This window comes from Saimiri boliviensis, chromosome 15, assembly GCF_048565385.1.
Source record: "Saimiri boliviensis isolate mSaiBol1 chromosome 15, mSaiBol1.pri, whole genome shotgun sequence".
Taxonomy (NCBI): Eukaryota; Metazoa; Chordata; class Mammalia; order Primates; family Cebidae; genus Saimiri; species Saimiri boliviensis.
Window position 1 is genome coordinate 11,616,459 of NC_133463.1, and position 57,508 is coordinate 11,673,966.

Consider the following 57,508-nt stretch of genomic DNA (forward strand, 5'->3'; position numbering starts at 1 on the left):
GCTGAAAAATAGGAATCATTCCTTTTACTGTTGTAAAATGTGTTTTCATCTTAGGATATCACCTTTTTAAAATAACTTGGAAAATAATGAAAGTTATCCAGTTGGTACTGTTGTGATCTTAGAGTTACCTCTCAAAATGCCTCCTAACATTTGGCCATAGTAATAATATGTGACCTAGAAGCCTACTTATTTCTCCCCAAACAAGAAATTAAAGATGATCTGCCTTCTTAAGAGTCTTTCAACTTTGCAACACTTTGAGATTTCATGAAGATTTTTGAGATTTCATGAAGATTTTAATCAGGATGGCAAAAGATAAAACAAGTATAGGCAACATGTTTTGCTTAGTCATTTATGTTTCAGTTAAGTGTAATTCGACTTCTCTTCTTTGGCTGAATTATCCATCTCATGTTTAACTTAGGTTAGCTTCTTCTATGCTGTCCTCCGCATCCACCTAGCAGGGGGATACAGATACAGGTTGTGGTAAATACCTGTATCTGAAATGTGGCCCTTCTGTTTTAGTTCTGAACTCTAGACAAAACTGAGTCTTCAGAAGTATTATCTGGGTATGTCTTAGTTCAGAGGTGGACTTGATCACCTATACTGAGAAAGCAGGATTTCCAGGAGGGCAAGTCTTCTTCTAAACTAAGATTTGATAATGCGGCTTCATTTCTGGCCCAACAAGCCACAAGCCCACCCAGACTCAAGGAGAGGGCAGATGGACTTCACTTCTCAATGAGAGGAGTAATACTTTTTATCTGCCACAGTTGCCTTGTCCAGAAACATTACTTTCCAATAAACTTTTATGCATAAAGGAACATTTCTAAAAGCCAAGATGGATTCTAAGAGTGACATAGAGCATTAGATCTAAGACACAGAGTCATTATGATAGCTCACTTCGGAAATTCTTTTTGGAGTTGTGTACCCAAATGTCAGCACTGTGCCATTGCCCTATTTTGGGAATCCATTTCCCTTGCTACATAGCTTCAAAAATACTCACTCTAGGTTAAGATAAGCCATTTCATTAGGCATTGTGGGCAGTTGGTTAGGGAGAAATGATTCCTTCTAAAACAGTTAATATTTGTATCAAAAATATTACTGAATTCTAGAAATAATCTCCCAGGGTCTGCTAGTTGTGCTTTACCTTCTTTAATATATAACTAATACGTATTTTTATTTTAAATCCAGTGTCTTTCAACTAACAGCAAATGGAAGCTTATCTGCCACTATTAAGTACACATTGCCTGTGATGTTCAAGGTTTTACAGACAGTACCAATAGGTTCCAAAACAACAACAACTTGAGCAAAACCGTTTGACCTATTTAGCCCTATGGCTTACTCAAACTCACTTTGTCAGCTTTGGAATCAAGCCATTAACTGAGGCAACTTTTATATGAAGAGCCCCTGTGGCTGGAAGCTTCTCAAGTTGTGTGCTGTGAATAGGTGACAGCAGGACACAGAAAGGCAGCACGTGGCAGGCTGGTTGGGCCCTGGAACTCTTAGAGCCCCAACTCAATGTCCAGCCTCAAGCAGGATCTTCTAGTTGTCCCCAGGGGCCTAAAATAGAACTGTTGTCTGTGTTGTGCTTTCTTATCACGATGGAGAAAAAATTAGCATGCACTCACCTAGTAAAAGCTATCATCATCAAATTTTTAAATAAGCAGATTGAAAGATCTTCTGACCTAATATCTAGGCCAATTTATTAACAAATATATTTGTTTTCTAATAACAGCAAGGTTTCTAAACATAGATCTCACCCTCAGTGTTTTATTATAGTAAAATACATGCAACAAAAATTCGCCATTTAAATCATTTTTAAAGAGACATTTCAGTAGTGTTAAGTATATTCACAGTGTTGTACAACCATCCCCACCATCTATCTCCAGAACATTTTCATTTTGCAAAACTGAAAGTTTACACTCATTAAACAACTCTTCATTCCTCCCCCCCCCGACTCATCATTCCACCTTCTTTTTGTGTATTGACTCCTGTAAGTGAAATCACACAGAATTTATCTGTTTGTAACTGGCTTATTTCACTTAGCAAAATGTCCTGAAGTTTCAGTCTTATTGTAGCATGTGACAGAATTTCTTTCTTTTCTAAGGCTGAATTATATTCCGTTGTATGTATATGCCACATTCTGTTTAGCCTATCTTTGTTTTGGACATGTTTTTATTACTGATACAAACTTACTTGACTCCCTGGAGCAAGATGCAGATACCTAGATGTCGCTGCAGTATGATCCTCTTTTCAAAAAAACTATCCTTATTAAATAAATCCATCTTCTTATACATCAGCCACCATACTTCATTTTTGCCTTGGAAATGTGTAATAAATGTTATATGATGAAAATGGGACGAACATTATTCAAACTCTAAAACAGGCTAAAGCATTTGAGTGTCTGTGACAGTGAATGAAATGTCCTTTCTGGCTGGGTTCATTAAAGAATTGTATTAATGAACACTCTTGTTTGCTAGTGATTTACTGTGTATCTTACAGGATTTAAGGAGAATCTGAGGAGCAGGAAGGAAAATATTCATTGAGGATGCAAAAACAAGTGGAAGCAGGAAATCAAATACCATTGAGATCTTCACTTACAATATCTACTTCTATCTGTCTCTACACGCTGGCCTTCTCTCTCTGCACACTGGCCTTTTCCATGGCCAGCAAATAGAACAACTTCAGAATCTAACTGAGCCTTAACAGCTGTCAAAGTGTGGATATTTAATAGCATTTGAGAAGGGGATCTCCCCAAAACCCACTCCGGATGTGACTGTGAGAATGAGTACCTACTGCCCAGAGGGTAGATCCAGGGACCCCAGGGAAAGACAGACGATGCGTTCTCTATTGAAAGAAGGATCAGGGTCTACTTCAGGACACACATACACACACACACTCTCACACTCACAATGCCACAGCAGTACCTGCCCTATGAGATTCTGACTTTGCTACAGAGCAGTGATTGTTGTATTCCTTTTATGAACGGGAGGTTTTTTTTGTTTCTGTCTTTTATTTATTATTTTTGAATTGACAAAGGAAAAATTGCATATACTTGTGGTGTACAATGTGATACATGTTTTGATATATCTATACATTGTGGAATAATTAAATCAAGCTGATTAACTATATCCGTCACTTTCGCATCCTTATAATTTTTGTAATGCGAACATTTAAAATCCACTCTCAGCAATCTTCAAGCATAGAGTGCATCATTATTAACTATAGTCACCATGCTGTACAATAGATCTCCAGATTGTATTCCTTCCTCCTGTCTAATTAAAACCTTTTACCCTTTAACCAACATTTCCCCATGTCCACCCGTATTCCCAGCCCCTGGTAACCACTGTTCTACTCTCTGCTTCTGTGATTTTGACTTCTTAAGATTTCACATGTGGCCAGGTGCGGTGGCTCACGCCTGTAATCCCAGTACTTTGGGAGGTCGAGGCAGGTGGATCACGAGGTCAAGAGATCGAGACCGTCCTGGTCAACATGGTGAAACCCCGTCTCTACTAAAAATACAACAACAAAAAAAAAATTAGCTGGGCATGGTGGCACGTGCCTGTAATCCAAGCTACTCAGGAGGCTGAGGCAGGAGAATTGCCTGAACCCAGGAGGTGGAGGTTGCAGTGAGCCGAGATCGTACCATTGCACTCCAGCCTGGGTAACAAGAGTGAAACTCCGTCTCAAAAAAAAAAGATTTCACATGTGATTGAGGTCATGCAGTATTTGACTTTTTGTGCCTGGCTTATTTCCCTAAGCATAATGTTCTCCTGGTTTATCCATGTTGTTGTAAATAAAAGGATTTATTTCTATCTTAACAGTGAATAGTATTCCATTGTGTATACATATCATATGTTATTTATCCATTCATCCACTAAAAAACACTAAGGTTGCCTGGAGGTTTTGGCAACTATGAATAGTGCTTCAGTAATCATAAGAGTGCAGATATCTTTTCAATATGGATTGAAAAGATATTGGATATATATACATTTCCTTTGGATATATACTTAAAGGTGGGATTCCTGGATCATTCAATCGTTCTATTTTTAATTTTTTGAGGAATGTTTATACTATTTTTTTATAATGATAGTATTAATTTACGTTGCCACCAACAATGTACAAGGGTTCTCTTTTCTTTATACACACAACAACCTTTGCCATCTTTTGTCTTTGGATAATAGCCATCTTAACAGGTATGAGATAATATTGCTCAATATGGTTTTGATTTGCATTTCTTTGATGACAGGTGATGTTAAGCACCTTTTCATATACCTGTTGGCCTTTCGTATGTCTTCGTTTGGGAAATGTGTATTCGGGTCCTTTGCCTGTTTTGTTATTGTGTTATATGTTTTCTTGCTATTAAGTTGCGTGAGTTCCTAATATATTTTGTATATTAACCCCTTATTATATTAATGGTTTGCAAATATTTTCTCCCATTCCATAGATTATCTCTTCCTTTGTTATGCAGAGGCTTTTTAATTTAGTGCAATCCCATCTGTCTATATTTAGTTTTGTTGTTTGTGCTTTTGGGGTCACATTCAAAAAAATATTTGCCACGACCAAAGTCAAGAAGCTTTTTTCTCCATTTTTTTTTGATAATTTTACCCTTTTGATTCTTACATTTAGTCTTTAATCCATTTTGAGTTGCTTTTTGTATATGGGGTAAGATAAGGGTTCAATTCCATTTTTCTGCATGTGGATATCCAGCTTTCCCAACACCATTTACTGAAGAGACTATCCTTTCTCCTGTTGTGTGATCTTGGCACCTTTGTCAAAGATCAGTTGGCTGTAGATGTGTGGACTTACTTCTGGGCTCTCTATTCTGTTCCATTGCTCTATATGTCTCTGTTTGTGCCAGTACTGTCTTGTTTTGGTTAGTACAGCTTTTTTTTTTTTTTTTTTTTTTTTGAGGAGAAGTTTCACTCTCGTTACCCAGGCTGGAGTGCAATGGCGCAATCTCGGCTCACCGCAACCTCCGCCTCCTGGGTTCAGGCAATTCTCCTGCCTCAGCCTCTTGAGTAGCTGGGATTACAGGCATGCACCACCATGCCCAGTTAAATTTTTATATTTTTAGTAGCGACAGGGTTTCACCATGTTGACCAGAATGGTCTTGATCTCTTGACCTCGTGATCCACCCGTCCCAGCCTCCCAAAGTGCTGGGATTACAGGCGTGAGCCACCGTGCCCGGCCTAGTACAGCTTTATAGCAGATTTTAAAATTAAGTTATGTGATTCCCCCAGTTTTGTTCCTTTTGCTTAGGACTTCTTTGGCTATTTGGAGTTTCCTGTGGCTTTATAATAATTTAAGATTGTTTTTATATTTCTATGAAAAATGTCATTGGAATTTTGATAAGGACCCTGCTGAATTTGTAGATGGCTTTGAATAGTATGGCCATTTTTACAATGTTATTTTTTTCAGTTCATAAACATGAGGCATTTTTCATTTATTTGTATCTTCTTCAATGTCTTCCATCAACGTTTTCTAATTTTCAATATACAGATCTTTCATCTGTTCAGCTAAATTTATTTCTATGCAATTTTTATGCTTGTAAATGGGATTGTATTCTTGATTTCTTCTTTGGATAGTTCACTATTGGGCAAATGGGAGTTTTTATTACAGTTATCTGAGCCCTGTACTCTATAATCTTATCTGAAACACAATACATCAAACCACTTTGCGGCCTCATTTTCCATAGGGTCTCCAAGCACACCTGTTTGTATTTGACTCCCTTGTTCTGGTCTCCAGTCCTTCCCTCTACTCACCTCTGCTCAAAGAGGCCTCAGGAAGGGAACAAAAGCAATGTTCCTCCCTTTCTCCTCTTAGTCATTTTGTCAAACCTAGCTGGTATACCTCAGATCTTTCTTTCCTCAGAAAGAATTCCATCACCATCTTCACCACAATCAGTGGCTAATGAGTTGAGATGTAGGTTTTAATTTCCCAACATCATTAACATGTTAGTGTTGGTCTTTAGTGGTCTGGCCCCACTGAGACTCCAGATGTTTCAAAATTAATATTACGTCCTCAGTGATGGCTCTGACTTTGAAAGAAAAATCTTCCCATCCCCAAACCAACTGTTACTAAATAACATCTACCTTTGCTTCATGTGAACACCACCAGTAGGTCTTTGGGACTTCACATTGGTGCTTATGGGGAGAGGGGTGTGGTGGGGCAGTGCTGGTTAATTTGTGATCTATCCACTCCTCACTTAATTATTACTATTATTATTTGAGATGGAATCTCATTCTTTTGCCCAGGATGGAGTGCAGTGGTGCAATCTCGGCTCACTGCAGCCTCAAACTCCCAGCCTATTTTCCCACCTCAGCCTCCCAAGTAGCTGGGACTTCAGGCATGCACCACCATGCCTAGCTAACTTTTTATATTTTTGGTAGAGAGAGGGTTTCACCGTGTTGGCCAGGCTAGCCTCAACTCAAACTCCTGAGCTCAATCCACCCACCTCGGCCTCCTCAAGTGCTGACATTACAGGTTTGAACCACCATGTCCAGCCCGCTCTATTATTTTAAAGACAACAGCCTGCTCATCGAAAAGAAATACACACACACACACACACACACACACACACACACATACACACCAGTTATTCAGTTTGAGATTTCTAAGTTCTTTATTCTTTAAACATTAGCATTCTGGTATAGAGCATGGGATTTCAAGTCAGATCTCCCGGGTTCAGATGACTGATCACAAATTATTGAACTTCTATAAGTCTCAGTTTTCTCATCTGTAAAAAGAACTAATAATGTTACATACTTCCTGTGGTGATTGCGAGGGTTGAATGGACATTCATAAAAGCCCTGGGCACAGTGTCTAACACTTAATATAACATGCAATAAATTTGCTATTATAACTATTATTATCTTTCACTTCAAAACATTGGGTAGAATGAGACACCTGAAATTTCAATCTGATTTAATAAATCAAAAGGTCTGATCCATGGAAATCTCAACGGAATTCCTATGTTACTTCCTATCACTAAGCTTTATTGGTTACAATACCTTCTAGGTGATTGATATATCCACTGTCCTGAACACAGGGGTTAGAGGACAGAGTAGAAACTTAGGAACCCTGTAAACTTCTCATACTGCACAATGTGAAGAAGATCTACTTTGGGAGATGTTTCCCTGTGCCTTATGTGATGATCTTCTATAAGAAGTTGGCAGTTTGCCTCTGAATTCTCTTGTTTTTATACTTCCCAGCCTGACAAGCAGGTGATCAGAGTGCTTTCCCAGTTCTGTTTACTGGCAGTTACATGGTTTTCAGGTCTGTTAGGGAGGCATAGCTGTCCCCTAAAATCAATACTGAGTTGCAGAGATATGTTTACTTTGACTTTAGTACTATTGGAATTCTGTAACCTTGGGCTAAAATAGGCAGTTCTCAAATATACTATTTCTGAAGGGCAAAGTTAAGAGATTTAGCCTTGGGAATAGGAATGGGGACATCAGAAATAGGACAAAGCTGCTGCTCTTCAGGTTCTTAAAAGACTTCTCAAAGTGAGACTTTAGTTCGTGTGACCCCTTTTCTCCATGCTCCATGCCATGAGAAGGGAACTCCGGCCACCCTCTGTCTGGGCAGCCGTTTATAGTTCTGCTATCGCTGATGTTAAGCCATTTTATTTCTCTTTCAGGGCCACATCTCTCTGGATAATGCAATTAACAAACATATTGCCTACTGTGTAAACTACTACAGAAAGTTCTTATTTTAATCCTGGTAACATTCTGAAGCCCAGAGCATTAAGCAATCCCTTGTAACAACGGAAACTTCTGTAAGGCTTACTTGAAACTATCCAGCATTTCAAAGCACTTGTTTACTGCTCATAACCACCCTCTGAGATCAGTGCGTTAGGTTCTGAGAACCGAAAGGTGAGGAAACCAAGGCATAGAGAGATGAAGACCATGAGGCTGGGAAGTGAAGGAGCGGAGCAGTAAATGCAGCTTCCTGGTGCAGAACGCGGGCTCCAGCAGCCTCTCAGATGGTCCTCAGTGACCCCAGACTTTTGCTGTTCTCGCCCTTGTGTGGAAACTGATACTGTTGACTTTCAAAATCAAATACAACAAAAATGGTGGGATATCATGTCTGAGCTTAGGTTACACTCATGTGTATCCCTACATGAATGAGTCCAGAAGCAGACTCCTCAGGCCCCATCTGGCCTGCAGATGACCGCAGCTTCGGGAAAGAGCCTGAACCACAGGCACCCAGCTGAGCAAGTCTCAGTTGCTACCCACAGAAGCCATGAGTTAAAGTTTGTTGTTGTAAGGCACTACATTTTAGGGAAATTTGTGATACAGCAACATCAAAACCCCTGAAACGTGCTGCCAGTTTTGTTGTTGTTATTGTTGTTGTTGTTTATTTGCTTAAAACAATATAAGATTTCACAATTAGAAGTCACCTTTTTATGTTACTTGTTATTTATATGTGAATAAGGCCTAGAGTTAGTCAGGGCACTTACCCTGTGCCTGTGTTTGCTACTGACTCCACTCAAGTTCCTCATTCATGTTCAAGCAGGATTATTTACATATCAGCTTCACGATCATTGAAAAAAAAATTTTTTTTTTTGAAATTTATCAAGACTTTCTGAAATTCTAAACTTATTCACTGCTTACCCTTATTGATTTTTCTCTCTCAGAGAATTCCTCTGGTCATGCATACCTTACTGGAATTCTGTGAACAACTTCTGTTTAGTGAAGAGTGATGGTGTCCCATAGTAGAGGCTCTCTGAGCTTGCAAAGTGTGGAAGGATCACCTGTGGGTAAGCACCCCAGCCTGCCTTCCCCGTCTGGTCCCTGCGGTGGTTTTTAAATTTTATTTTGCTTTCTTTTATCTTTTCTTTTGTCTTCATTGTGTGTGTGAGTGTGTCTGTGTGTGTCCATTTGCAGTCTTCTCAGAACCTGACACAAATTAGCATACTCTGGCCAGACATTTTTTCCTAGATTCCAACGAAATTATCAAATTGTTTTTGGGTAGGTTCAGTAGTGTTTCAACATTTATCAACATAGCTTAGAAATGCTGAGGGACAATACTATGATCTTGTTTATTTTCTAGAAACTTTGATCAGAAGAAAGTCTTTGAGGTATTCATCAGTCGGAATACAGGCCAAGGAGGTATTTGATCTGGGAGCCATCGCTCTTTTTTCCTGAAGTCTTTGTCCCATAATCATGGAGAGTTCCATAGAATGCACCCTTGACGGTTTGCCATTCACAATTGTGACCATTCCGGAAGGTCCCCCAGTGCTTGTAACATTTAGGAATTTGTGGTTTCACCAACTGAGATTTGTGTACAGGAGTGAGGCCCTCACCTAGCAGGTAGACACCTGACCATCAACCTGACATCACCATCTTCACAGAATTCTGTTTATATGGACTATACGCAGAATATATGCAAGATATGGCAGGCATACATTATGGGGACATTGCATATTACAGCAGTATTTATAAGGCTAGGAGGTCTGAAAAATACATCTCTAAGAGCAAAGGGGCTACGGAAGCTTTCTGTTGTTTTTGTTGTCTTGTTCCTCCTCAAATTCTTTTAGCCTGCCTCACTTTGAGTTTGCCATCTAGCGTTGGAATTTCTGTTGTTGTCGTTACTTGAAAATGTCTTTCCCTACTCTTATTTTGTATAAATGCAAAGCGTTACTTATATTTGTGTGTGTGTGTGTGTGTACTCTGCCATGCCGTATATGGACAAGACTTCAGCTTTCTGCATTTTTTTTTTTTTTTTGAGATGGAGTCTTGCTGTGTCACCCAGGCAACCTCCAACTCCCGGGTTCAAACGATTCTCCTGTCTCAGCCTCTCGAGTAGCTGGGACTACAGGAGCACACCACCACACCCAGCTAATTTTTTGTATTTTTAGTAGAAAAGGGGTTTCACCATGTTGGCCAGGATGGTCTCAAACTCCTGACCTTGTGATCCACCCGCCTCGGCCTCACAAAGTGCTGGGATTACAAGCGTGAGCCACCGCGCCTGGCCAGTTTTATGCGTTCTTACCTATCCACCGTACTGCTACCCTTAAGTGACTTTAGATTCAAATGCTGACTTACCAAGAATGGTTGCATTAGTTCACCAGAGATAACCAAGGTGAACCCTTTGTAAGCCACTGTTGACTTTAGATCACCTGCCAAAATTTCAAACACCATGAGACAGCATTGGAAGACATCCAGTGAGAGTTTTCAATTTGGAGCACTGAGCCCCAGGGTGGTTTTGCAGGATTCATGTGCCAAGCAAGTAATGTTAAGGGCCAAAAAGTTTTAATGAGTAAAAAAAAAGAGTTTAAAAAAATTACCCCTTGGCATTTTTTAACTGAGCAGTCAAATAGAAGAAGCAGCCATCATGTCCTTGAAGCTGGGCCAGCCTCCAAAGAGCAATGACTCCCCAGCCTCACTTCATCAATAAGAAGACGTCTTCACTTTTCTAGAATAGTATCACCCACCTGCCGCTCGATATCCCCTAATATTAGCGGGACATGCTGGCTTATCCCTGTAATTCCAGCACTTTGGGAGGCCAAGGGAGGCAGATTGCTTGAGCTCAGGGGTTCTGAAACCAGCCTGGGCAATATCTTTATTTAAAAAAAAATAAGAAAAATAGAAATCACCTAATAGAGAATGAAGTCTTTACATTCTGCACTTTAGAAGTAAATATCCATGCCTCAGAAGATATCATAATACTTTTTTTTTTTTTTTTTTTTTTTTTGAGACGGAGCTTCGCTCCTGTTACCCAGGCTGGAGTGCAGTGGCGCGATCTCGGCTCACCGCAACCTCCGCCTCCTGGGTTCAGGCAATTCTCCTGCCTCAGCCTCCCGAGTAGCTGGGATTACAGGCATGCGCCACCATGCCCAGCTAATTTTTTGTATTTTTAGTAGAGACGGGGTTTCACCATGTTGACCAGGATGGTCTCGATCTCTTGACCTCGTGATCCACCTGCCTCGGTCTCCCAAAGTGCTGGGATTACAGGCTTGAGCCACCGCGCCCGGCTATCATAATACTTTTAATCCACCCTTTGGTATGTACAGAGTTGGAACTAGATCCTTCTAAAATGATTGGACTAGATGCTGAGTGCCTTGAGGGCGGGGAAAGGGTCTTCTCATTTCTATAAATCACTGCTCCCAGCACTACGGCTGGCACAGCCTGAGCACTCAACAGCCCTCAATTCTTTCCTGCACGACAGATGGACACTGTGAGATGAGGAAGGGAGTACCAAAGACAAATCACACTTCATACTTTGGCTTTGCCTTGTTCTCAAATAAAATAATGTTGGATTAGGCCAGCCGTCCAACGTGAGTCCTTCTGGTTGCATGAATGCTGTAGGTGCTGGGTAGTTAGAATATTGCCGTCAGTTTCCCTCTAAGGGGCTCACCTCCTGCAAGGAAATGGAATGTATCGAGTGAGGCTGAGCTTTGTTCTGTGATCCTTACGGTTCTGCATTTGCCTACTCCATAGGAAAACAGGAGTGGGGTGGGCCCTGGATATGAATGGATATTTACGCTTTTTTTTTTTTTTTGTTAGCACATCCAACACTTCCCTTGTTATACCTTAGATGCCCAGAACTTGGTTTGTATAGCCTTAGACCAGTATATACTCTTTGAACAATATCTCCTTGTCCTTCTAACCTCTACCCACTCCCAGCCCCTAATAACCATGATTCTACTCTCTGTTCCCATGAGTTTGACTTGATTCCACATGTAAGTGAAATCATGCAGTATTTGTCTTTCTGCCTCTGATTCATTTCACATAGCATGTTGTCCTCTAGGTTCCTCCGTATTTTCCCAAATGGCGGTGTTTCCTTGTTTCGTGGCTGAATAATAAGATTCCATCATATGTACACACCACAGCGTCTTTTTCCACGCAGCCACCCAGGGACACCTGGCTTGTTTCCATATCTTGGCTCTTGTGATTAATGCTGCGGCGTGGGAGTGTAGGTATCTCTTGATACCGCTTTCGTTTCCTTTGGGAATACACTCAGAAGTGGGATTGCTGGATCACATGGTAGCTCTATTTTTAATTTCTGAGGAACTTCCAGACTTCTTTTCACAATGGCTGTACTAATTTACCTTCCCAGCAGCAGTGCATAAGCGTTCATTTCACTCCACACCCTTGTTGGGAACCTTTTTGTCTCTTATCTTTTTGATGACAGCCACTCTAGCAGGGAGGAGGTGATGCCTCATTGCGGTTTCGATTTGCTTTTTTCTGATGATTGGAGCTATTGAGCCTCTTTTTCTATGCTTCTTGGCACTTTGCATGTCTTCTTTCAAGAAACGTCAATTCAGTCTGTGTGGAGTGGCAGTGGTGTTTCTAGCCCTGAAGTAAAAGTGAAATGCATGAGGGTGAGAATTGAGGCTCTTTTACACACACACACACGCACACACGCACGCGCACGCACGCACGCACACGCACACACGCACGCACGCACACGCAGGCACGCACACACACCCACGCACACACGCACACACGCACGCACCTGCACGCACACGCGCACACGCACGCGCACATGCACGCACGCACACACGCAATCACATGCACACACGCATGCACGCACACACGCACATGCGCACACACGCACACACACGCACACGCGCACACGCGCACACACACACACACAGTCAGGCTGATTCAGGAACCAGCAGAAGCCCCAGCTCCCTTCTTCCCCGCCACTGCTCAGTGGGCCCTGCTCTGTCCATTTGGCACCTTAATAGTACTGCAGCCTCTTTAACTTTCTTCTTGCTTTTTTCCACTCTCTCTGCATGCCATAGGCTGAATTTGTTCCCCTCAAATTTGTATGCTGAAGCCCAAATCGCCAGTACCTCAGAATGTGACTAGACCTTTAAAGAGTAATTATGATTACGTGAGGTCACAAGAGTGGGGCCCTAATCTAACAGGATCCGTGTCCTTTTTTTTTTTTTTTTTCTTGAGACAGAGTTTTGCTCTGTCACCAGGAGCCAGGCTGGAGTGCAGTAGCACGATCTCAGCTCACTGCGACCTCCGCCTCCCGAGTTCAAACAATTCTCCTTCCTCAGCCTCCCAAGTAGCTGGGACTACAGGTGCGCACCACCACGTGCAGCTAATTTTTGTATTTTTAGTAGAGACGGGGTTTCACCATGTTTGGCCAGGATGGTCTCGATCTCTTGACTTCGTGATCCTCCTGCCTCAGCCTCCCAAAGTGCTGGGATTACAGGCTTGAGCCACCACGCCCGGCCCAGTGTCCTTATAAGAAAAGGAAGTGACACTGGAGATGCCTGCTCAAAGAGAAAAGACGGTGTGCAGGGACAAGGAGAAGGCGGCCATGTGCACACCAAGGAGAGAGGCCTTATGAGAAACTAAACTGGCCAGCACCTTGATCTTAGACTCTCCAGCCTCCAGAAGCCTGAGAAGATGCGTGTTGGCTGTTGAAGTCACCTACTCAGGCGAATACACTGCTCTTTCCCAGTTCCTCAAATTCCTCTGTGTGGGGCCGTCTGCCCCCTCCCCTCCACCTTCCTGCCTTTACTGGCAAAGCTGAATGAAAGGATAATCTTTGAGGTAAAAGGATAAGCTTTGAAATAAATAAAAGGATAAGCTTTGAAGTAAGATGAGCAATAGTCTTCTGTCTCTTGTTTTCCTCAGCTACAAAATAAGGGAGTTGCATTTATCTATAACTTGAAGACTCTGTGATTCTAAATCACCTCCTCTGAAAGTGCCTCCTTTGAAAATACCTAAATGACTCCTTCAGAATCTTCATGCTCCATCTCCCATCCTCTTTTAAGACATCTGTTTTCAAGATAAATTAAGACTAGTTCTTAATCAAGTTAAAATATTCGTATTTCAACTGTGGGTTCTCTCCCTTCTTTACTTTTGCTTTGTAAACTTATTCAAAACAGAGTGACTCATGATATTATGGGTTCTACAGACTTCTGTTTATTGCTCTGGGAACCTATGTCCCATTTATAACATAATTTCTTCAATAAAATTTCTGAGTCCCAAATATTTTATTCAAGAGTGAATCTTTGAAACCTACTGCTTATACATTGGGGACCATTTAAACATGGTTGACTGGAAAGAAGTCATACATCCTGACACTATTTCTTTGGAAATAAGCTTACATTATTATAAGACAAATTGCTTGGCCTAATTATAATGAAAGGAGAAATCTAACAGGTGGCCAGCATTATGGAGCCACCCTCCAGCCCTGGAAAACTGTGCAATGAATGGGTTTCTTCATTGTGCCTCAAAGCAAAGTCCTGACTGGAACCAGAAGCAGGCTTAGACCTTCAGCAGGCTGAACATTTCTGACGCTTCCTTTAATAAAGAATAGAAAATGAATGGGAGATGCAGTAAATTAATGACTGGATTGAGGGATAAAGAAGACTCTCTGCTTCCCCGCTGGCCTCTGCCCTGTGCCGGTCTAGTGACTGTGCCAGTGGGGCCCACCCCTCTGTGTCTCGGAGCCCCGTCAGCAGCCTGCTCAGCTGACGCCTTCACCACCTCCACTTTGTTTTAGCAAATAGTGAACCTGCCTTGTCACGCAGCGTGGGCCTGAGCACTAACCAGCTGTGTTCTCAATTCTGTGTGTAACTCTTTCTCAATATTTCAATAGAGTGAGAGATCAATACAGAGAAGCAAAAAAAAAAAAAAAAGCCTGCTAGTAAAGCAGCCAAAGTGTTTGCAACTCACTAGAGCCCAGACTAAGAAGAAAAACAGAGAACCCCTAAGTGCTCAACACCTCTGCACAAATAACACACTTATTCCATCACTGTCCTCAACTGCTTGAGCTCTCGCTGCATTTAAGGCATCAGTTGGAAGCTTTGGTGGGCTATGCAGTTGAATAAAATATGACTGCCCTCCTTGGGGAACTACCACTTTCTGGAATTACTCCAGGGAACTGATGAAGGTACTTACAGCCAAGTTTCTGAGAAACTGCTGGCTCTGCTCGATTGCCTATGTCTGTGGCCAAAGCACTCCCAGGGACACCTGACCTCACTCCGATACCTTGCTGTGACCCTGGCACGCTGTTACCTGAAGCACTGAGTGTTTCACTGAGATGATGTCCCTGTGTTCCTTCATCGACCCCCAACCATCTTCTCACCAACACACTCTGAGAAAAACTGGGAGGAAAAGTATTTTCCTGTACATATTTTCCTGCATGCATATATTTTTGTGTTTTAAAATAATAATTTCTGTTTCCAGTGGAGTTTGAGCTTTACATTTTTTCTTGCCAGAAAATCAAGAGAAACAAAGGTTCCATTTAGATATCTTATTTTTGATAGTAGGGAAGAAGATAATATCGCATCAACCCCCTCCTGCTTCCCCCACCCCCACCATTCCTTGCTCTTCTCCAAATAATTACGGGAGCCAGAGACAAAACCCCAAATTGAAAACTTGAAAGGAAATTAAATACGAAAGCCTTAACTGAAATTACTTTTCAAACCATCTTTCTGAGTAAAGACAAATGTGGCAAAATATTAGGATGAATCTAGGTGAAACTGATTCACTGTGTTCTTGAACTGTTTTTCATGGATTAAAATTCCGCAAAATAGCAGATGAGAAGCTGATCAGCCCTTCTCCTGTAATCTCTCACTTCTCTCATAAATTCTCTCAAACAAGTTGTTCTAATTCTTGACACTGTCATTTATTTAATCCATGATAAATTGCTCCAGAATTGTTAAGTGTCAAATCTATATTCTAATTAACTTTGCCACCGATGGCTGGATAACTTTCAATGAGAAATAGTTCTTCAAAATGGAATTGAGGATACCAAAGACTGTGAGTGCAGTTTTTCCAATAAAAGTGGGGAGTGAAGTTTATGAATATTGTTATTTTTTACTTTTTATTTATTTATTTTTTGAGACAAAGTCTTGCTTTGTCACCCAGGCTGGGGTTCAGTGGCACAATCTTTGCTCATTGCAAACTCCACCTCCCAGGTTCAAGTGATTCTCCTGCCTCAGCCTCCTGAGTAACTGGGATCACAGGCATGTGCCACTACACCTGGCTAATATTTCTATTTTTAGTAGAAACGAGGTTTCACCATGTTGGCCAGGCTGGTCTCGAATCCTGACCTCAAGTGATCCACACGCTTTGCCCTCGCAAAGTGCTAGGATTGCAAGTGTAAGCCATCACACCTGGTCAGTATTTTTATTTTTCATTCATTAATTTTAGTTGTTCATTATTTTTTCATATGTAGCTTAACAGATGAAGAAATGGACTTTGTGGAGTCTATGAAACTCATGCCAGCATTTGGAAGGTAGGTCTTAACATATCTGTTAGTTCTAACATATCTGTTAGTCCTTAACATATCTGTTAGTTCAGTGGATACAGCATTTCATGGGCAGAGAGGAGGTTTGTAGATCAGGCCTTATAACTTGATGAGCAACGCTTTAAACAAAAATCACCTCTCCTTTACCAAACATCAGTTTCTAACCAGAATGAGAGCTGAGACTGGAGGACATTAAATAGCCTGTGAATAGTCTGTGCAGCATCAGTGCTGCTGTCTTGACCTCACTTTGAAGGCCCGAGCCTCTGAGGTGATGTCAACCAAGGTGGTATGGAGATGATGCTGGGGAGAACCTGTATGCCATTTTCTACTTGTAAGACAAGGCTGAAGCCTTAATTAAGCCCATTGCCTCAAAAATGCGTAACAATGAGCCTAAGAGAAGCACCAAGAAATTACACAATTAACTCCAAGGTGTTGGTGAGATGAAGAGACAGCATCCTACGTGAGGGTGAACACAGGGTAATGTGTTTGGTTATGCTGTGGCTCTCCACCAGCTCTCAGCTAGAGTCAGTCTCCTTCCTGACCTTCCGAGGCCTGGCAGCTGCAGTGCCCCACACTCTGACCAAGTGATCCTTCCAATCAGTGAGGATTCAGGAGCAGAGTGGCATGGATTTTGTTTGCTGTGGCATATCTTTTCAATGACCTGAGTCAAGACGGTCTGTCACCTGGTCTCGCCACATGAGGAAGAGTGCTGGCTCTGAGTCGGAACAACCCGGATCCCAGTCTACCCAGCTCTCACACCTGTCAGCATTGTGACCTTGAGCCAGCGACTTAACCTATCTGGAGTTCTGCCTTTCTCTTTTGTGACATAGAGATAATAGTAACACAAATCTCAGAGGACTCTTGAGGCTCTGAAGGGATGGCGCCTGGCACGTGGAGTAGTCACCTGGCCCTGGCGTATGGGAATCTGAATGGATTTAACCATGAATACCTCGCCCTCCCAGGTTTGTTTAATCTTGCAACAGGTTATTGTAATGTCTTTAAGTTAGCTGCTTTTTTTAAAATAAAAATCTCTTTCCTAAATGGAATGGTTTCATCTCCAGTAACAGTCTAACTTAATATTGTCTAAAATAAAGTTATATCCATGGCTTTTTAAATGTAGTCTCCTCACATGCTTTATTCTAAAAAGGCAAAATACTTCATATACCAATGCATTTATACTTTTTTTAATTAATAAAATTATAGTACGAAATAGCCTTTGGAATTGCTATGCAACAGGGATTGGCAAACATTTTCTGTAAAGAATGAGATTTTAAATGTATCAGGCTTTGTGGCCACATGCCCCCTGTTGCAACTGCTCAGCTCCACAGTGGCATCGCCAACAGCAGGCATAGACAAGAATGCAAACAGTGGGCACGCTGCATCCCAATAAAACTTGCCTGATGGGTGTGGAAGTCTGAATTTCATATACTTTTCACATATCATAAAAGATTCTTATTTTTTAAATATTTTTTCTAACCACTAAAAAATGTAAAATCCATTCTCAACATTCAGGCTGCACAAAAACAGAGGCAGAGACCTTTTGGTCCATGGGCTATCAGTTGCCAACCCTTGCTATCCAAGAAAACACATGGAAAGATGTGGGATGCATTCAAAAAGTCATAAAATCCATACGGAAACCACATTAGAAATTTAGTTTATAACCATTCACTATAAAATAGATTTTGCTAATCTTGAACCATATCTAAATGACTTTAATTTTCTTTCTTCTTCTTTTTTTTTTTTTTTTTTTTTTGAAGCAGAGCTTCTCTCTTGTTACCCAGGCTGGAGTGCAATGGCACGATCTCGGCTCACCGCAACCTCCGCCTCCTGGGTTCAGGCAATTCTCCTGCCTCAGCCTCCTGAGTAGCTGGGATTACAGGCACGTGCCGCCATGCCCAGCTAATTTTTTGTATTTTTAGTAGAGACGGGGTTTCACCATGTTGACCAGGATGGTCTCGATCTCTTGACCTCACGATCCACCCACCTCGGCCTCCCAAAGTGCTGGGATTACAGGCTTGAGCCACCGCGCCCGGCTTAATTTTCTTAATATAAAAAATAACCTACTTAAGGGATAAATCTATGGTAATATTAAATAGCAAGGTGAAAAGTTTTAATACATTTTATGTAGTATGAGGAGGGAGATTTTCGAGTAAATTATTACTTTGAATATTTTTGGAATATTGGAAAATATGAGTTTTTTGAATGAATCATGAATAAAACTGTTGTAGTTTAGCTTATCAGTTGATGAATGTTTTAAATACTCTGAATAATTCAAAATTAAAAACACATAGATTTGGCCAGGCTTGGTGGCGCTTGCCTGTCATCCCAGAACTTTGGGAGGCTGAGGCAGACAGATCACCTGAGGTCAGGAGTTCAAGACCAGCCTGGCCAACATGGTGAAACCACATCTCTATAAAAATATAAAAATTAGGTGGGCATGGTGACACGTGCCTGTAGTCCCAGCTCAGGAGGCTGAAGCAAGAGAATTGCTTGAACCCAGGAGGTGGTAGGTGCAGTGAGCTGAGATTGCACCACTGCACTCCAGCCTGGGCAACAGGGTGAGACCCTATCTAAAAATAAAATAAAATAAATAAATACATAAATACACATAGATTTATACTTTTATTTCTGGAAAACGAACCATTTCAAAATTATCGAATGTCAGAATATTTTCTTAATATTTGTAATATAAGCAAAAAGGTAAATATAATTTATGTATAAATACTACACAGAAATATCAATTGACATATAGCTGATAACTCGTACTTAAAATATTTTATCAAGGCACTGTTGTACACAGGATTTAAACACTCAGATCGCCTTAGTGTTTCTTCATCTGCAAGTCATTTAGCAATAAAAACCACTTAAACAAAACATAATGTCAAGCTGCACTTAATACACTCCTCACGTTTCATAACCAAGGCTTTCAAATGGTTATTTCCATCCAGTTTTAACTTTAAAACATATCACATGAAAGCTACATATTTTCAGTGATAATGTGTATTTAATAATGACAGAAAAACTGCCTTTCTTAATCTCTGAAAAACTTTTCTCATTAATATGAAATTAAAAAAATAGAGAAGATAGTTAAAACCTGAAATAGAGTTTTCAGCAACAATAAGTTAAAACATAAATGGAAAATATTAAAGTCACCTTTAGTGTTTTGGGTAAATCAAGATTATCATTTTTAAAGCCCTAAATTTTGGATATAGAAAAAGTAGAAAAAATTTCCTTTTTATCAAAAGACATAACTTATCATTTGAAATATCCTTTATGATATATGATCATACCCAACAAAACCCCACCATTTAGTCAAAAAAAAATGTATTTTCACTAAAACGTGAATTTGAACATTTTCCATAATTGTTGGGCAGTTTTATAAAAATAAAGCAGTTTCCTTAGGAAAAAAAGTCTGCCAATTAGAGTACATTTTATTAGAGACGGGGTCTCAATAAGCTGTCCAGGCTGTTTTGAACTCCTAGGCTCAAGCCATCCTCATTCTTTGGCCTGACAAGTAGCTAAGACTACAGGTGCCTGCTACCACACCTGGCTGGAATGTGTAACTTCATTATGAAAAAAAAAAATAAAGGTGTTTTCCTCTGAAAATATTAAAATTCAATCTGTGGCTATATGAATATTCATGGACTTACACAAATGAAAACAAATTCTTGTGCTCCTAGAAACTAGTTCTTTTCACTAGCACAGTCTGTGATAGCATCTGGAAACTGTCAGCAAAATGTTAAGATTCACAAGCAAGCACTGGTGAACAGCATTGGACCTGGCAAATCATTTCTACCACCACTAAATGCATTTGTCCAAAGGGACTGTATAGTGATGATGTTTTGCAGTCCTGTAATGTCACCTAGTGTCTTCTTATTTCAGCCATGTATTCACAAATGCTTGAATTTATATTTAAACTCAATATCATTCAATGGTGGCAAAATTCCCAGGCCTGCCCGGGACTGGTCCAAAGGTGGACATTTAGCTTGGCCCTCCACAAGCTCCAGTTCGAAATAAGAAAGCATCAGAATCAAAAATTGCTTGATTTCATGGATAGCGAACAATCTTCCAGGACATATTGTAGCTCCTGACCCAAAGGGCATGTAGTAACACTTTAACTTGAGTCCATTACGATAGAAGGTAGTCTTTGTCTTCCCATTTTCATCAAGATACCGATCATATTTAAAAGTCTGCAATAAAAATACAAAGAAAACAAGTCTTTAAGTTAGTTTTAAAGAAATGTATCTCTTTCTCAACCTGGAAGCTCCAAAGAGTAATTTTCTTTTTAGATCTACTCCATTAGTGATTTAGCTAATATTCCACATTGAATCAGAAAGTAAAAAGGAACTGGAGCTTTCTGAGCTCAGGAAGTCTTCTGATACCTCCTATCCAGCTTGAACAATTAGTTCCTTAGTGAGGCAGAGCTAGAGAAAGAAGAGTTCCCAGAAGAAACTAGAAGAATCAATATGTTAGCCTCTAATTTCCTGGATTTGGGAGAAGGAGCTTCTTAAGAAAAAAAAAAAGGCATTTAATATCATGACTGCAAATAGCATCTAGCAAAGACTATATGATGGCAAATATCAGGACTAAAAATAAAAATTCAGGCCATTATCTAAATTTTTCAAAATACTTGAATATTTAACACAATTAAGGGGACAATCCCTATGACTACAATAATCAAATCAATTCTATCATTGTAAATTTCCTCTTTATTTAGATCTAGGTAACTATCACCTGGATATTGAACTTCAATGAACAGGGACTTACAGAAGGGTCTGGGTAGATTTCTGGATCTAAGTGCATTAACTGTGGATAAAGAGCTATGATGTCATCTTTTCGGATGTTGTAGGAACCGTCCTCAAGGAGCAAAGTGAAATCCTCCTTAGCTGTCCGGATGTTGAGGGAGGCACTGGAAAGCCTCAGCGACTCCTTGATTATACTATCTAAATGTTTAGAAGAGAAGAGAAGAACAAATCAAGTATTTGAGGGTCACATAATATAGAGTCTGAAATACATGCAACCTGGCAACCCATAACACAAAGATGAACAGGCTATGGGATGCTGATAAGATGCAAATTTCCCAAACTTTCTTTCTCTGACCCTTAGGCTTTTATCAATGATTCAACTGTGTCTGATTTTTTCTAATTTTTGTTTTTGCTTTTATCCAGGGTCTCATTCTACTGCCCAGGCTGCAGTGCAGCGGCATGATCCTGACTCACTGCAGCCTCAACCTCCCAAGCTCAAGTGATCCACCCTCCACAGGCCCCCGAGTAGCTGCCACTATAGGCATTTGCCACCACGCCCAGATAGCTTTTTTTTATTTATTGTTTGTAGAGACAGGGTTTTGCTACATTGCCGAAGCTGCTCTTGAACTTCTAGGCTTAAGTGATGCACCCACCTCAGCCTCCAAGTGCTTTGATTACAGGCATGAGCCACCACACCTGGCCTGAATGTATTTTTAAATCTGATCATCTGAGTTAATAATAATTGTTGGATTAGAGATAATTGTCTGGGTAATAATTGGAAAACAAACTTTCATCATTTTATAGAAAAGTAATCATCTACTAAAATTGGAAAAATCAGTAACCATCTTATGTAAATTATTCAGTTTATTACTTCTGAGATTTAATATACTGATAGCACTGATATATACTTTTTTTTTAGACATTTAATGTAGCTTCAGTTTAACATTTACAAGAACCTATTTTTATCCATGTACTATCTGATGTTGTGTGGCAATCCCTGCTGCCTGGTAAAGGCATAAAGGGACGAAAAGAACCAAGCTGAAAATGGCTGAAATATAGAGAGCTCACAAGAGGTCCAGCCTAGCCTTTTAGCCTTGCCCCTCAACTGTCGTATTTTAGGGTGGTCATTACGTGATTGTGTATAAAATCCCAGCAGGTTAGCATTTTGTTTTTCAGATTAGAAAAGTAAGGCCCCCAAAAGAGAAGTGACATGTGCAAAGTCTCCCAAGTCAGACCCAACATGGAACCTAAAGCTTCCTGCCTCCTTAAAGAAAATATCCAAAAAAAGTAAACTTTCTTACTATAAACATACCATGTTGTCAAGGTGCGGTGGCTTGTGTCTGTAATCCCAGCACTTTAGGGAAACCCATAACCGCCCATAAAACCCGTTTCTACTACAAATACAAAGATTAGCCGGGGAGTGATGGCATGCACCTGTAATCCCAGCTACTTGGGAAGCAGAGGAGAACCCAGGAGGCAGAGGCTGCAGTGAGCCAAGATCGCCCATTGCACTCCAGCCCGGGCCACAGAAAGAGACTTTGTCTCAAAAAAAAAAAAAAAATACGTAAATAAAAATAAAAATATCATATTGTTCATTACTACAAAATATAGAAAAGCAGAACAAAGAAAAATCAAAGAACCTTCAATTCCATCACTCAATCCACGCAGGCAATTGTGGTTTCTTAGTGGTTCTTTTCCCTCCTTCATTTTATGAAAATGACTAATATGCTTCCATTAACCATCAGATTAATGGAAGAGGAATGGTAAGAGGAATATGAGAAACATAGTGTGGCAGTGCAGGGTGGTGGTTGAGAGAACAGCATCAAGAGTCCCACATAACAATGTGTTTGATTCTACCCTGGCTGTAGCTTAACCTCTAGATGTCAGTTTCCTCACTTGATACAAATAAATAGTAACAGTCCCAAATCACAGGATTGTTGTGAGGATTAACCAAGAAAACTCGTGTGAAATACTTAGCTTAATGCCTAGAATTCAGGAAGTAGGGAATTTATGTTGGTCATTATTGTTACTTGTAGGACATAGAAAACGAAATGCAACGTAACAAGTGTACCCACCTAGTACGGGCAGGTCATTCATTTGCGTTTGACTCAAACAAATAGGATTGCCTTCCAAGCTGACTTTTTGACCAGCATTCTCTAGTGTTCTTTTCACTTCTTCAGTGGCTGCTTTCATTGCTTCCGGGTTCCTATTAAAAGTTAAAAGAAAAGATGTACAGAAAATAAGCTTTTTCCATACTCTGAGATCTGCAAACAATTAGGCCTTTTCCCTTCCTTTTAACTAGATGATGAAGATACCAGGGGAGGAGGAAAAGGGATATTCCTGCTTGCATTTACTGTATTTGTAATTGTGTTTCTGTCCTTAGATATCAGTAAGAACTGCTGCCTTAAAAGGCCCTTGCTACATAAAAGTTAAACTTTGATCAGGGCTTTTATAAATAAGTGTTTCTAATAAGGATTAGACATGGTTAGAGAGCTACATAAAAATATTACAGTAAGTTGAGTCTCAAAATGTTTGATAAGAATTTGCAAGATTATCATAAAATATGGCTACATTTTCCTTTATGATTTTAAATTGATGTTGTATGCCTACTGTAAATATGGGAATTTATTCTGGATGTGCTTTCTCAAGTAATAACTTTGGAAGATAGTTAACATTTGTGACAAATTAGTAATAAGTTCTTGTATCTGAAATTAAGTCTTAAAATATTTTATAAGACCTAAAGTCATCAGCCATCAATAGAAATTTGGCATTCCCAAACCTATGGAATACCAATTTTGTGTCTACATGATACTAAATATCCAATTTAATTGGAATTATTCAGTAGATCATTGTAATTTCAAATTCCCAAAAGACTAACACTTTGGAGAGAAATCATGTTATGTAAAATATATCTTATTACAGTTTTTTCTGTTACATACAGCTTTAAAAGGCAAAACCTAGCTAAGTCTCTTATCAATAATAACAGATTATGATTGATTCATAGCTCTTACAGTTGGTCAGATAAATAGAAAGACAGTAATTCCCAATTGAGTGAAAACATAAACTGTGAATGAACTAATAAAGAAGGCATAGTCACTGTCCTGATTGTTGTCCATAAATCAGGAATCACTTATAAAAACTGCATTTATGGACTTAAGTCAGCGTCGTGAGGAACAGCATGGAATTAAGAGCAAGTGTGCTGGGCCAAGTGGCCTGAATTGACCCAACACCAGTACCTACAAGCTCTGCGGCTTGGGATGACATTTCTTTCTCTGGGACTGTCTTTGTTTCTCTAAGACACTTTTATCAGTCATAGCTGCCTATGTTTTTGTGAGGACTGAACGAACTCATACATGTAAACACTAACATGCATTATTGTCACGTTCTTGATTGATGGCATGAGAAAGCACTGTGAGACTTTTTTTCTTTAAGTTAAAATGGTTTAATTTCTACTTTCTACTAAAGTAAAAAAAGAAACGGATAGGGTGTTAGTCACCTAATCATTTGAAATAAACTCCAGAAAGTCGCTGGAATGGTGTTTGCTTGCGATGCCCAGAGGATCACGAGGTGTGTCTTGGCCTTCTCCAGGTCATCGAAGGTGGACAACGTGTCATTCAGAAACATGCGCAGGCTGACCAGTTCTGAGACGTTTCCCCTCTTTTTGAGGTTCTCGTGCCTCAAGCTCTCTGCCAGTTTTTCTCGGGCATTATGTGCAGTCCTAAACATGTGAATGGGGAGGCCTGCTACCAGAGCTGGAAAGACTTTGTCGAATTGCTTGAAGTTGTCAAGGTTGTTTAGAATACGTGCTCTCTGTGTGTCCTGACTTGTAAGATCTCTGCCAAAGAGGGTTAAATACCCAGCTTCAAACATTACTCGGTAGCAGAAAGAATACATCCCTTCTGTCACCCAGGCAGAGGTCTTTGAGTTAGAGAAGACCGGAGGTCTCAGGATACGCTGGAGGTTTTCCATCATGCTTTCTGTGAGGGAATTCAAGGCACTGCCCTGCAGGGTTTTGATGAAAGTGTCGTTTATGTTTTCAGTGGTATTTCCATCCCTCGGATCAATGCTTCCATGCCCAAATGCCTGACAGCAAATAAAACGTGTAGAAAAAAAAGAAATTAAACCTGACCTAGTCAGAGTAAATGACTGAAAAATGGATTAGATACTTTCACAGTTCTTTACTTGTTAAACGTGGGAAATTGGCTTTCCCTTGTACAATTTCATAGCAAGTTACAAATAAATGGCCAAATTGTACCTTTCCTTTAAAGCCAAGTTCAGTGGAACTCCCCTGGATCACTCAAATCATCTATTTCTTATTTCTTACACTACTTCTTATTTACACCTATTCCACATAAACTAATTGATAATGTTTTAAAATCATTGGTTATCTTTTATATTATTTGTAGATTTCTTTTTCTTTTAGAGATGGAGTCTCACATTGTTGCCCAGGCTAGAGTGCAGTGGTGCAATGGTAGCTCACTGCAGCCTCAAACTCCTGGGCTCAAGCGATCCTCCTGCCCCAGCCTCTCAAGTATCTGGGACTACAGGTGTGTTCCATTGTGCTTGGCGGTAGATGTGTTTTAACCAAACTTTAGGTTACTTATTCGCAAAGATCAAAACCAATATTTATTTGCCAAAAGTAAGTAGTTGTTAGTTTTTTTCCCTCAGTAACAGAGTTTCTTTTATTACATCTAAATGATGTTAAAATATCTTGCCATTCCTTAGCAAAATGAAACACTGTGTGGTACAAGTGTGGTAAGACAATTGTTGAATGTTAGATTTCCATCACTTGCACTCTTGGTGTTGCATAGACATTGCTGATGTGATGAATTTTTATCTGTCTTACTCATACAGTGTCACCTGTCTCAGTAAAGCATTTAATGTTTATTTCACCCTCATTAGTTGGTTAACACGACAAATCTATACCTATTTTGACTTTCTAAATGATTATTACTAAGAAGCTATGTCTAATTTAATTTATTTATGTTTCTAAGAATCTCCACACAAAGATAACTCTCTTCAACACCTTTGTCTTTAAATCTAAGTACATCAAAATTTCTAAATAGAACAGTGCATAAAAAGGTAGAAGACAAACAGAATGGTATATTAATGCAAAACTGCTTACCTTTGCAGAGGTAGCAAAGTGAAATTTTTTCCAATCAAAATATTTTCCATGGCACAACACCTTATGGTATGACAAGGGATTTGTGATGAAATGGACGTATTTTCCCATTAGTTTGCAGGTAAAAACATGACCATGTTTCCTTTGATTTGCTCTGAGGAACTCAAGAGGATTAGCACCAAATTGCAGAGCACAGCCCAGGTATGGAATCAACCCATTCTCTAGAGGCGGTTCACCCGTTTGCCTGTCAGACACATATGATAGACATGGTTGATTATGTATTTGGTTTTTTACTTACATCCGATAATAAAATTTTTCTCACTGACTTCAAACTTCGAAACCCTATAGTTTATTGATATTTATTTTGTTAGCTGGACCCTGCTCTTCACTATGACAATAGGTTATATTAACCTAGTAACATGATATGTTGGTGAAAAGGATTACTAAATCCATCCATTCATACACCTGCCCATATATACATTTCATCCATATGTACAGTCAGCAAAGTGACTATGTGCTCGGCACTTTTCTCAATGATACGGGTGAAAGGATTTACATGTCCAACAAGATTCTTGCTGTGAATGTGGAAACAAAATTACATTCTAGTGTTTATATTTTTGCTAAGCATACTTTGTCTAAATATCTCAAAATGTTTCTTTTGATTATTTTCTTTAAGGATGTAGAACACTGAATAGGAGAGGATTGCAGAATTGAAGTTTGCACAATCTTCATAGTTTAAAGATATTACTGTTCTGTAAGGAGGGTTCAGAGAAGAATCTCATGTGAGAAATTAGCTTATTATAAAATGAAATTGAGTAAGATAAACACTGACAGAATCATCTATTGTAATTCAGTGCTCTTTTAAAATGTTTTTATTAGAAAATATAAACTTATTTTCCAACATAAACTTCTGTACCTCTTGATAGCAGAATACAGTATAAAGTAATTATTTTTCTTCTTTTAGTTTGAAGATAAGTAGTTTAATTAAAAATAAAAACTATCAGGCCTGAATTAAAATACCTTAAAGGACAAACTTGCAAAAGGTAGACAACACATAGCAATCCACAAAGCTGAAAATATTCTTGGGGTGATCTTCTCTTTTTGAGGTTGACATAGCAGAGAATATCTATGTGCCCTCCCCACAATTACTCCTTGAGCCAATTAGAAGTTAAATAAATGCCGGGTGCAGTGGCTCACGCCTGTAATCCTAGCACTTTGGGAGGCCAAGGCGGGCAGATCATGAGGTCAAGAGATCGAGACCATCCTGGCCAACATGGTGAAACCTCGTTTCTACTATAAAACACAAAAATTAGCTGGGTGTGGTGATGCATGTCTGTAGTCCTAGATACTCAGGAGGCTGAGGCAGGAGAATTGCTTGAATCCAGGAGACAGAGGTTGCAGTGAGCCGAGACCACGCCACTGCACTCCAGCCTGGCGCCTGGTGACAGAGCAAGACTCTGTCTCAAAAAAAAAAAAAAAAAAAAAAAAACGTTAAATAAACTATGGTTCTGGATCTGACTGGCATTTGTATTTTTTGCATTCTTGAACCAATTGTAAATAAGTGAAATTGATGTCACATACACTTAGCAAAGTTTCCCAGTTCACCACAGTTGATTAACATTGATTTAAAAACAGTAACAGAATGATCAGCTCAGGCTCTATGCTCTTGTCCAGGCTTAGGTTGAATCTATATGATGCACAAGAATGAGCTTAGAAGAGAGCATTTATTTAGTGAGAGTATCTACTGAAGTCATGTGATAGAAAGTAATCCTTTCCGTTGCAGATTCTTACTTGCTACTTCTATCCTTACTAATTGGGCTTCCTCTTTAGATACACATATAAATGTACACAGAGACCTTATAAAATTTCTGTCAGTTATGTTTAACAGCAATATACATTTACATATTACCACTGGTATATGCTGATACTAAAAAGGGAAGCTGTCAGCATATATTTTGTTAGATATAGTAAAAAAGATATTTTAAAATTCAAATTAAATTTTTCATTTTAAAAAATAAGGAAGATAATGCTAATATGCGTAAGTATAAAAAACCAAATTTGCTGTGTAATAACGAAGGTTTAAAAAAATAAATGTATGAATTAAAGAGTAATTTAAAGATAAAACATTTCTTACCTTCTCCTTATTCCAAGAATAAGCCATAGACAACAGCATGCTGCTATAGCAATCCCCCAAATCAAAGATATGGTCAACATTTTGTAAATCTAGGCCAAAATCTCTGAGGAAGAAAATCTCTGATTAGAAAGGCAAGAATGTCACTGAACAGAGACTCAAGCTAGGCTTTTTATATACATAGTACCCAGACCCATTAACTTGAGCTTGGTTGACCAAAGCAAACAATTAGCCATTTGTTCATTCTACTAGAAAAAAAAATGGTAGTAACTGGCCTTGAACTAAGTCCACAGGTATCAGAAGTGGTTCCAAAGCAATCAGAGACCTGCAATACTTGATAAGTTGAAGGTCTCTCAAATATATGTTGACTTAACATTCGGACCTGGGGACAACAGCTAATATTACAAGTTTGGTGTGTGTAAAAAGAACCAATAAGCCTGTTCAAGATAGGCATAGCTAGTAAGTATATAAAATACAATAATTTAAAGAAAAATAAGCATGAGTTATTCATCAAGCTTATAATTTGGTCTTGTTAACTTTAAAGAAGAATTAATTTAAATGCTTTGCCAGAGAGATGGTGATCAAGTTCAGAGGAAAGAGAACTGGGAAAAACATTCCTGTTGCTTCATGTTTCAGTGCTTTTATAAAGTCATAGATATTTTACTACATATAGTAACATGTTACTTACCTAACACCCTCAAGAGAGTATTCTACATAAGTACATCCTTTAGATAAATATAGCTTATTGGAAGCATCAAAATTTTAACTATCATTTTTGTAATTAAAATATGGTTATTAATTTTTCTAATTGTTAAAATGATACATTTCATTTCAAGTAAGCCAAGACTTAAACGTATCTTGGTGGAAAGTGAACATCTGTTAATAATTTCCCCACCATACTGCTCCTCTACTCAGAAGTGACCACTATTAACTGTTCGGCATATATTCTTCCAAACTTTATTTCCGTATACCCAAAAATATTAGTTGAGCATTTATTACATGGCAAGAACTTTTCAAAAGTATTCTAGTCACAGGCATTAACAAGAGAGGCAGGTTCCCTAATCTAATGGAAACTATTCCAGTGAAGAAAGGAATAATAAAATACATGTTATGAAAAAAACAAACAGGTTATAGAACACTATGGGGGAATGAGGACAGCTTTAGATATGATGATCAGAGAAAGGTTATCCGAAGATGTGACATTTGAGATTTGAATGACAAGGACTACTCGTCTGAATATCAGAAGGAAAGATATTCCAGAAAGAGGAGGCAATGTCCTGAGTCAAGGATCAACTTGGTGAGTCTAAGAACCAGAAAGAAGGGAGTGTCCTACTGAAGCAGAGTGAATGTGAATTCACAGAGTTAAGACAAAAGACAAGAAGTGGGGCAAGAGTACTGTGTGTGTGTATATATATGTATATATATATATATATATATATATATATATATGTACACACACATGGTATCCTCTTCCTATATTCATATATATAAATATGTATAAATAATTATTTTGAATATGTGTTTAATCTTCCATTGGATAAATGTACTATAATTTATTTAACTGATTTCCTATTGATGGACATGAGGGTTGTTTCCAGTTTTGGCTATAGACTTCATAGATTTATTTCATGGGGTTTTGTTTTCTGGGTTTTTTTTTTTTTTGCCTTTTTAAATAGAGATCATATATCTTTTGTGTATTTATCATTTTAATTATTAATATCAATCATTGTAGGCAGTACATAGATTTTTCTTAGAATCTAGGTTTCTGGGGGGCTTTGTGCATATTATTTAGACAGATGAGTTTTTTACAAATTAATATATCTTTTAAAAATACAGCTTATAAATAAGCTGACCCCATACGCAGCCAATCACAGCAGGACATCCCCGTCAAATAAATTGCCAGTCTAATATCCAAACAATTCAGCCTTTTAGAGCCCCTTCTCAGACAAATGAAGAACACACAAAAATGGAAGGGAAGTCAGGCATGGTAGTGTGACATGGTTTGGCTCTGTCACAGGTCAAATCTCATCTGAATTCTCACATGCTATGGGAGGTACCTGGGAGGAGGTGATTGAATTATGGGTGTAGGTCTTTCCTGTGCTGTTGTCATGACAGCGAATAATTCTCATGAGATCTGATGGTTTTAAAAAGAAGAGTTTCCCTGCACAAGCTCTTCTCTTGTCTGCTGCCATGTGAGATGTGCCTTTCGCCTTTCAGCATGATTGTGAGGCCTCCCAGCCACGTAGAACTGTAAGTCCAATAAACCTCTTTCTTTTGTAAATTGCCCAGTTTCAGGTATGTCTTTATCAGCGGCATGAAAGAAATACATTCACAATCTTCCTCACCCCCTCTCAGAATGCCAGGAACTCCTTTCAAATGTATCCTTGTCAGTGTTTACAGTATCTAGATTTCCTTTATCCTAATCTTTTTACTCCTGTACTTACAACCCCTCTTTCATAAAACAAAAGCACAGGAAACACGCACACCCAGAAAAGCAGAGCCTTAAATATTCATATTTATTTATCTTTCTTATTATATCTGGTTTATGTTTTCCCTTCTCAGGATGTCACTTCTTGCTGCTGTCATGTGGTCACAAATGATATCTATCACAGCTCGAATATGCTGCTTCTAATCCAATGGTGGAAATTCAGAGAGTTTTGTTACAGTAGTCAAAACTATTAATAGACGATAAGGAAATACTGAAAGATTTTCTGAGGAGTGCATGGATTTTATGACATCTTGATGTGTTTTTAGCACAGTGCCTGGTGCATCAATTATTGAATAAATGCCAGCTCAATGGCATGTCCTTTGACTGTTTTTCTCTTCTCTATGTTTCAGCTGGTCAAGTTTTATTTATTCTCTTTATCTGTGTCTGTCTCTCTTGTTTCTCTGTCTCTCTCTGTGTCTCTCTCTCTCTGTCTCTGTCTCTCTCTCTCTCTCTCTCTCTCTCTCTCTCTCACACACACACACACACACACACACACACACACACACACACGCGTATATCTACTATATGCCTGGCTCTGAGTCAGCAGTGGAGACAATGTCAACAAGAAAGCCCTGAGCCCTGAGCCCTGAGCCTGCGGAGTTTCCACTACATCAAGAGAAAGAGTCAGTGCTCTGACAAAGGACAGGGGTATTGTTGCCAGAAAACCTGGCATATAAGCTGAGTTTATCTAAATTCTAATCCCACCATAGCCTGTCAATTTCCTCTTTGTTTATGTAGAATAGTAAAGAGGGCCACACTTCCTAAAGTGTGGAAGAAACACTTGCTCGGCGCCTCAGAAAATATAAAGCCTGAATCAAATATCTCAACCCCATGAATGGAAATATACAAAACATGGACACTCAAACCAGAGGAATAGAATGTGAAAAGAACAATTAAAGCTATGAGCTTATGTAAACTCACTGATGGTATTAGGTATAGTTTCTATTAAGTTTCTATGCAATGAACATAGAACACACATATCACTCTGATTGCTTTAAATAAAATGAACTGTGAACATGGTCAAGAAATTGAGACAAATCAGTGCTTTTCTGAATTCACAAGTTAAACCACCTCTCTATAGTGGAACACAGATTATCTCAATGAAGACAGCACTTTGCATTTTCCAAGAACATTACAGAGCTGTCCTGACTGTATATGAGGTTTCTAAGTCAGAGCAGGTTAGTGGGAGTTTGTTGTGGAATGGGCTGGTGAAGTCCTGTGATTAATTTGGGGCTTTCATAATAAATACATTTGAGCCACATTTTCATGAAGGTATAGGAAAAATAAAACCAGTCATGGCAAATTCAAATACAGAATTGAATCTTAAATACATGGTAAATGCCTAGCAGGACTAGAGAATAAGAAGGTGTTGACAAATTCTAAGAGAATCATCATAATTTTTACATCCATTTTGAGGTTTTCACTGTTTAAAAGCTTCTCATGTGTATTTTTCTACTTGAATGAAGTCACTAACTTGGGCAGGACAGGTATTTTGGCCATGTTAAAGATGAGAAAATGGCCGGGCGCGGTGGCTCAAGCCTGTAATCCCAGCACTTTGGGAGGCCGAGGCGGGTGGATCACGAGGTCAAGAGATCAAGACCATCCTGGTCAACATGGTGAAACCCCGTCTCTACTAAAAATACAAAAAATTAGCTGGGCATGGTGGCACGTGCCTGTAATCCCAGCTACTCGGGAGGCTGAGGCAGGAGAATTGCCTGAGCCCAGGAGGCGGAGGTTGCGGTGAGCCGAGATCGTGCCATTGCACTCCAGCCTGGGTAACAAGAGTGAAACTCCGTCTCAAAAAAAAAAAAAAAAAAAAAAAATGAGAAAATAGAGGCAGGAAGGTTTGGTGGGAAATGTTACATAGCTTGAATAAGTTTAAATAGTCGATGAAGAGGACGCTGCAATTAAATCTAGATTTGCATTTTGATCGTTATTTACCTTTGAACAAGATGTTTTTCCTCTCCAAGTCTTTGCTTTCTTCTCCGTAAAATGAGAATGATTATAGTGCATGACTCACAGATATTGAGATGAAATAAGACAATGTGTGTAAGACAGTTAGCCTAATGCTTGGCAGAGTCTATGCTCAAAATATTTGCTGTAGTTAAAAAACTGAATCCAGGATTCAAGCCCAGATTGCTCTGAACTGAAGTGCGATAGTCCCCCTTTACAGCACAGTACCTCACGAGAAGTACAGGGGAGTCAAAGGCCACCTGACTACAGGTTTAGGAAATGGTAAACATACCACCAACAGGGTATGAGTAAATCACATGTTTTTCATTTATTCCTTCACATGAACTTAACATATACTTTGCGCAGGGCACTTTTTAGGTTCTGGAGATAAAGAGACTGAGACAGGCAAAGTCTCTACCCTCTAGGGAACATAGCTAACCAACAGGAAAACAAACATATTTATTCGATTTCTGACCAAAAAAAAAAAAAAAAAAAAACCACCATTTTTTACTATCAGAAAAGGACTGGCCAGTGCATCAATATTCAGTGCCAAGATCGTCAGAAACTTGCTTCCTTTAATCTGCAGGGTAGTACCATGAAGCAGGCAGCGTTGCCTCAAGGTACAGGTGGCTGAGTACAGCGAAGCTCTGGCTCCAAGCCCAGGGCAGCCCCTACTATGCTGCTGTAGGACAGGGAGAACTGCATTCACCCAAGTCAAAGGCAGGCCTCGGGGCCTGGCGTCAGAGACTAAGTGGTTCCTTTACTTTTGTGATAAGGTCTCATCCCAATCAGCCTTCTGAAGCTTAGTCAAAGAAGCCAGATTCGTTCATGGGACTTACCGGGGCCAACTAACCTAACCAGGTGATGGAGAGAGAGAGAGAAAGAGAGAGAGAGAGAGAGAGAGAGAGAGAGAGAGAGAGAGCAGTCAGAGGGAGGGAGAGAAAGAGAAGAGTTTTTTCCTGAATGTGAGCAATCCTGGCTCCTTTAATCTCTCCAATCTCGTGGAACTGTTTCCAAACGAACATCCTAAAGGAAACCGAATCATGAGCCATAGTGGAAGCCATCTTGTCTTCTCAGGCCAGCACAGGGCAGTTCATCCTCTGGGGTCCTGCTTTCACTTTCCTGACTTTCCCTAGCTCCTAGGAGGAAGGCTGAAGTTCCTGAGAGATGGAGCACAGAGAAAACAGAACAAATGGCTCTGGAGATGGGTCATTGCTAAAGTACTATATTTTCCCCTGCAGATAAAGGGATGAGAAAGAATAGTTTTCCCTATAGGCTAACAGAACAGAAGGTGGTAAAGAACCCTGAAGAACGTTAGCACCTTGACCACTGACCTGTTCCGTCTGTTCTGTTGTAAAAGCCAAGTGAGTTCTGTTGTCTTCTTTCCGATATTTTAAGAAAATGCTAAAACATGTGATGAACGTATCACCGAAATGTGTGGCAGAGCATGTACTATGGGGCCAGGGTCTTCACATACATCGTCTCATTTAACCCTCACAATACTCCTATGAGAAAACAGGAGCTCAGAGTTTTGGCAGCTTCCCAAAACTCAATTCACAGGAGCTGCGGATTTAGGATCCAAACCCAGGGCTCTGGGACTCCACAGCTGACATGCATGCCTTTTATATTTCAGAGTTTTTCTCCCAGAGCCCCAGGGCTCCCCGTTACAGTGGGGGAGAAAGTCAAAGGAGAAGCTCTGCCCACTGCTCTCTTCTGTTTCATGAAAGGGGACCGTAGTACGAAGTTTGTTTCAGGGAAGGGCTCCATAACTAAAACAAAACAAAATGAAAATAGCACAAGCCCTTTGAAAATCACTGTGGAATGCCAGTTACCCCATAAACCCCATGCCGTCAGATATTTGCAATGGTTTGTTTACTTTTTCTTCATTTTTCTTTAGATAAAATTTGAATACCATGATATTTGCCCCTTTAAAGAGTACAATTCAAAATTTCTAACATAATTAAAGATCATCACCCCTATCCAATTCCAGAACATTTTCATTATCACCAAAAGAAATTCTGTATCCATTTGCAGGCACTCTCCACCCTCGGTCCCTGGCAACCACCAATATACTCTGTGTTTCTATAGATTTGCCTGTGCTAGACATTTCATATAAATGGTCTAACACTATTATATCTATATGCAAATATGTATATATTTGCATCTGACTTCTTTCATTTACCGCAATATTCTCAAGGCGCATCTACATTGTAGTATTTATCAGTATTTCATTGCTTTATACTGCTGAATAATATTTCACTATATGGATACAGGGCATTTTATTTACTAATCAATTAATGGACATTCGGGTTGTTTTCACTTTTTACTTACTACAAATAGTGCTGCTGTGAACATCCGCAGACAGGTTTTTGTGTGAAAGTACGTTTTAAAATTTCTGAGTATGTAGTTAAGGGTGTACTTGCCTGTCTTACGGTAATTACATTTAACTTTTTTAGGAACTGCCAAACTAGTTTCCAGAATTACTGCACCGTGTTACTTTCCCATGAGCAAGGAAAGAGGGTTCCAATTTCCTCTTATTGTTTGTCAACATTTATTATTGTCTGTTTTTCAAATTATAGCCATCCTAGTGGGTGGTAGGTGGTATCTCATTCTGGTTTTGATTTACTTTTCCCTAATAACTAATGACGTTAAAAATCTTTTCGTGTGTTTATCGCCCATTTGTAAATCCTCTTTAGAGAAGTATCTCTTCGAGTCCCTTCCTTATTTTGCTAATCTGGGTTTCTGTCTCTTTCATTGCTGAATTGTAAGTTTATTCCCGGCAATTCCATCCTTATCAGGTAAGATTTTTAAATATTTTCTCCCATTCTGTGGGTTGTCTTTGCACTTTCTTGATACTGATCTTGGATGCACAAAAGTTTTTTATTGATTGATTGATTGATTGATTGATTGATGGAGATGGAGTCTCGCTCTATCACACAGGCTGGAATGTAGTAGTATGAGTTCAGCTCCACTGCAACCCCCACCTCCCAGTTCAATTGATTCTCCTGCCTCAGCCTCCTAAATAGCTGGGATTACAGGCACACACCACCACACCCGGCTGATTTTTGTATTTTTAGTAGAGACAGCGTTTCACCATGTTGCTCAGGCTGGTCTCAAACTCCTGAGACCTCAGAGGATACAGCCACCTCAGCCTCCCAAAATGCTGGGATTACAGGAGTGAGCCACCATGCCTGGCCTTTTTATTTTTATTTTTTGAGATAGAGTCTTGCTCTGTTGCCCGGGCTGGAGTGCATTGGAGCGACCTTGGCTCACTGCAACCTCTGCCCCGTGGGTTCAAGAGATTCTCCTGTCTCAGCCTCCTGAGTGACTGGGACTATAGGTGGCTGCCACCACACCTGGCTGATTTTTGTATTTTTAGTAGAGACGAGGTTTTACTATGTTGGCCAGGCTGGTCTTGAACTCCTGACCTCAAGTGATCCACCTGCCTTGGCCTCCCAAAGTGTTGGGATTACAGGTGTGAGCCACCATGCCTGGCCACAAACGTTTTAACATTGATGAAGTGCAATTTATCTATTTTTTCTTGGCTGCTTAGACTAAGAAACATTGTCTAATCCAAGGTCATGAAGATGCATGCTTATGTTTTCTTGCAAAGTTTTTATAGTTTCAGTTCTTATACTTAGTTCATTGATTCATTTTGTGTTAATTTTCGCATATGGGATAAGGCAGTTGTTCAACTTCATTATTTTGCATGTAGATAACCAGATGTCCCAGCACCATGGAAGCCTATTCTATTCCTCATGGAAATCTCTTAACTTTCTCATTGAAAATGGGTTGATAAATGCATGTGTTTGTTTCTGGAATCTCAATTCTATTCGATTGATCTATATGTCTATCCTTATGCCAATAACACAAAATTTTGATTACTATAAGCTTGTCGTAACTTTCAGAGTCAGAAAGTGTAAGTTGTCCCAATGTGTTCTTTTTTTTCTTTTTTTTTTTTTAAAGATGGAGTCTCGTTCTGTCACCCAGGCTGGAGTACAGTAGTGCAATCTCTCCTCACTGCAACCTCCACCTCTTGGGTTCAAGCGATTCTCCTGCCTCAGCCTCCTGAATGGCTGGAATTACACTTGCACACCACCACGCCCAGCTAATTTTTGTATTTTTAGTAAAGACCGGGTTCCACAATGTTGGTCAGGCTGGTCTCGAACTCCTGACCTCATGATCCACCCGCCTGGGTCTCCCAACGTGCTTTGATTTTAGGTATGAGCCACCGCACCCAGCATAATGTGTTCTTTTTCAAGATTGTTCTGAATATTCTGTGGATACTGTACATTTCCATGTGGATTTCAAGATCAGCTTATCAGTCTCTGCAAAACTGGAAACTGGAGTTTCGATAATCTCTAGTTCGATTTGGAAAGAGAGTATTACCATCCTAACAATACTGTCTTCTGATCCATAAACATGGGTGCCTTTCTATTTATTTCGGTCTACTGTAATGATGTTCTGTAGTTTTCAGTGTACAAGTATTGTATTTCTTTTGTTAAATTTATTCATAAGTATCTTATTTTTCTTTATGCTATTGTACAAGGAATTGTTTTTCTTAACTATTTACAGATTTTTCATTGCTACTGTATAGAAAGAAACTGGTTTTTGGATGTTGATTTTACATCCTACAACTTTGCTGAACTTGTTTATTAGCTCTATAAGCTTTTATTGTGGATTCCTTTTGATTTTTGATGTGTAAAATTAGGTATTCTGAAAATAGTGATGATTTTATTTCCCTTTTATTTCTTTTTCTTGCTTGACTGCCTTAGATATAACTCCAATGCAATGTTGAATAGAAGTGGCAAGAGCAGATGTCCTTATCTTATTCCTGATCTTAGAGGTAAAGCTTTCAGTCTTTTACCATTAAGTATATTAGCTGTCGGTTTTTCACAGATTTCCTTCAATCACGTTGAGGTAATTCTCTTCTTTTTCTAGTTTACTTAGTGTTTTTTATCATGAAACGGTGTTGATTTTTTTTGTCATATGCTTGTTCTGCATCTATTGAGATAATAAAGTAGGTTTTTTCCTTATTTTTTTAACATGGTGTATTTCATTGTTTGAATTTTTTTTTTTTTTTTTTTTTTAGAGATGGAGTCTCACTTTGTCACCCAGGATGGAGTGCAGTGGCTCACTGCAACCTCCATCCCCAGGTTCAAGTGATCCTTCTGCCTCAGTCTCCCAAGTAGTTGGGACTACAGGCACATGCAACCACACCAGGCTAATTTTTGCATTTTTAGTAGAGACAGGGTTTCACCATATTAGCCAGGATGGTCTCGAACTCCTGACCTGGTGATCTGCCCACCTCAGCCTCCCAAAGTGCTGGGTTTATAGGCGTGAGCCACTTTGCCTGGCCTGTTTGATTTTTTTGTACGTTAAAACATCCTTGCATTTTGGGGTAAATCTCATTTGGTCATGGTGTATGATGCTTTTATATGTTGCTAGATTTGGTTTGCTAGTACTTTGTCAAAGATTTTTGCATTACACTAGAGGGTATTAATTTTACTTGTAATATCTTTCTCATTTGAATATCAGATAATAATGGATTGATAGAATGAGCTGAGAAGTAGTCCCTTCTCTTCTAATTTTTGGATGAATTTACAAAGGATTAGTGTTCTCTCTTCTTTAAATGTTCAGTTGAGTTGACCAGTGAAGCTATCTAGTTCTGGAGCTGTCTTCATAGAATTTTTTTTAATTCTATATTAATATTTTGGTTACAAATCCATTTAATTTTTTAAAATTTCTTTTTGAGTTAAATTTGATAGCTTGTATCTTTCTGAAATATATTTAATCTATCTAGGACATCTGATTTGTTTGCATATAATTGTTTTTAGCATTTCCTTATAATTCTTTTTATTTGAGTAAGGTTAATAGTAATAATATACCCTCTTTTATTCTTAATTTTAGTAATTTGAGTCCCTCTTCGCCTTTCCTTTTCAGGTTAGTTAAAGGTGTGTCAATGTTGTGTTGATATTTTTAAGTAATTAGCTTTTGGTTTTGTTTATGATGTCTGTTATTCTTCTAGTTTATTTCTTTTATTTCTTCTCTGATTTTTATTCATTCCTTCTTGTTGCTTGCCTTGAGTTATCTCACTCTTACTTTTCTAGGTTCTCCAGGCGAAAGGCTAGGTTATTAATTTGAGATCTTTCTTCTATTTTAATGCAGGCATTTCAGTTATAAGTTTCCCTGCAAGCACTGCTTTTGTGGCATCTTGGAAGTTTGGATTTGTTACATTTTTATTTTATTTATCTCAAAAGTATTTTCTAATTTCCTTTGTGATTTTTTTCTCTTTATTCGTTGGTTATTTAGGGGTTAAGTTTTTTAATTTCCACATATTTATAAATTTCCCAATTTTTTAATTAAATTCTTTTTTATTTTTTATTTATTTATTTATTTATTTATTTTGAGACAGAGTCTCCCTCTGTTGCCCAGGCTGGAGGGCAGTGGTGTGATCTCAGTTCACTGCAACCCCTGCCTCCTGGGTTCAAGTGATTCTTGTGCCTCAGCTTCCTGAGTAGCTGGGATTACAGACGTGCACCACCACACCCAGCTAATTTTTGTATTTTTACTAAAGACATGGTTTCACCATGTTGTCCAATCTGGTCTTGAACTGGTCTTATGTGATCCTCCCACCTCAGCCTCCCAAAGTGCTGGGATTACAGGCACGAGCCACTGCACCTGGCCTGTTCTATCCATTATTAAAAGTGAGATACTGAAGTATCCGATTATCATTATTGAATTGCTTATTTCACCTTGAAATGCTGTCACTTTTGCTTCACATTATTTTGGGAATCTGTTATGAGGTACATATATGTTTATAATTGTTATAACTTCTTGATGGATTTGCTTTGATCATTATAGAATGTCCTTTTTTGTCTCTAACAGTTTTTGTCTTACATTTACTTGCCTTTTCCGCTATTATATGCATTTCTGGAAAATATTAAGTATGTTACAATCAAAGCACAAATCAGAAGTAATACGAAAATAAGGTAAATATTTATTGTTCTACAGTTCATTCATTTCGTTCATTTCCTCAGGTACAGACATGTTTGTGCTAGAAATTTGTTTCATGCTTAAAGAGACTAAGGTGCGTATCACCCTCTAGTGGACATCCATGTACATTGACACATCCTCTGTAGTTAAGTAAACATGCGGGGGCAACCATAACCCTTAGTGATAGAATCACGAACTAAAATCCTAGAAAGTTCTGTATAAACCCAGTTCACACAACCAGATCCCAGCCGTCTCTCATGACAAATTTGAAAGCCAGCAAAACCTGGGCTTGGGAAAGACCCTATTTTGTTGTTGTGAGCCACGATGACTCTGGTACAAAACAAGATGGCAACACCGTTAAGGGACAAGATCCTGGAAAGCTCCTACCTAGAGATACCAGAACTAGTTTACAGGAGTTTTCCTATTTCCATAGCATGTGGAGGAATATGACAAACCCAGCAGTGGGTCAGACTGCCAGTGACGGCTGCTACTTGACTCCCACTGAACATATGATTCTTTTGCCCGACTGTGCTACTGGACCATATATAGTATTTTTTTTCTCCTCTGGCTGCCTTCAAGGTTTTTCCTTTAACTTTGCTTCTCGTTGGCTTTACAATGATATTTTAGGGGTTTTTTTTCTTTTGGTTTATTTTCCTTTGTTGATTTTGGATAATTCTTGTCCATCATCTCCTCAAATATTCTTTTACCTCTCTCTCTCATTCTCTTCTTCTGGAACTCCAATTACATGCATGTTAGACAGTTGTTATTATCCCACAGCTGTTCTCTCTCTCTTTTTTCTATTTGTGTTTAAGTTTAATTCCTATTTACTTACTTTCAAGTCTGGTGATTCTTCGGTAGTTTCCAGTTTGCTAGTAAGCTTATTGAATGAATTCTTCACCTCTGAACCCATGTTTTTTATTTCTAGCATTTCCACTTAACTTGTTTTTTCAGTTTCTGCATTTCTAATAAAATTCTTCATTTGTTAATGCCAACTGTTCACCTATTCCACTAGATCTTTTAACACAGAGGTTCCCAGACCCCAGGCTGCTGATTGGTACCAGTCTGTGGCCTTTTCAGAACCACAGCAGGGGTGAATACTGGGCGAGGGAGCGTGACTGCCTGAGCTCCACCTCCTGTCAGATCAGCAGAGTCATTAGATTTTCATAAGAGTATGAACCATATTGTAAACTGTGCGCATAAGGGATCTAGGTTGTGTGCTCCTTAGGAGAATGTGACTAATGCCTGATGATCTGAGGTGGAAAGGTTTCATCTCCAAACCATCCTTCATCCTCCCCCCGGTCCGTGGACAGATTGTTTTCCACAAAACCAGTTCCTGGTGCCAAAAAGTTTGGGAACTGCTGCTTTAACATACTAATCATGGTTATCTGAAATTGCCCGTCTGTCAGTTCCAACACCTGGGTCATCTCTGAGTTCGGATCTGCCAAATGCTTGAACTCTTAATGATAGATTGATTTCTCCTACTATTTGTAGAATTTGTCTTTTATGAGATTTAAATGGTCCCATGTCACCTGGCAGGGAAAAAAAATCACCATGAGAGAAAAAGGAATTTACTAAGGACTGTGATTCAATGGGAAGGCTTGGTTATTTGCAGTCAAGAGCAGGAACTGGTCAAAGTATATGACTGAAGCAGAAAGGGTTTCTGAAACCCAGCCCCCAGATAAGGCAGTCAAGCTTTGGGGAAAAAAAATGACATGTGAATATAAAAATTGTAAAAAGCCAATATAATAATTTTATTATATAATAAAATATCAAGTCTAACACATCCTGCTGTTTGCACAGGGATTCAGACAGGCAGCAGCATCACAGCAGAGAGTCATCTGGCTGTGCGGAATCAGTTGGGTTTTTTTAATTAATAGAGTTCACTTTTTGCAACAATTTTAGGTTTACGGAAAAATTGAGCTGGAAGTACAGAGACTTCCCAGATACCCATTCCCCTCAGTTTCTCCTGTTATTAACATTTTTCTATGCTATGTTACATTTGTTACAGTTGATACATTATTATTAAATAAGTATATTATTTATATTGAAGTTCACTTCTTCTGTAGTCCTATGGGTTTTTATAAATGCATAATGTCATGTATCTGCCATTTCGGTACTATACAGAAAAAGTTTTACTGTCATAAAAATTTCCTTTTTCAATCTAGTCATTATTCCCTCCCCTCTAAACCCCCGGAAGCCATTGACCTTTTTACTATCTATAGCTTTGCCTTTTCCAGAATGCCATAGAGTTGAATCGTAGAGCATGTATCTTTTTAGCCTGACTTCAGTCTAAAAAGTCTGGGTTTCACTTATAATACTTATTGAAGACTTTTTCTGTCTTTTCATGGCCTGAGAATTCATTTTTTTTTTTTTTAAGAAGGGGTTTCACCATATTGGTCAGGCTGGTCTTGAACTCCTGACCTCAAGTGATCCGCCCGCCTCAGCCTCCCAAAGTGCTAGGATTACAGGCGTGAGCCACTGTGCCCGGCTGAGAATCATTTTTTTAACCATTGAATGCATTTCGCAGTATGGATTTGCCATAATTTGTTTATTAATTTACCTGCTGAAGGACATCTTGGTTGTGTCCAACGTTCAGCAGTTATGAAATAGGTTGCTATAAAATTTTCTGTGCAGGTTTTTGTGTGAACATAAGTTTTCCGTTCATTTGGGAAAAAACCTTGGAACACTCTTATTGGCTTGTATGGCAGACTATATACACCGCTGTAATAAATTGCCAAATGGTCTTCCAAAATGGCTGTACCATTTTGCATTCCTACCAGCAATAAATGCAAGTTCTTGTTGTTCCACATCCTTACCAGCATTTGGTGCTGTTAGCTGGAACCAGTTTTTAATAGTGCCACAATGTGCACCAACAATATTTTAAAATGAGAATCCACTGGGGAACTGATGAGATTGTGTTCTGACTTCTCTTTTGCTGTTTGGGAACAGAACTGACATCTTTGGATTTAGTAAGTTCTTTGGGTGCTTATACCTTGTTGATGAGAAGAGTTTACAAATGGGTACTGCATGCTTTCTAATTTAAACAGGTGAGTATTTAAGCAATAAATTGAAAAAATAAGAACAATATTTTTATAATGCTACTTTAAACTATGTAAGGAAGAATGTGTCATAAAACATTGGCTCTGCTTGGAAAGGAATTTGGAACAAAGCTATTTAAAATGATCTCCTTTAAGAACCTAGTTAAGGGCTGGGCGTGGTGGCTCACACCACCTAGCACTTCGGGAGGCCAAGGCAGGCAGATCATGAGGCCAAGAGATCAAGACCAGCCTGGCCAACATGGTGAAACCCCCGTCTCTACTAAGAATACAAAACTTAGCCAGGCATGGTGGCACATACCTATATTTCCAGCTACTCAGGAGACTGAGGCAGGAGAATCGCTTCAACCCCAGGAGGTGGAGGTTGCAGTGAGCCAAGATGGTGACACTGCACTCCAGCCTGGGCAACAGAGCAAGAGTGTCTTGGAAAAAAAAAAAAAAAAAAAAAAGAACCTAGTTAAAACTTAAGGTTTAGTAAACTGACTCCAGGTGAAACCATGATTATCTTTCATGTGCCTCTGGCCCTCCACTTCCCACCCTCTGTCCACTGTGAGACAGGAAGAAGCGAGTACAGGTATACCACACTTTATTGTGTTTCAATTTATTGTGCATCTCAGATATTGCACTTTTTACTAATTGAAGGTGTGGCAATCCTGCATTGAGCAAGTCTTTTTTTTTTTTTTTTTTTTTTTTTTTTTGAGACGGAGTTTCGCTCTTGTTACCCAGGCTGGAGTGCAATGGCGCGATCTCGGCTCACCGCAACCTCCGCCTCCTGGGCTCAGGCAATTCTCCTGCCTCAGCCTCCTGAGTAGCTGGGATTACAGGCACGCGCCACCACGCCCAGCTAATTTTTTGTATTTTTAGTAGAGACAGGGTTTCACCATGTTGACCAGGATGGTCTCGATCTCTTGACCTCATGATCCACCTGCCTCGGCCTCCCAAAGTGCTGAGATTACAGGCGTGAGCCACCGCGCCCGGCCCAAGTCTTTTTATGAATAAGCAAATAAAGTGGTTTCTTGAGATGGAATCTACTTCTAGTGAAAATGCTGTGAACATTGTTAAATGACAGCAAAGGATTTAGAATATTACAGAAACTTAGTTGATAAAGCAGTGGCAGGATTGACTCCAATTTTGAAAGTTCTACCATGTATAAAATGCTATCAAATAGCAGCATGCAATACAGAGAAATCCTTAGTGAGACATAATCAGTCAGTGTGGCAAACTTCATTGTCTGTGTATGGTATTCCCATTATGCAGCCAAATACAAAGTTGAAAAAGAAGAATTTCTTTAAAGACTCCATTACTTAAAATAGTGTTGGCAAATACTTAAGGAAGAATTTCCTTGGAAACCATCATTCTCAGCAAACTGACACAAGAGCAGAAAATCAAACACCACATGTTCTCACTCATAGGCGGGTGTTGAACAATGAGAACACATGGACACAGGGAGGGGAGCACTACACACTGGGGTCCGTTGGGGGGAAATAGGGGAGGGATGGTGGGGGGTGGGGAGTTGGGGAGAGATAGCATGGGGAGAAATGACAGATACAGGTGATGGGGAGGAAGGCAGCAAATCACACTGCCATGTGTGGACCTATGCAACAATCTTGCATGTTCTTCACATGTACCCCAAAACCTAAAATGCAATTTTAAAAAGTCTCCATCACTTGAAATAGTGTCAGCAAAAGTGAATATTTTGTCTTGTTGATAAAAATATTTATACTCAAATGTTGTTAAATATTTTCTGGTATACTTTCTCACCCTGTCCACATGACAGTCATCTAGACATTGTCTTAAAGTCTAATGCATAGACACCAATTATCAATGTTACTTGTTTCAGTATATTAATTACTATTAAATTACTTCAAAAAAGAGCTTGAGCACACCTACAGTGGGATTTGCTCTCTTACGGCTGTTGTGCCAAACCCCTATTAACTTCAGTAGGAAGGGCACCATGTTCAAGAGGTCAGAGAAGAGACCCAGAGCCAGCGAAATGAGACATGGGGTTGCACTAAGGGCTTATATGCAGGGGAGAGAGTCCAGTGGTGTAGGCTGGACAAGAGGATTGCCTTAATTACAGGAATGGCCCAGTGATGGAGAGCTGGACAAGAAAACTGCATGGTCCAGTGGTGATGGGCTGGGCAGAAAAACTGCAACCACGTGCAAGCATCATGCAGTTTATACAGCATTTTTCACCTAACATCCTCCCCTTAATGACCTCCAGCTGGCAACCTACATTTAACCCAAAACTCAGGCCCTCAATCTCCCGTACAGCCTGCGTGCCACAGGACAGGCTGGGGCTTGATGTTTATCATAGATAAGAAATGGATCTCTGGGATGGCCACTCCTGGATTCTCTAGCTTGGAGCATACATTCAGATGTGTCTGCCGTACAGGGTCATTCTAAGGGTCTGCCTAAGTTATTGCTTTCAAGTGTGGGTACCCTACAGTCCACCCAGCATAGCTTTGAATGGCCCTCACATTCTCATCACAACGTTCTTCTGCAGGTTCCCTGGGGCCAGGTATGTGGAGCAGCATTGCAGCCAGATGCTCGAGCAGCAATAGAAACTGTAGCAACAGAAGAACAGCAGATACAGTAACGATCACAAAGTTCTCCCAAGTGCTTGGGAGTTGATCTCGGATGAGCCATGGCAGGCCTGTGGTAGAGGAGAGGGGCAGTTCTCCTCAGGCCCAATAGTCTATTTGTCCTAGAGAAAGGCCACTATCTGTGCCCAATCAGCAATGAGGTTTGCTGCACACTATCTACGGGTGGAAGGCGAGATGTTTAGTGGGTGTAAGAAAGGCCAAGTCATGACATTTAGCAAGACACAAGAAGTTGTGTCATTTATAGAGAGCACCACCCCTTGCAACAGCCTGGTACCTGGGACAGGCTGGGGCTCAGATGTTTATCATAGATAAGGATGTGTTGGCCACTCCCAAATTTCCTAGTTTGGAAATCCACATTCAGGTGCATATGCTATACAGGGTCTTTCTAAGAGTATGCCTACATTATTACTATCAGGTGTGTTTACTTTAAAACCGCTCAGTCTTTTCCCACAGATACCTTCCAAACATGTTACTGAGCATTTTTAATAATTACAGTCCTTGGCTGATCACCACATAGAGGCCACCATATGATACACATTAAGTCTTCCCCAAACAGATTAGTTCCCCCTTAACCCCAGGGGCACATCCCAAGACCTCCAATGGATACCTGAAATCATGGATAGTACTGAGCCCTAGATATACTGTGATTTTTTGATACAACCAAGATGGCTACTGACCAACAGAATAGCTTATAAGGTGTGGATAACTGGACAGAGATGATTCATGCGCTGGGCTAGATGCAGCTGAACGCCTGGAGATTTCGTCATGCTACTAGAAGAGTGGCAATTAAAAACTTATGAGCTCTTTATTTTTGGAACTTTCTATTTAATATTTTTAGATTGCTGTTGACTTCAGGTAACCGAAACCACAAAAATGAAACTGCAGATAAGAGGGACACTATGGTGACAGAGTTTATCAGACAGGTATGAGTCATGCCACTTACCAATAAAAGGGAGGGTCTCCGGCCGGGCGCGGTGGCTCAAGCCTGTAATCCCAGCACTTTGGGAGGCCGAGGCGGGTGGATCACGATGTCAAGAGATCGAGACCATCCTAGTCAACATGGTGAAACCCCGTCTCTACTAAAAATACAAAAAATTAGCCGGGCATGGTGGTGCGTGCCTGTAATCCCAGCTACTCAGGAGGCTGAGGCAGGAGAAATGTCTGAACCCAGGAGGCGGAGGTTGCGGTGAGCCGAGATCTCGCCATTGCACTCCAGCCTGGGTAACAAGAGCGAAACTCCGTCTCAAAAAAAAAAAAAAAAAAAAAAAAAAAAAAGGGAGAGTCTCTCATTTTAAATACTCCACATGGAACTCCAGTCTTGAAGAGTAGTTATTATCAGCAAGGGGAAATATACTGGGGAAAAAAATCAAATTAAAACATCAATTTTAAACGATTGCAGAATCTTAAATTGTATTTGCCACCAATCCTTTCGCTTACATATTCAGTATTACTCAGTCATTAGCGTTCCAGTTTTGGGCTCAGTTCCTAGATAGCTCATTTGACAAAGTAAATTTTCTGTTTTTACCTAAATCTTTTTGGCACACAATAAAGTTCTAAGTTCTTATTCTGGCTTATTCAGTAGATTATTACCAAGTTGTTTCCTCAGTTTATGTAAATAAAAACTTATAAGGACTAAGCAAACAAATAGAAAGTTTGATTCTAATTCAAATAATGAGAAGAATCAAGTTCATTGATTTTGTTAAAAATGATTTGTAACCATCAATATTTGGTGTATACCTTGTTTTAAAATTTAATATGATATAGAAAAAACAAGGCAGTTAATTTAGAACTCTTGTTTCTACTTCCTCTTTAAGAGTTATTTTGTTTATGTTTTTTGAATTTTCTTTTTTTTTTTTGGAGACAGGGTTTTGCTTTGTCACCTAGGCTAGAGTGCAGTGCCACAGTTGATATACAGCAACCTCCGTCTCCTTGGTTAAAGCAATTCTCATGCCTCAGACTCCTGAGAAGCTGGACTACAGGTACCTGTGTCTCCACACCTGGCTAATTTTTTATATTTAAGTAGAGACAGGGTTTTACCATGTTGCCCAGGCTGGTCTCGAACTCCTGAACTCAGGCAATCCTCCCACCTTGGCCTTCCAAAGCGCTAGGATTACTAGTGTGAGTCACCACACCCAGCTGTATCCAAGAGTATTTATTTATTTATTTATTTAGAGACAGAGTTTCACTCTTTTGCCCAGGCTGGAGTGGAGAGGCGTAATCTCGGCTCACTGCAACCTCTGCCTTTCAGTTTCAAGCGATTCTCTTGCCTTAGCCTCCAAAGTAGCTGGGATTACAGGCCCATACCACCATGCCCAGTTAATTTTTGTATTTTGGGGAGAGACAGGATTTCACCATGTTGGCCAGGCTGGCCTCGAACTCCTGACCTTATGATCTGCCTGCCTCGGGCTCCAAAAGTGCTGGGATTACAGACGTGAATCCAACAGTTATTTTAGAGGATAATTATAAGTTTCCAAATGGAAGGAGTTTGTTCCATTTTGACTTTTGTTATTTTATTGTGAATTTCCACATTTACTGCATTGTGGTTAGAGAATGTAATCTTAGTAAATTCAGATTTTTTAACTCTGAGAATTTTTCAATGTGGCCTAATATACCATCAGTTTTGGTGAATGTTCCATGTGATACTTCCAAAATAAAGCATGTATTTATACATGTTAAGTATAAAATTCTATATCCTCTTATTATATAAGAATTATTATTTGTATTTAAATTTTTGATATTCTTAATATTCTTACTCTGATATTTTGATTTCTGAGTTGTAATGAACCTTCCTAGTATGGTTAAAGATTTGTCAATTTCTCCTTGTCATTTTGTCAGTTTTTTCTCAATGTATATTTGAAACTGTTTTAATAGGTACCTATTGATTTATGATTAACAAATGTCCCTCTTTATCAATAATAAAGTTTCTTGCCATACAGTCTAATTATTTTTATTTTTATATTGTTATAACCACATTTTTAAATTAATGTTTGCCTTGAATATCTTTTCAATTCTTTTTTGTCATTAAAAAAATTTTTAAGTCTAGGTTTTAAATGGCAAAGAGCTGAAATTTGTTTTTAACTCACTGTGAGAGCTTCTGTCTTTTAACAGAATGAAATTACCCTTTTTGTGTTTATTTTGGTTTCTCATGTCTGATTAACCTATTTTTGTTTCCCAATTATAATTCTTTCTTTTTTTCTTTATCCCCTTCCTACCTTTGTTGGATTGAGGATTTTTCCTCTTATTTTTATCCTCGCGGTGGCAAAGGAATTAAAGATCTTATTTAATTTTTATAGTAGTTATACTCATATTTTAACACGTGTATTTATCTTGTATTTTTTCTAGCAACAGAGATATTCTGTGTCCTTTTGTCTTCTCAATCATGAGAAAAATTTAGCATGATTTGATTTTCTTCCTTTTTATATCCCAGAAACTATGTAGAGATAATTTACAATGTAAATTCCAGATCGTTATTTTAAAGCACTGGGTCTTTTCACATTATATACCAATGATTAGTCTTGATTATATGTTTTGCTAGTATTACTCACCATTACTTTTTATATCCCACATATATATCCCCTTTCTTACAAACATTGTTTAATTTACTAGAATACACCCTCAAATAATTCTTTCAAAAAGGGCATGCGGATATTTCTTTAGCTTGCTTGACTTTGAGAGCTCTTCAGTTTTTCCAGAAATCAGGTGTCTGGAATAATTTCTGCCTCATCCAGTTCCAGTTTTCTCACTTGGTGTTTTACCTGTGAGGTGATTGAGGCTGCCCTTTGTCCACATGGGAGGCAGAGAGGGAGGAGGGTGAGTAAGTGTACTGAATAATTCTGCCAAATATCCTGAAGACTCTCTCTTGCTTCTTGTATTTCGTTATTTGGGCTTGGAGTTGCTGTGAAATGTACATACCTTCAAGTCAGAGTTCTTTTGCATATATTTGGGCTAAAATTTTCCTGAGTTTCATTTCTCTGCTTGGGGAAAAAAAGCCATCTCAGAAACCTGCCCATCACCTGAGTACTTCTGAGGCTCACCAAGGAAGATTCTGCTTAACTGGGACCTCAGCGTGCTCACAGCAGTAGAGGGCTACTGTTCAGGTAGGATTTGGCTTTGATGGGTTGTGTCCAAAGCCAAACAGTCTCTTCTTTTCATAGTGCTCCTGTGTGCTAGGGTGGTAGAGAGAATAATGGTCTTCCAAAGATGTCCATGTACTAATCCGAACAACTTGAGAATATGTTAACTTACGTGGCAAAAAAGACCTGGTAGGTGTCATTAACTTAAGCATCATGAGATATAAATAGTATCCTAGATTATCAAGGTGGGTCCAGCGTAATCACAAAGGCTTTTTAAAGGGAAAGGCAAGAGTTTAGAGTCAGAAAAATAGATGTGATCACAAAAGCAGAGTTTGGAATGATGCACTTCAAAGATGAGGAAGGGGCCATGAGCCGAGAAATGCAGGGAACTTTTAGAAATGGAAATGGCAAAGAAATGATTCTCCCCTAGAAACTCTAGAAAGAACACAGCTCTGCCAACACCTTGCTTTCAGACCAGGATATTCATTTCAGACTTCTGACTTCCAGTGCTGTAAGATAATAAATGTATGTTGTCCTAAGCCAATAAGTTTGTGCCAACTTGTTACAGACATAATAGGAAGCTAATACAGGTGGCATCTTTCTCCAGCAATAGCGATTCTCTGGGTATGGGATATGTGTTCCCCATGCTATCTTTAATGAAGGGCAGCCCAAGCCAACCAGCCAAAGCTCTTCAGATAAACCTTAGTTTTCTCCCTCCCTGCCAGAGTTAAGAGAATGGACTGGAGCTGTGCTATCTACCTCGCAAATGGGGAGCAATGGTAGATTGCACTTCAGTGGTACCATGCTATTGCGTCTTTTTGGCTGCTGGAAAGGCAAAATGAATCAGCAATGCAATTAGGAGATGAAGTGTGAAAGACAGTTTAGGAAAGAGGCAAAGATGTGAGCAAATGAAGGGCTGCCTGCCCTGATGAAACTATCTGGTTACTGGGTCCAAGGCATGGACCATCTAGCTAAGTTCTCTGCTCCGGCTGCTTTCCAGAGACTCTTGGCTGTGAATCTCTCAAGGAAAGAAATCTCTCAGGATTATATCTTTGTAATTCTTAAGTCCAAAGTTTACATCTGGAAGAAATCTGCTCTTTGAGATGTGCAAGTACTTGTGAAGCACAAGCTGACTTCTAGAGGCTGAGGCTGCTCCAGCCAGGACCCCACCTCACAGGACTAGGAAGCTCCATGCTTCACGTCCTCGCTCTCTCTGATTCAACGTTGAGTTGGCTCCCCATCCAGCCTTATCGTTACTTATTTCAGGCACCCTATTTCCTATGTCCACCTTGAAATTTTATCTGGGTCATCCTGGCCAATTCTGGAAGATTTTCACAACTTCAAATCTTAGCAAATAAAGATTCTTTTCCTTTAAGAAGTCTCTGAGCTCTTTAACTAAATTGGTACTTGGTCCTCTCAAATGAGAAAAATCTACTTCAAGGTGACTCTTCTGTCCATGGCTGTGACTGTGAAGCAGGTGGCAGTCTCTTTATATAAAGAGAAAAATTAGAGACATGGAATTTTTGGCAGCGTACTCTTTGGGCAAGGCACTCTGCCACGAGTGAGCTTGAATCCTTGTTCTCTTAATTCCCATGAATTATCCTGACTAAAGTTATGCATCATATTGTAATGTCTCTTTAAAAGCAGCAGCCAAATTTTACATATCTTTGAATTTCCCATTACTTAACACAGTTTCTGGCATATTATAAATGCTGAATACATATTAAATACTTTGAAACAATATTGTGGGGCAGAGAATGCTGATTGGCCCTTAAATTTATTCTTTCCTAAAAAATGTGCTTGGATAAAAAAATATTTCTTAGACCCTTTTGCAGCTATATATGGCCAATGAGATATAAGTGTTCTGAAGCTTCTGGGAAGGCTTCGTAAAAGGAGAAAGCTTGTGGCCTGTGGCCCATCTGCTCTTCCTACTTTCTGTTATCTGGAATATAGATGTGATGGTTGGAGCAGAACAGGAATTTTTACACCACGAGATGATTTTACTTCTACATTTCCTTTATGTGAGAACGATTAATGTCTATCTTGTTTAAGCGATGTTATTTTAGGTTTCTGTGTACAGTTAAACATCATCCTAATTAAATCAAACAACTTTTCCCTTGATCATAGAGAAAAAGAAAAAAAAAAAGAAAAGGAAATATGGAGAGTGGATTGAGAGGAATCAGGAAACATTTTTAAAAATGCAATCCAAAATCTATGGGTGGTGTATTCCCTAAAGTCTTTCAGAGAACAAAACATCCAGTCTATTCTGCTACCACGTATGTTTTGATAATGTGAATTACCTCATACAAAACTGGCAAATGGGAGAGTGATATTTATCTGATAATGTTGAAATTGTTTTGGTTGATGTGCATGTAATTCTTCCAGCATGTGACTTCCAAGAAATCAGGGGATAAACTTTCTTTACAATTAAAAAGCAAGACTTAGCAATATGCAAACACCTTAAGAAAAAACTTCTACAGTGGTACCTTTCTGTATTGAAAGCAAAGGCTGGGTTAGTGGTTTCAGGAACTGCTATGCATTTCATGATATTAAGCAATCTAGTGAAATGTGAAGGCAGATAAAGAAGCTGCAAAAAAAAAATCCAGTTTTGTTTGAAAACAGAAAGGCCTCTGAAGCAGATTTATTTATTTACTTATTTATGTATTATTTTTGAGATGGAGTTTCGCTCTTGTTGACCAGGCTGCAATGGTGCTATCTCTGCTCACCGCAACCTCCACCTCCCAGGTTCAAGTGATTCTCTTGCCTCAGCTGGGATTACAGGCATGTGCCACCATGCCTGGCTAATTTTGTATTTTTAATAGAGACCGGGTTTCTTCATGTTGGTCAGGCTGGTCTAGAACTCCTGATCTCAGATGATCTGCCCATCTTGGCCTCCCAAAGTGCTGGGATTATAGGCGTGAGCCACCATGCCCAGCCAGCAGATTTTTCAACACTGATAAAACTAGTATCTTGAAAGTAAATGCCCCCACATCTCAAAAGAGCAAGCCCCTGAGTTTAAAAAGCTTCTCAGGGTAGGTGGCTAGTGGAGACTGACTGAGCCAGTATTTTACAAAGAGAGGCTTATTGTTTTTGTTGATGTTCTCCTTATAAAATTGGGCGGCATGGTCTGTCCCTAGTCCTATTTGTGTCATATGTCCTATTATTCAAGTGTATGCTTTTGTAGAATGCAATGCTGGGTGTGAATGCACATGTGGTTTTACAAAGACATGGCTGTATATAAGAAAATAAGAAGACTAGCTTCAGAGAAAACTATAACTGATAAAATACTTTTTTCCTACATTTTTTAAAATTGCATTTTAGGTTTTGGGGTACATGTGAAGAACATGCAAGATTGTTGCATAGGTACACACATGGCAGTGTGGTTTGCTGCCTTCCTCCCCTTCACCTATATCTGTCATTTCTCCCCATGCTGTCTCTTCCCAACTCCCCACGCCCCGCTGTCCCTCCCCTATTTCCCCCCAACGGACCCCAGTGTGTGATGCTCCCCTCCCTGTGTCCATGTGTTCTCATTGTTCAACACCCACCTATGAGTGAGAACATGCAGTGTTTGATTTTCTGTTCTTGTGTCCGTTTGCTGAGAATGATGGTTTCCAGGTTCATCCATGTCCCTACAAAGGACACGAACTCATCAATTTTTATGGCTGCGTAATATTCCATGGTGTATATGTGCCACATTTTCCCTGTCCAGTCTACCATTGATGGGCATTTGGGTTGGTTCCAGGTTTTTGCTATTGTAAACAGTGCTGCAATGAACATTCGTGTGCATGTGTCCTTATAGTAGAACGATTTATAATCCTTTGGATATATACCCAGTAATGGGATTGCTGGGTCAAATGGGATTTCTAGTTCTAGGTTCTTGAGGAATCGCCACACTGTCTTCCACAGTGGTTGAACTAATTTACACTCCCACCAACAGTGTAAAAGTGTTTCTATTTCTCCACATCCTTTCCAGCATCTGTTTTCTCCAGATTTTTTCACATCCTAACATCAATCCCCAGTCAGAATTGGCTTTTTATCCTGCTGCCTTCCATAATTGTATTTAACGTCTAGAATCAAATCTTGAAAAATGTAATGCCTTAAACATTTTTCCTTTCATGTTTCCTTTCTCAGAAAGTCACTAGAGGACATCCTCATCCAAAATGAGACAGTGAATGGGGGGCTGCAGGAATCAGGAACTCGGTATAGGAGAACGTGGAATAAAGACAAACATGATGGTAAACTAAGTTCCAGGAAAATTGCTGTGTGGACAACTGACGTACAAACTGCTCAGACTGGGTTCTGGAGAGGGAGCTTCTGGGGATGACTAGAGCCTGAGGGACTATCTGATATTTAAAAAGTAATGTCTGAAGGCGTTTTTCACAGATCTGTTGGAAATGCCAAGAAGAATTACCAGTGAAAATATGGAAAGCCAGTTCTAACTTGATTTGAGATGTACCATTTCTCAAATCAAGTTAGAACTGGCAGTACTTGTATTTTCCATCAGGTGAATGGATCACATGTCCTAGGTTGGCTCTTTGGGTTTAAGGACAATAAAAAAGGATGTCATCCTGTTACTTTTCTTTTATTCTAAAGCTGGGATTTCACCATGTTGGCCAGGCTGGTCTCGAACTCCTGACCTCAGGTGATCCACCTGCCTTGGCCTCCCAAAGTGCTGGGATTACAGGCATGAGTCACAACGCCCAGCCCATCCTATTACTTTTCAAATGTCCTGGCTGGGTGTGGTGGCTCATGCCTGTAATCCCCACCCTTTGGAGGCTGAGGCAGGTGGATCACCTGAGGTCAGGAATTCAAGACCAGCCTGGCCAACATGGTGTAACCTTGTCTCTACTAAAAATACAAAACTTAGCCAGGCATGGTGGCGGGCTCCTGTAATCCCAGCTACTCAGAAGGCTGAGGCATGAAAATTGCTCAAACCCAGGAGGTGGAGGTTGCAGTGAGCCAAGACTGCGCCACTGCACTCCAGCCTGGATGATAGATCGAGACTCAACCTCAAAAAATAATAATAACAACAAAAGTCCCAGTAAAAACCCGGTAGTTTTAATAGGAGATATACTTGCAGTAACATGGAACACCATCTTGCTTTTGTGCCAGTGGTCTCACTCCAGAGGTTTGCTCTATTTCCCCAAATCATGGTCAGAAAGTCCCACTGCTGCACCTCCCTCACAGGTGCAAAACACAGTAACAGCTCTATGATTCTGACCGTGCACGTGGCTCTTCAAGAGCGCCTCTACGCAGACCTTTGGTTTTACACAATGACAAAGAACTTATTTCTCCTAATTCCTTACGTCCAAGGTAGATGTCGATCCTATACAATTCTTCTGCTCATTTGATACACCTTGTATGTATATGTTAGGTTTACTGGTGAGCAGGCTTTCCTTGTCAAGGATGGGACCTTATAGGGGCAATCACTGAGGAGGTTAATCCCCAGAGAGGAAACCAGAACTAAAATGTGCACAGGATGAGAGAGGGAAATCCCATCGCTTTCTGGCCCCGTTTCATTGTCTTTAATTGCAGCTGCCTCTTACCTCATGGTTTTGAGTTACTTCATTGTGTAATCTCTTTGAAGGTGCACATTTCAGCAAAGAAATTGGGAATCTCTGGTTTATGTTAGAAATTTTACTGCTGGAGTGCTATAAATGCAAATAGAACTGAGGTGACAATCTGCTGAAGGGATACCTTTGGACTCTGGTTGAAGGTCACAGGTGGGTAGGTGAAGGAAACAGTCTCAACTTGCTTTTCAGGCCTGACAGTGGGAATGTTCTTTTGCATTAATAATTCCAGAAATCTTAAGTTCTGAACTGTTAAAATGGGCTTTTAAAATGTTACTCTTAGAAACAAGAAAATATGGTAGTTCTAGAACCAACCCTTTTCATTTCTCAGGCACTGTGCCAGGCATCAAAGACCCTATAAAGTATAGCCGCAGCCTTCAGAAAGTTCCTGTCAGAGGAAGGAATGATTGATACTGAAGAAACCACAGGGAAGAAAAGCGAAAAAAAGACCACTTCTGATTGCATGTAAAATTATACAGTTACAAACTATATGAACAGGTGAAGGATAAAGATGATATCCAAAGGTCAAAAAAATTGAATTCCAAATTATCCACATATAAGAAACTAAATGAATGAAAGAAGCAATAGTAGTTTTCTGTGTAAATATAGTTGAGCAATTCTGCTACAGTTGATTCTGAACATCTGCAGCACTTTTGGACATGTGTAACTTGGAACTAAGGATATGGCATTCTTTTTAAGGGTGTGTGTATTCACAACTTAGGGAAGAATCCTAAATCGGATTCCACAGCTAAAAGCAAAAACAAGTTTTAACACACTGAAAGAGTACACCTGATAGAGAGAGATCAGTGAATAAATGATGGATCCTAGGGCAACTCAAATGCCTGGGGATGGTGTGGCCATCTATGGAATGTGGAGGCATTCAGAGACTTAAATGATTTTACTCTCTCAGCAGAATGCAGATGCTCTTAAATATTCCAGATATTATTATAAATTAAACAATATAAGTGGCCACCAAATATTGTAGTTAGGGTTTCTATAAAAATTGTTTTGAACACTGATGTAGAAAGAGCTGTATCCTTTTTACCAACATGGCTATTTCAAACTTACTATAGCATATTACTGATTACTTCTTTATATTTTCTGTTATAAAATATAAATCCTTTAAAGTATGCTATTATATTTGTTAGTTTTTCTCCACATAAATATTCATAATGGCTAGTCCAAGAAAGTAGAAAATGGGACCTTGAAAAAAAATAAATGATCCAGTCAACAACTGAAACTCCTTAAAAAAAGAAAAGCAAAGTCACAAGTCAATTTACCTTTGCTTTAATGGTTTTTGGTAGCCCCATAAAATTGTCTTATTTTATGGAGAGGAGACATTTGTAAATACAGTAAAATTTGTTTTAATTTTTTAGGAAAGCAGAATTCAACACATTTTTGAAAGAGGATATAAACACTGTACTATAAGTTAATTTAACTTATATTTACAGGTTAGGTTTAACTTATTGGTAAGTCAACCAATAATATTTTCACCACCTGTAAAAGGTATCAGTCATGAATGTGACAATCTTTACTACATATAATTTCTTCACTATGGCAAAATATTGTATCATGGAAAAACTTTAAGAAAAGCTATGTAGAATTAAAACTACCAGGCGAAATGATTAATTTAGCACTAGAGACTATTATAATTTATACAAAAATGTTCTATTTTAAATACCCAGCTATACTAAACTAAAGTTAAAAAATCATGTTAAATATGGAATAATTATTCACCTTTCAAAAATGCCTAGGCTTTACAAAATGATTTGTTACAATGTTCTTTTCAAATAGCACCTTTAGAAGCACATTTAGAAGGTGACTAAATTGACAAAATTTGATTTACGTATTTCTTCTTAGGAACATATTTTCTTTCAAGTGAGTTCCTCTAAATGTACGTAAATAAATTTGTTCCAGGAAAGTCAGCTGAAGAATGTTTTAAGTGGTGGTTTTACTGGTCAACAAAACATTGTTCATAATCTTGCTGATGGAACATAAAACCCTGAGAGGGGAAATGTGTTCTGGAACAAAGGCTGATATTATAAGGAGTTTAGGGCAGACTGATTTATTTGTCATGTGGCTAAGATTTTTAAAGGAAGAGGAAGTTCCATAATTCAACAGAACAAGTGACCTGCAAATAATCAACTTGTAAAAAATCATTTACAGTGAAATAAAATCTTCAGAATGAGCCATAGTGCTAATTACGATAGTAGTATTATGTTGCTATTTCAAAAAAGGATTAAATTCTCAGTTCTGAAAATTTAATAAAAACATACGGCAATTATTCTCATCTTTATTCCCACCCACAGCAACATTATAAACCAGGAAGAGACCTAAGAAGTATCATTTTAAATAAAGAATGCTGTACTTTAGGGATAACGTGGAATATTAAAGAGATTTTTTTATTCAATAATATCTTTGGTAACAGTATATTTATATTTGTGGATTTATTTTTGCATCAGACCACGGAAAGTCCTGAAGAAAGCACCATGTTCTAGAAAATAACTAAATTAGCATCTATCGTCAAAGTATGATCATGGT

At 39.2% G+C, this 57,508-nt stretch overlaps 1 protein-coding gene across 1 annotated transcript; it reads right to left on the reverse strand.

The window, feature by feature from the left end:
- Window positions 1–18,836: 18,836 nt before the first annotated feature.
- CYP7A1 (cytochrome P450 family 7 subfamily A member 1) lies at window positions 18,837–28,373 on the reverse strand. The gene is made up of 6 exons (XM_003935515.2): window positions 28,229–28,373; window positions 26,098–26,338; window positions 24,469–25,055; window positions 23,048–23,178; window positions 20,995–21,170; window positions 18,837–20,417 (listed from the first exon to the last, which is right to left on the reverse strand). The coding sequence occupies exons 1-6, from the start codon at window positions 28,306–28,308 to the stop codon at window positions 20,118–20,120; spliced, it is 1,515 nt and encodes a 504-aa protein (XP_003935564.1). The 5' UTR covers window positions 28,309–28,373; the 3' UTR covers window positions 18,837–20,117.
- Between the last annotated feature and the right edge of the window lie 29,135 nt (window positions 28,374–57,508).

Excerpts from the sequence above, each read along its gene's own strand:
- CYP7A1 (XM_003935515.2), bottom strand. The coding sequence starts at position 28,308 with ATGTTGACCATATCTTTGATTTGGGGGATTGCTATAGCAGCATGCTGT. Across the intron at positions 26,339-28,228 it reads ATTCTTGGAATAAGGAGAAG|GCAAACGGGTGAACCGCCTC; the intron begins GTAAGAAATGTT and ends TGTGTCTGACAG. Across the intron at positions 21,171-23,047 it reads GAATGACCTGCCCGTACTAG|ATAGTATAATCAAGGAGTCG; the intron begins GTGGGTACACTT and ends CTAAACATTTAG.